Source organism: Arabidopsis lyrata, assembly GCF_000004255.2.
Source record: "Arabidopsis lyrata subsp. lyrata unplaced genomic scaffold ARALYscaffold_8, whole genome shotgun sequence".
In the NCBI taxonomy this organism is placed as follows: domain Eukaryota; kingdom Viridiplantae; phylum Streptophyta; class Magnoliopsida; order Brassicales; family Brassicaceae; genus Arabidopsis; species Arabidopsis lyrata.
This window is the reverse complement of record NW_003302548.1, coordinates 13,657,478-13,718,425: the sequence shown is the minus strand read 5'-3', so window position 1 is coordinate 13,718,425 and position 60,948 is coordinate 13,657,478. Positions and strand designations below refer to the sequence as shown.

General features: G+C 34.0%; 9 protein-coding genes and 1 pseudogene across 10 annotated transcripts; 3 read left to right on the top strand and 7 right to left on the bottom strand.

Annotated features, from left to right (window-relative positions):
• Positions 1-379: 379 nt before the first annotated feature.
• Positions 380-5,060, top strand: LOC9300114. The gene is made up of 7 exons (XM_002865730.2): positions 380-979; positions 1,074-1,160; positions 1,243-1,455; positions 1,740-1,904; positions 2,431-2,484; positions 2,584-2,730; positions 4,475-5,060. Exons 1-7 carry the CDS (start codon positions 755-757, stop codon positions 4,850-4,852), a joined length of 1,269 nt encoding a protein of 422 aa, XP_002865776.1. The 5' UTR covers positions 380-754; the 3' UTR covers positions 4,853-5,060.
• A 660-nt stretch (positions 5,061-5,720) lies between these two features.
• Positions 5,721-8,862, bottom strand: LOC110225629 (ankyrin repeat-containing protein ITN1). Its single transcript, XM_021015412.1, has 3 exons — positions 8,107-8,862; positions 5,930-6,974; positions 5,721-5,810 (listed from the first exon to the last, which is right to left on the bottom strand). Exons 1-2 carry the CDS (start codon positions 8,695-8,697, stop codon positions 5,952-5,954), a joined length of 1,614 nt encoding a protein of 537 aa, XP_020871071.1. The 5' UTR covers positions 8,698-8,862; the 3' UTR covers positions 5,721-5,810; positions 5,930-5,951.
• Positions 8,863-10,461: 1,599 nt separating this feature from the next.
• Positions 10,462-13,896, bottom strand: LOC9301850 (short-chain dehydrogenase TIC 32, chloroplastic). 2 transcript variants are annotated; one of them, XM_021022072.1, is made up of 8 exons: positions 13,527-13,894; positions 12,094-12,325; positions 11,905-11,984; positions 11,669-11,822; positions 11,509-11,587; positions 11,321-11,408; positions 11,157-11,203; positions 10,462-10,821 (listed from the first exon to the last, which is right to left on the bottom strand). In XM_021022072.1, the coding sequence occupies exons 1-8, from the start codon at positions 13,651-13,653 to the stop codon at positions 10,612-10,614; spliced, it is 1,017 nt and encodes a 338-aa protein (XP_020877731.1). In that variant the 5' UTR covers positions 13,654-13,894; the 3' UTR covers positions 10,462-10,611. The 2 variants fall into 2 exon arrangements, with proteins under 2 accessions (XP_020877731.1, XP_020877738.1); XM_021022079.1 differs by lacking the exon at positions 10,462-10,821 and adding an exon at positions 10,829-10,978 and having other exon boundaries at positions 13,527-13,896.
• Positions 13,897-26,100: 12,204 nt separating this feature from the next.
• On the top strand, positions 26,101-27,875 carry LOC9301848 (protein JINGUBANG). The gene has a single exon (XM_002865728.2). It carries the CDS (start codon positions 26,503-26,505, stop codon positions 27,673-27,675), a length of 1,173 nt encoding a protein of 390 aa, XP_002865774.1. The 5' UTR covers positions 26,101-26,502; the 3' UTR covers positions 27,676-27,875.
• Positions 27,876-31,883: 4,008 nt separating this feature from the next.
• Positions 31,884-32,832, top strand: LOC110225784 (annotated as a pseudogene).
• A 104-nt stretch (positions 32,833-32,936) lies between these two features.
• Positions 32,937-35,615, bottom strand: LOC9300112 (ribosomal RNA small subunit methyltransferase G). Its single transcript, XM_002863990.2, has 7 exons — positions 35,348-35,615; positions 34,747-34,939; positions 34,542-34,651; positions 34,017-34,095; positions 33,863-33,930; positions 33,607-33,673; positions 32,937-33,168 (listed from the first exon to the last, which is right to left on the bottom strand). The coding sequence occupies exons 1-7, from the start codon at positions 35,555-35,557 to the stop codon at positions 33,056-33,058; spliced, it is 840 nt and encodes a 279-aa protein (XP_002864036.2). The 5' UTR covers positions 35,558-35,615; the 3' UTR covers positions 32,937-33,055.
• A 169-nt stretch (positions 35,616-35,784) lies between these two features.
• Positions 35,785-37,246, bottom strand: LOC9300111 (uncharacterized protein At5g50100, mitochondrial). Its single transcript, XM_002863989.2, has 8 exons — positions 37,053-37,246; positions 36,830-36,972; positions 36,634-36,741; positions 36,489-36,545; positions 36,354-36,419; positions 36,206-36,266; positions 36,076-36,122; positions 35,785-35,997 (listed from the first exon to the last, which is right to left on the bottom strand). The coding sequence occupies exons 1-8, from the start codon at positions 37,171-37,173 to the stop codon at positions 35,959-35,961; spliced, it is 642 nt and encodes a 213-aa protein (XP_002864035.1). The 5' UTR covers positions 37,174-37,246; the 3' UTR covers positions 35,785-35,958.
• Positions 37,247-39,960: 2,714 nt separating this feature from the next.
• LOC9300110 lies at positions 39,961-41,269 on the bottom strand. The gene is made up of 3 exons (XM_002863988.2): positions 40,834-41,269; positions 40,376-40,497; positions 39,961-40,278 (listed from the first exon to the last, which is right to left on the bottom strand). Exons 1-3 carry the CDS (start codon positions 41,096-41,098, stop codon positions 40,186-40,188), a joined length of 480 nt encoding a protein of 159 aa, XP_002864034.1. The 5' UTR covers positions 41,099-41,269; the 3' UTR covers positions 39,961-40,185.
• Positions 41,270-54,259: 12,990 nt separating this feature from the next.
• LOC9300109 (ethylene-responsive transcription factor ERF110) lies at positions 54,260-55,704 on the bottom strand. Its single transcript, XM_002863987.2, has 2 exons — positions 55,176-55,704; positions 54,260-54,969 (listed from the first exon to the last, which is right to left on the bottom strand). The coding sequence occupies exons 1-2, from the start codon at positions 55,348-55,350 to the stop codon at positions 54,488-54,490; spliced, it is 657 nt and encodes a 218-aa protein (XP_002864033.2). The 5' UTR covers positions 55,351-55,704; the 3' UTR covers positions 54,260-54,487.
• Positions 55,705-56,323: 619 nt separating this feature from the next.
• LOC9300108 lies at positions 56,324-57,725 on the bottom strand. The gene is made up of 2 exons (XM_002863986.2): positions 57,348-57,725; positions 56,324-57,049 (listed from the first exon to the last, which is right to left on the bottom strand). Exons 1-2 carry the CDS (start codon positions 57,525-57,527, stop codon positions 56,699-56,701), a joined length of 531 nt encoding a protein of 176 aa, XP_002864032.1. The 5' UTR covers positions 57,528-57,725; the 3' UTR covers positions 56,324-56,698.
• Positions 57,726-60,948: the final 3,223 nt, after the last annotated feature.

Genomic DNA, 60,948 nt, shown 5'->3' with positions numbered 1-60,948 from the left:
ATCTACTATCTAACGACTATAAACCCATATTATGACAATACTATTACAAATCATTAGACGACATACTATGGTCCTTCAGTACTTTCTAGTTTTCTACCTTAATTATTCACCTTTCTTGTATTGCGTAAGCTCATGAATAAGATGATGAAAGAGAATTTGAACCTTAATCCTTCTTAGTATAGTGATAGATCTATGTCCCATCCTCGTCATGTTTGTAAGATGATAATCATTATTAACTTATCACCATGTAGACAAGTAAAAAATGGTTAAATGGACATGAGGTTATGGGTAAAAAACGTGGGAAAAGGCAAAAGGCAAAAGGCCCACCTTCTAAGCACTCTCTTTTGAATGGTAATTCGTGCCTGTCAAAGCTTAGACTCTGTCGGAAACACAACCCCAAAGCCACTTACTTCATTTCTTTCTCTCATTTTTTATTTATTTAATTTAAAAACAAAAGCTAGAGAGAAAAAGAGAGATAAAGTTTGAGATTCCACAAACCCCAAGAAACCCCCTAAAAATAAGAGGAAATAAAATCAAACTGAAAATAACATAAGTAGTTTTTTGTTTGCTTGCTCTCTGTTTTCCTCTGTCTGGACATTGGGATATGATTAAACTAACTTCTCATTCTCATTCTCGTTCCACCTTCTTCTTCTACTTCTTCTTTGTTCTTGTGTGCTAAAACAAATCAAGAAAGCACAAGGAGACAAATAAACCTATCCATTTCATTACCAAACAAGCCGTACATTCTCTAGTTATGGCTTCTTCTTCTTCTTCATTTTCTTCTTCAACTACTTCAACCATCACATCCAAATTTATTGGGATTCTTCTTCTTCTCTCTCTTCAAATAGACTTGTTACTCGGATCAGCTCTCCATCTTAAAAACCAAACTTCATTCAGACCCAACAGAGATATTCAGAAGCTTAGAAGAGTGGAAGCATATCTCAACAGAATCAACAAACCTTCCATCAAAACAATCCACGTAACCAAACAAACCCTTTTATGGAAATTATCCACCTTTTGTTTTTCTTGTTTTTTCCATTTATGTGATCATTTTTGTTACTGTAAAACTGTAGAGCCCAGATGGAGATGTAATAGAATGTGTACCGTCTCATTTACAACCAGCATTTGATCATCCTCAGCTACAAGGCCAGAAGCCACTGGTAATGAATCTACCTTTCACTTTGCTTCTTTTTATAGTTTTTAGGTAAACAAAGAAGTAATTCTATTAATGGAAACATGCAGGATTCACCAGACAGGTCAAGTAGAAGTAATGAAACAACAAATGAGGAAAGTTTTAATCAGTTATGGAGTATGTCCGGTGAAAGTTGTCCAGTTGGGTCAATACCAATGAGAAAAACAACGAAGAATGATGTTTTGAGGGCAAATTCAGTTCGACGGTTTGGTCGGAAATTAAGAAGACCCATTAGACGAGATTCCTCCGGAGGTGGTCACGAGGTAACTTCTTCTTCACCTCTTGTATCGTACGAATCGATCATGCGAGAGAATAATAATGTTTTCTTATGCTTTACTTTAACTTTTTTTTTTGTTCAATAAAGCATCTTATTCTCCAAAAAGTATATAAAGCATAAGAAAAAAATATTCGATCGAGATGGAGAAACAAAAGAGTCTTCGTTCAACTGATTTCTTGATATTGAAGATAAAGTGTGAACTTATGTTATTTTTTAGGTGTAAAATTAATTAATTGTACTTAGCTTAAGAGAGTTTAAATTTACATGCAGCATGCGGTGGTGTTTGTGAATGGAGAACAATACTATGGAGCTAAAGCAAGCATTAACGTGTGGGCGCCACGTGTCACTGATGCTTATGAGTTTAGTTTATCTCAGATTTGGCTCATCTCTGGATCCTTTGGTCATGACCTAAACACCATTGAAGCTGGTTGGCAGGTACAATTCACTTTTCACTATACAACATCATTTGCCCATAGTTTTCCAATTAAAAAAAAAAACATTTTTTCGATATCTCTCTTGTTACCGATTAAACATCCGACTAAAGTTTAATCACTAGACTATATACATTGTTTATTTCCATATTTCGTTGCTTTTCTTTATATTAATTGCGTATTGTTTTCATAAAAGTCTGTAACTTTCATCATATTAAACACAAAAGTTTGTTTGTTAGTAATATAAACACAAACGCCACATAACAACAAAAGGACAATAGTTTTACCACATTCTTTTTCGGTTTGATGTTTACGTTTATAATTTATAAAAACACAAAGATTAGCTTTCGAGTCAATCAGGAGCATAATTAGTCAACCTTCTTATTTTCTAAACAGAGAACCGGCAGACAAATCAACTAGTAATATACAGTATTAAGTTGCAAAAGATATGTGGTGGGGATATAGATAGGGTCCAATTAATAATTAGGTTGGTGATTACTGATTACATAGCATTTGATCTTTTTTTGCAGGTTAGTCCTGAGCTATATGGAGATAATTATCCAAGATTCTTCACATATTGGACGGTAAGACCAATCTCTACTTTTTCTCAACTTTTTTGCTAATGTATTTATTTAATATCATGAGGGAAAAAAATATATTGAATTGAAAATTTGGAAAAGCAGACTGATGCATACCAAGCAACTGGGTGCTACAATTTACTCTGCTCTGGATTCGTACAAACCAACAATAAAATTGCAATTGGTGCAGCGATTTCCCCGAGGTCCTCTTATAATGGAAGACAGTTTGATATTGGTTTAATGATTTGGAAGGTCAGACTTCTTTTCCTTCCATTTATTTCCACACTTCTAACCATATTTTTATCATATTCAATTCATAAATAAGGACAAAAAATTCCTGAAACTTAAAATACTTACAATTTGTACATATTTGATGATTTTGGTCAAATCACATAAAACAAATACTCATAGCATCATTTGATGAGAATTATGGTAGAATCAAGTTATAAGTAGTACGTGTGCATGTGGTCTTTGAATTTACCAATGAACGTCGAAATTAAAATCAGTCGGAATGTGTAATCTAGCGCATAAATAGGTGTTCTGTTCTTCTTCTTTTTTTTTTTTATAGGTGTTCTGCTCTTCTTCTTTTTTTTTTTTTTCTTTTTTTTTTCTTTTTTTTTCTTCTATATATTAAGAAGAAGACGCTGACCCACTATAAAGTTAAAAATAGTTATGTGTAAATTATTGCTTAGGCTATATGATTGCTTCAAACATAAGATTTCTTTTAGATAAGTCCTACCAAGACAAAACATTGCATTTTTAAAGTACTAAGACCGACATATATAAAGTCAATAACGCACTTGATACGCTACGCAGATGTCTAATAAAATTTTTAAATCAACCGACACATTAAGCATGAGCTTATTCCACAAAATTGTAAATTAGAGCAAATTGTCCAACCATTCTTTCATTGTTTGTTTAATATACATTTTCAGCTACCTTTCTTAGTTTCACTTCAGAAAACTGGTTTTTTTTTGTTTTTTTTGTGAAGATTTATATGTTTAACGACATATATTAGTATAATATTTTTGCATATAGCTTAATTAAGATATTTGTTTGAACCATGTATATATAACTTAGCATAAAATCCAAAAAATATAGATAACATGAAAGTGCATATAATATATATATATATATATATATATATATATATATATATGAATATAGTTATTATACGTCCTAGTAAACTATAAACATTTATTTGAATGTTTTTTTTTAAAAATAACATTTATTTAAATGTTATGTCTACTTAATCCATTTTCACATAAACAAATTGAAAACCAAATCATCATGGTGAAAATTTTAGGCTGTAATTACTTATAGACATACATAACTCACGTCTGTTGCTCAAAAAAAAAACAAAAAGAGACATAACTCACGTCACAAAAAGAGCTCACGTAATCATAATTTAACCTAATATGACTCATCAATAAATGAATGAAAATCACCCCGAGGCAATGCTTAGTTATTACAACGTGTGCCATTGTAGGTACTTTGAATACTTGTAACTCTTTGAGAAACAATAAAGAAAGCAACCAACCTCGAATTTCATAAAGTGAACCAATAAAAGAAAGATGGCTTCAGCTTTTTTCAAAACATTGTTAATAAATAAAAAAGGTTGGATTTGGTAAGAGCATTAAATTGAGGATATGAAATTGATGTCAGAAACTTCACTGCTCCTGCAGTAAAAGCAAATCTTTAATGTACATCAACTAGAAACCTGTATGCGCAAATTTAGCTGACCTCCCTTGGTATAACTAAATATATGAAACATAAGTTTATTTGGTAACTCACATGAAGCTGGTTATAAAGATTACATAATGATCGATATATACGATGTTTAATTAACTGTGTATCCTGCAAAGCCATATATGTTGGTTTTGAAACATTCGATTGTTTTGACTTACAGAAATTATTTCATCTATACTATACTTTTTGTTGTCTTGAAGCTAAACGTGCTATTGCCAATATTGTGGTCAATTGAAACTTAATGTAGGATCCAAAACATGGGCACTGGTGGCTTGAACTAGGGAATGGACTTCTTGTGGGATACTGGCCAGCTTTCTTGTTCAGTCACTTGAGGAGTCATGCAAGTATGGTACAATTTGGCGGCGAAGTTGTGAACAGCCGATCAAGCGGTGCTCACACCGGAACACAGATGGGAAGCGGCCATTTCGCAGATGAAGGGTTTGAGAAAGCTGCCTACTTTAGGAACTTACAAGTTGTTGATTGGGACAACAATCTCTTGCCTCTGAAGAATCTCCATGTCTTGGCTGATCACCCGGCTTGTTATGACATCAGACAAGGCAAAAACAATGTATGGGGGACTTATTTTTACTACGGAGGCCCTGGTCGAAACCCTAGGTGTCCTTGACTCACCCGAACCGAAGAAATAAATATTTTGTGTGAATTAATGTTTTTTCTGTTATTAAGATTTTTTTCATCTTAGATTGTGTTTCTTCTCTTTTTTTTTTTTGTAAGGCCAAGCCGCGCGATTGTGTCCCTACTGTATTTTTGACGTGATGTAATAGATAAATTGTTTTGTTAAATATTGTCAACTTAGAGGAAGATTTGGGAATTCACTCTTATGCCTCAAGTCAGTGGACTGAAAGCATGTATTTACACAAAGAGGACCGACTTAAGATAAGAAAACCGAGACAAAAGATACACACGATATCTACATATAATCGTAGTCACAATATAACTCCTAACATTCCTTTTTTCAGGTAGGCGTGTATAGATTAGTAATGTCTAACTTGGGTGCCAAAATGAGAACATTTGACTATTTGATTACCATATAAAGTAAAAATATGCGCGAGTTGATGGACTCGAGATGTGCATTATTTTTTAGTATTAAGCTTTTATTTTTTTAGTATAAAATGCGAATATAAATTACCGAAAGCTGAAACTTGTGTTTAATCACAAAAGCTTTTGAGGCTTACTGGCTAAGGAGCTCACAGGCCCACGAAATATTAAAAATATCTCGGATGAACTAGTAGAAGAGCAGCAGATTAGGTGCACTACATATGGACGTATAATCTACAACAACAAAAAGTAGACGTAGCTTTCATGCTGAGATATGGAGCATTATAAATCGTTTTAAAGACTGGATCATCATTTCTCTTATTTGCATCCAAATTTGTTTTCTCCATTATTTTAACTTGAAATGGTTTAAGAGACACACAATACACACCAAAATACACACAAAACATAAGAAGATCTCTAAAATGCAAGGAGATTTACTTGGAAAATAAATTCAATAAAACAATGAAAATACAGTGAAACACGATAAAAAAGGATATTAAAAACATTGCTAAAGCGGTGAATATGGAGTATATCAATAATCGATGTGCATATTTATTTCAACTAATTAATAGAGTCATTTATACAAGCGACATAATTATAATTAATGCAGATATACAAAATTAACGACACAAAACCTTTAGTAAAAGGATATACATATATAGATAATTTTAGTAGCTGTAGTAGCCCTCCACGAAAGCAGCTGCCCTATCTAGGGTTTCTTTCCTCGACATTATAGATCTTCTCATCCTCTGCTTCCTTGACATATGGTTGGCCAGCTTAAACCAAAGACAAATAAACATACCTCCTAGCATGACACAAGCAATAACCAGAGTGGCTTTGAGTACCCATTTGTTTCCTCTAGAATGGGGTAAAGTGACACATGCACCAGCGACATAAGCACTTGCCATGGCTATAACAGCCACCCAAATCATCTTATGTGTTATAATCAAGAATGTCTTGAGTGATTTCGTCCTAAATGGTATAATGCTGAGCAGAAGAATGACGATGCATATTGATGTAAACAACGCGATGCTATTGCTTACCGAGAAGACCTTGAAAGCCACAGTTCCCCCTGCGGTTGCTTTCCCTATGAAGTGTCCATCCTGATAGACACCACCAGGCGGGTTCAATCCACAAGTGAAAGTAACCGATGCAATCAAGACTGCGACAACCGTAATTGTATTCCTCGCGTTTTGCAAAGCCTCTGACTGCATATCTTTTTCTTTGATGCGACTCTCTCGACGACTAAGTCCTACTTTATGGAGAGTTTCCGAAAATACCATCTCGGTTTGTGTTTCAGATGTTATAATTCCTTTCCGACTCGAAGGGACTTGAAATGTTTCTGAATCAGTCCCAGCAAGCATTTTTAAATCTTCATCGTCTTTGTTCAGAAGTTTAATCGCTTCAAAAACTTTATTGTTCTTGTCGGTGACGTTCTCTTCTTTTATTTCAGGAACTACAAGTCCTTGCTCATAATGAATTTCGGAATTTTCCACCTCGGTTGTTGTTGCAGGTGTATGAGCATCTCCTAGAATTGAAATGCGTTGAAATACTTCTGAATCACGCCCCAGAATCATAGATAGCATTTTGAAATCTTCATCATCTTTATTGAGAAGATCAACCGCTTCAAAACCTTTATCGTTTTGGGTGGTGACTTCTATTTTTATTTCATGAACTATGTAACTTACCAGCTGCAATATGTTAATATATTAGAGAATTTCAGATGGAAATACCAAGATATGTAAGGAATCTATCAAAGATTATTGCAGAATTTCGGTTAAAAGCCCGGATGCAAAGTGGTGTATTTTTCTAACTCATTTAATAAAATTGATTAATATATTTGTTTCTAATTAATCCGATTTTTAATTTTTTCATACTTATTAAAAACTGATTATAGATGCGTCAGCGTCAGTTTTGTGATTAACAATTTTCTGTAATTCCAAACCATAATAATCAATTATTTTTCTTGAAATTTACAATTCATCATCAATAATTAATAAAACAAATACATTAAAAAGTTAAAAATTGTATCTTTTTTAGAACAAACTTTTTATAGAATTTGGATTAATAAGAAAAAATGGGAGTATATTTTTCTGAATGCTTCAAAGTTCAGAAGGTCGTTTTATCATCTTTATGCATGGAATATTGTTAATGAAATGGACCCTTAAAACTCAAATGATGATTAATCAAATATGCATACGCAATCAATTGTATTTTAAATTAACGTTGAGTTTTTGAAAATAAGGCAAGACTTTTTATTTGTTACTGTAGCTACATATACTGAAAAAAATATATTAAGCAAATAACTAAAGATATTTTGGTATTATTTGATCAATACAATGTTAAACCTGCGGTTGTGCCAAAAAAAATCGTAAGAGCACATTGAAAATAGTTTTCTTTTTTCTTAACGTCAGTTTTATTAGATCAGAATCTGTTTACATATTCATTGGACAAAAAACTCCTTAAACATTACAGATGATTATGATGAATTTGAGAAATAGCAGTTAGCCGAAAGACTAACAAAACTTGTTTTTTTTTTGAAAAATCCTTCACCTTCTAGGCCTCTTGGGCTTCGTTTTTATAAGCCTTGTTTACAGATTGTTTCTCCTCCGGGTTTCTTTTTGGGGCATATGTTATGCTAACTATTTCATCTAGACTGGGCTTTGTAGAAACTATGTGCTACTCTTGCCACCCCACAAGCGAATACCGATTCAAATTTCAAGAGAAAGTTTTGAAGAGAATTTTTTTTTGCTGCTAATAGAAAACACAAAAAAATTTTTTGCTACAAGTAGAAAACACAGAAAAAAAAGAAGGAGAACTTACGGAGAGAAAGCCTACTGATGCGGCAGCATGAAGCACAGTATTGCCCTCTCCATCCAGCTCGTAGAGAAGTCTTCTTAGTTTGGCACTCTTGGCCATGAAAATAAAGGCTTCCATCTTTTTGTGTCTGGCAGCTAAATGGAAGACTGTTTCACTCGTTTGTAGTGTGACTGAGTCAAAAGACGAGGGAGCCTTGTTGATAAACGTAGTCAGGGTTTCCACCGAGCCATTCATCACCGCGCAATGCAAAGGTGTCAAACCATCTTTATTCACCATTTCTGCAAGGTTTAGATCATTCGGCATTGTCTCCTCTATGCTTTCTATGGACTCAGCTGTGGACTCTAACATCAGCAGCAAGATGCTTGTGTGTCCCAATCCCGCAGCCAAATGGAGAGGTGTGTCACCTTTGGTGTTAGTGGAACTGATTAGGGAAGGGCGAATCTCGATTATCTTCTTAACGAGTTCCTCGTTCCCTAGTTTCACAGCTAGGTGCAAAAACGTTCCCCCGAAGCTCTCGTCTGGTTTGTCCAGGAAATATGGATTCTCAAGAAACAAATTGGTAAAGTCAATACCGCCGAACATTGGTAAGGCCATCAAGTAGTTTCCAAATGGCTGGAGAATACTTTGATCTTTGTTTATCTTCCTCAAGAGAGAAATTTTATGTTTATATTCAGTCGCTGAGGATTCTCTATAAATAATACTCTCAGGTCAACCACTGCTCTCTTCGTAGAAGTTTAATCTAATCCACTGGCTAAAATACTTGAACACACTTGTAGTTTTTTTTTTTTTTTTTGAATACTAAGATGTTCTGGGCCAAAGCCCGTAATCCTCCCAAGTCCGAAACCACAGCATGTAATATTAGTTTCGTCCCAAGCGTCATTCGAACTGGTGACCTCTAAGCTTCGCCTAGGGTCGGGGATGTGCTTTTAGTCAAGTGGTTAAGTCCACTTGACTCCGCCTTCCCCACCGGAGTTCGACTCCACTAAGTCGCGTTACCCCGCGTAGTAGGGATTGGCTATGGATCAGACCTTTTCGATCCAAAGATGTCAAAAAAAAAAAAAAAAAAAAAAAGCTTCGCCTAGGATCATTACCCGTTGAGCTAACGACATTTGTAGTTTTTTTCTTTTTCTTTTTTTCCTTTTTTTGCTAATATACAATATTGTTTATAGCAAGTTTCACTTATTAATTTTTCCGAAGTTGACATTATATACTTTCTATATCTAAGGATTCGTGGCATGCTAAGATGACGTATCCATCTTCAATTCATGTATTCTGGAAGAAATTGCTTTAGTACTTAGTCGTGTTGTATTAGCTTTCCGTTTCACGGGTCGTTGATATTTTCATTAAGCACTCATAGGAAAATACATATATAAACTTTACTAAGAAAAGGGATTTGATTTTGGGCCTTAAATTTTAAATTACGTTTGTATATCGTGAAATTTTTTATATTACAAGAATATATTTTTGACATGTTTTAGTCGCTATTTGGTTGTAACCAAGCATTTAGCGACTAATATGCGACTTGACTGATTGTTTTCTTTTACTGATGCTATAAGTTTAATTTATTGTTTAATAATGAGTAACAGATAGCATTATGAGATGTGTGAATGGCGACATAATTTAGTGATTTGCCCAAACCGCCCGGTTCCGCCCCCGCCATTCATTGCCATAGACAAACAATTGGGCTGACTAAAGCTAACTTCTAAGACATATAAATATATATTTCTAAAACATATACTCCCTCCGTATTTTAATAAGTGTCGTTTTAGGATTTTCTTTTTTTAAAAATTAGATGTCGTTTTCAAATTTCTATGCAAAATTTTTTACTTTTTAATGTTTTATGATATCATAAAACATTAAAAAGTAATAAATTTTGTATAGAAATTTGAAAACGACATCCAATTCAAAAAAATTAAAAATTCTAAAATGACACTTATTAAAATACGGAGGGAGTATTAACTATGAAAAGACCTTAAATGGTTGATAGCTTGATATACGTAGTTGCTATGCTATTGGTAAGGCACAACAACACGCTATACACATAGATTGGAATGTCCACACGCCAAGTTGGTTCCCTCTTATAAGTCAACTAATAAAAAAAACTCGAACAACAAACCTCTATGGTTTTGTTTAACTTCTAACAATATTTTAAGATTATAGCAAATACCACTAGAACGTAAACAAGTAAATAGCAATATAGGCGTATAGCACAACTTTTTGTTGTTTATGAGATATTTTAATTTCTCAGTTGTCTTTCTCACAATTAAACTTTTGTCAAAAGTTTAAAACATACGTACACAATAAATATATAAAACTTTTCGTGGTAAACAATTCCTGTATTGACTGATGACTAAACTATGAAACTTAATAGAATTCATTGTTCCATATTTGTATGGTCTTCTCGATAATTACACACGACGTACGAGATCGGTCTTGTTTATAAAACACTGCTTTACATGAATAAAATGAAGGATGGTCTTTGACAGAAAAGGAAATTATTAAGATGATTTACATAAGACATAAATTAGGAAGGGAATGTATTTGCGATTGATGCAAATAATCATGGATTAAGGCATGACTGTGGGTGCATAGCTTGAAAGCCACAGACTCATCATTCGCTAAATCTGAGCTTTCGGTCTCATTGCAGTCTGCAAAATACTTTCCACTTAACCCTTTGGTTTCGTTGCTCAATGCCACATAACATGTTGTAGCTGCGCCCTAATCCCATAAGCAAATATTCAAATTTCTAGTAAGACATAGGTATACAATCAAATTTATCCTTAATATTATTATAATTTTTTTTTCAAAGGTGTACTTTATTGCAGTGATTTGATTCGGTGGCATGTATATATGAGATGTGTATTGTAGCTGCGCCCTAATCCCATATGTATATGAGTCTATGCATGAATATTGATGATGACAAAACTTTTATTTGGGATGCAAAAAAAACAAAAAGGAATCTAGACATCTAGTGTCAGAAAAAGAGAATGAGCTTGTTAGGCCATAGCTGTACTATTTAGACAAAAAGGAAAGCATATATTATTCACACCAACCTGGCTTATAGATTTTAGCAGCTTCGAAGCTATCAAAAACAGAGAATCTGCATGCATCATCAGACCACATCATGTTTTAGATTTTTCTTCTTTTGAAATTTTTACTTATTAGATTCCTTTTGCACTTCTATATATATATGTATGGTTAAAAAGTTTTACGTTACCTGTAAAAAGACCCTTGTGTGCTCTGATAATTCCAGTTTTAACGATTCCTGGATGGACCGCATTTATCGTGACATTTGCATTTCTGTCCTGTAACACGTTTAGTTGTGAATATTTCAAATTATTATTTTCGTGAAAATGTTAAGAAAAAAGAAAGAAAGATGTAATTAGCTATTTTATTCGAATGTACCTTTAATTGCTTGCTCAACGCTTTGGCATGTAAAATTGTGGCCAACTTTGAGTGAGCATAAGCCCTTGTCCCGTTATACCTACACGATTACACAACACAATTACTAAAAAAAAATTCTTAGATTTTCACACGTAATAAATGGAAAATGAATGTAAATTACCTAATGGGATGGAGTAATTTAGGGAAGGAGAAACAATCAGGCTTGACCCAACTGTGAATCACTGAGGAAAGGTTAATAATTCGTCCTTCGATTCCACTCTTCTCTGCGGTGTCTATCATTTTCTCTATCAGCATTTCTGTTAATAAGTAATGTCCTGAAAAGTAATACTAACCATCATTTATTTTCTCTCACTCTACATAGATATAGTCATGTGTCACATAATTCAACAAAATTACCCAAAAAGTTTGTAGCAAATGTCAGCTCAATCTTTTCTTCGGAAAATTCAAGATCTGGAGAGAAAACCCCTGCATTGTTTCTGCAAAATTCATTTTATCCCAAAGAATTATTAAAGTCTCATTCTGTATATATACATATCGGTACGTGCATGGGTGCATGAGGTAGCGTGTAGAGTGAATCTTACGTACATGAGAATGTTGAGGGGAAGATCTTGGGAAAGAAACTGAGAGCAGAATCTTGCAACGGAAGAGAGAGAGCTGAGATCAATCTCAAACAATTTAACGTCAGCTTCTGGATTCTCTCTCAATATTCTCTCCTTTACCATCTCTGCTTTCTTCATATCTCTTACTGCCATCACTACTCTCACCCCTCTTTTTGCTAAGACTCTCGCTGTTTCCGCACCGATCCCAGACGTTCCTCCTGTTAGAAACTAGGATGAATCAAACGTTTTGTACATAATACAATCTAGGATATATAAAACATGCATGAACCATTTCAGTTCTTATCAGTTTAGTTTTGAAATGGATGCTTTTGGACTTTCTCAGATAAAAATACTTTTAGCAAGTGTACAGTATTTAACAAAATTGAAACTTAGTCGTTTCATATGATTTACCAGGGATTAGAGTGTGTGTGTGTATGAAAAAAATACCACACTCAAATTCAAATCCGGTATAACTAAAATCATATATCATTAACCGGATTATTTCACTACAATTTGGAATTGGTTTTCTACAATTGATGTCTCTACAAGCAGCCTTTTTGTTTTTCTTTGCAACTTCAAGAAAAAGAGTAAAGAGAGGCCTATTCATTGACCCTCATTGCATAAAGTTTTAACCGACAAATTAGGGAACATAAAGATAGCATAAAGTACGTTTTGGGCAGGCTGATCGCTAAAGAAAATTAAAATAAAGTAATGTTTTGCAACGATGAGACATGTTTCAAAGGTTAAAGTCAAAAGGCAAATCAATTGTATATGGGAGATATGCTGTAACCAACCATACCTAATGTTTCAAATTTCAATGGAGACAAAATCCATATATTGTCGCCGGCATAAACAAAACACATATCTCATATGATAATGATATTAATATATACAGATCGTGTTTTTGCCTGAAAAGTTTATTTCCCATGTATTGGAAAATTACAACTTATAACAGAAGTCTACTGGCTGACTCCTAGCCTAGCTACTTTTGTGTTATGGAATTATAACAATAATAATTTCAACAATAAGTGAAATATTAGATATAAGATATATCCTCTCTAGTTTGTGAATATCAGAATCTTTTGATAAAAATAAATCTTCAAAACATTAGATTGAGGAGTTTCTTATCGCAGTTATTCTTCCTTCTCTAAGACTCTAAAGATAAAGCTTTTGATGAAAATAAAGCTTTTAGGAATTATCGACTATGTGCTTCAATCATGTAAGTTCGCAACTATTCTTTTATTTTTGTTGAGGACCTTTGAAAGAACGTTCCTTGTGTAAGGGGAAGGACACACGAATGCAGAATGTCCCTCCCGGAACATCCAATAAAATTGGAAAGATACGCGAATATCTACTCAACAAAAACACTATAAAGACTGAAATAGCAAATGGTAGTTTAAGTGATGAGGGGAGACAAACCAGTGATTATGGCAGTGAGATGTGAACAAGGAAAAAAGCTACGTTGTGTAACTTGTTCAGCTGTGGATCTTGAGCCAAACCCATTTGGCCCTGCTATTCCTGCTAAGTATCTTAGAGTTCCCTTCATTAGAGAAGAAATAAAGAGAGATAATCGAATGAGAAGATTTTGTAGCTGAACTCCAATACAATTTTTGATCACTCATATAGAGGAGACCCATGCACACACGTATCTATATATACACATATACTTTAATGTGTGTTTGTTGTCATTTTTCAATAAATAAATTAAATGGAATTAAAGTAAGTATTTACTTGATTGCTCGATGGTAACACCTCACACGAGTACTCGCCCAAGTTTCTTTTACTTTTGTTCACCAACCCTTTACTTTCACAGAGTTTGTATCTACTGATAAAAACAAAAGATTTTTTTAAAAATATTGTTAAATAAATTTTTTTGTCTCATGGATGTTTTTTTTTTAATCTAACTTTGCTTTTGACACATTACTTTTGAAATTAGTTAACCTGTTAATTAAAGTCAACAGTATGTAAATTTTTAATTAAATTAATGAATTTAATTAATATCACAGTTATATCAAACATACTACTTGGTATGTGTAATCCCATTTAATTTTTCCATAGTTAACCTATTTTAATGAGGCGGTAAGTGTTGGAAGTCAGATAACTCAAAACATACAATATATTATGCTTTGTAGATATGAAAGTATAAATTTATGTTAGGCTTAATTAAGGTTTATACGTACGTGTTAGGATTCGGATTTGATTAATTGTTACAGTTAAGGTTTTTAAGAATGTAGGGTTAAGTTAAGTATAAATATTATCTATTACGCACAAATAGTGCTGCCTAAAAAATTATAATTATATGTTTGTATATTTATAACGAATTAAGAATATCTATAATTTGTAAGGGTTAAAACTATATGAGTCATATTCTTGTCAAATGCTAAGCTAAATTTTAGAGTTAAACCATTTTTACATTAATTAATTACCTATATATAACAAAATTTTATTTTACTATTCCAATATGAGGCAAGAGTTCAGGTTTAAATTAATACAAATTACACTCCCTCCACTTCCTTTTACTTGATGTTTAAAATTTTTGCACATCGATTAAGGAATTATTTAATTTTTGTTTATTTCTAAACTAAAACATTATTTATTAATGAATCAACAAATAGAAAAATAATCTGCAGAATATAAATCGTCAAAACTAATAAAAAAAACTAATTAATACTGCATTGAAAACTGAAAACATCATCTAATTTAGAACAAAAAAATTCTTCTAAAACATCAACTAAAAAAACAGAGGGAGTAATTTGCATGGAATATTAATTATGTGTAGATATCGAACTCTATGTTTTAGTCCTTGGAAACGGGTTAATCTATTTTTTGGTTCGGTGGAGAAGCTGCCGAAAAAGAAAACAGTTCGGTTTAAGTCGGATCGATTTTCGAAAATTTTGGATTGCGCATACATTTCTCGAGCTGAACCAAATTCTGGTGCAGAGCATCGATTTCTTGGTTTTGCAGCAACAAATCCTGGCATTAAGCATCAAATCGAAGATGACAATAGCTGAAACGAAGCATTTAAGAAGCACATATAAAAGGTCTTTTTCAAATTGGTTGTTGGTGAGTGAGTGGTTTTAGAAGGTCTTTTTTTGTTCTTTTTGTCATCTAAAATTTTACTCCCTCTGTTTCACAAAGAGTGTCATTCTATCATTTTACACACAAATTAAGAAAAGTAAACAGATTTCTTTTCTACCCCTCATTAATATACTAGATAATACTCTCTCTCTAATTAATAAACTGAAAAAGTAGAGATAAAAAAAAAAGAATTAGTCTTAAAAACTGCATTGAAAACATAAAACCACACTCTTTGTAAAACAAGATTAAAACCTTAAAACGACACTCTTTGTGAAACAGAAAGAGTATTAAAACTTTAAAGGATACAAAGTCGACTAGAGAAATTAATATTAATGAATACAAAGCTGGTGGAAAACTAGATTTCCCAGGAAACAAAACTCCTATAATAGAAAAACACATGAACTGATATAAGTGTAAACAAACCAAATGCCACTAGGAATCATAACATGTAGTTTTGCCAAGGTTTAGGTTTTTGTTTTTGTAATTAATCTTTTACTATAAAAATTTATTGATAGTGGATTCCAAATCCTAGGGAGACTTACGCGTAGCCCTACCTGTTATACTCCACTTATGTAAACCCTCTTGTGTCATTTATATTTCTAATTTGGTGAAGCTTTTCGGATACTGTTTTCTTTTCGATTTGAGTAAGCATGTGATCTAGCCTTTTTGTTTTCTTGAGACAATCTAATAACAAATACTAACATCAATCATGCAAAAAAACAAATGACTTAATAAAATAGTAAAATTAAGGTAATATTTGAATTAAGTTTGTTGATTAATAGTTTTGGAAGAATGATTGTTGTAAGGTATTTATAGGGATGGTAATTTGATTGCTATGTTCAAGTGTTTAAAATATATATATATGTAAAAAAATTTTAGTGAGATATCATGAAAGTAACGAAAAATGTTAAGATGGGTGTAAATACAAATTAGTGGTTATAGAAGGAGAGAGCACTTTTCCGGTGGGGAACATTGGACCAGCTTCCTCCACACGCATGCATTCTTTGACAACGAACACCCGCCAATTTTGTCTTTTCTCTTCATTATTACTTGTCTCTTTTTTTACTTTGTCTCTTCTTATCCCAGATTTTCTTTGGAAAATAAATACTACTTATTTATGCCATATATTAGCTTTTGTTGACTTAAACGTGGAGATATTATTTTTTTCTATCACCAAACGTAGAGATATGCCATATATTAGTTTTCTTTTTTTCCAACAAAATTATATATTATGAGGGTTTTGAATTCGGATAATGATACATCACTGATAATTTATAATACATATTACGAAGATCAAAATATAGTAGTTTCTAACTTGTCAATTGCTTAGAGTTTTTAAATATCTACAATGTAAATATAGATTATCAAATGTCAATAGTCACCTAAACAAAACCAAAATACTCTACTTACTCTTGCGTCGGAGTATGGCAACACGACCGTACATCTTTATAAAAGCATGCTGTTTTCTTCACATGTTTACCAAAAAAAAAAAAAACCAAAATATTTCTCAAAACTATAAATTCATATGATGAGAATTATAATCCTTTTCTTCAGAACTAGGGCGATGTGATTTTGTCGGAATATAATACTCACTATATCCCATTTTATTAGATGTTTTAGGAGTTTTTGTTTGTTTCAATTTATTAGATAAAGTTTTTATACAAAATTTAAATGAATTTCATGTTTTGTAGTTATTATATTTTAAAATATTTTCTATGATTGGTTGAGCTGTTTCAAATTAAAATATTAAATGATATTTTGCAAAAAAATTAATTTTTTTACTATGTACCCTTTTAGTCAAATCATGTAATATATTGGGACAGAGAGGGAGTATGATTTACTGTATTTTCTTTTATTAGTAACTAGGTAGCATACTTTTCCTAATTAAGATGTTATAAAATACAGAAAAGTGATTATATATGTATATAATTAACCTGCATTAAATATAATTGTTTGAGTAGAAGTTATAACATGTTTTTTCAGAGCGAGTAAATCTGTATTTTACAGTATAGAATAAATTTTCTTATATTATTGAATTTTTCGTAAGAAATGGATTAATGATATAATTAGATATATAGAAAATGATGCAGAATAATATGTTTTTTTTATCAATTTTTTTTTTTGATCAAATAGAATAATGTGTTTGAAATTAGATTTTTAAACGTTATTATATATATATATATATATATATATATATATATATATATCTTTCTCATAATCTCTCTTTTGGTGTTAGTTACTTTATCTTCCATAAATTAAAACAAGAATAAGTAATGGCGCAATAATGGCGCAATATCATCTCTCTGGGTGGAGGAATTGGTCACAATCTGGTCAACTTCTCGACTACTTAGAAGCGAACGAGCATTCCCTTCTTGTGGTAGTGATACCGTTGTATGACAGAGTATCAAAGGTCCTACCACGCGTGCTACGGAGAGACCAACACAAAGTGGTAAAGATCTTATTTACTCTCTCTCTTCCACCAACATGTAGTAGTTAAATTAGGATTAATACTGAAAAAATGGATATGATAAATAAAAGTTAAGTATTTTACTAACAAATATAGTAAATTGCATAACTAATAACTGAAAAAAATGCTTATTATAGTTAAGTTTTGTTGAGTTTTCTTTATGACCATTTGGAGACTTATTTGCTGGAAACAAAAAACACGGTGACGAAATCGTTATAAACGGATACCGTGAATTCAAATAATATTGTACGTCGAATTAAATAACATACAATTTTTTTTTTAAATGTTTTAATTATATGCTATTTGTTAAAAACATATATCCGTACTAAATGATCCAACTTATTTATGATTTGGTCATCCATCAGTTAACGAAAATAAATGACTAACATATGGTCATCTAGTCAAGTGCATATACTCTTCATTTTAAATTTTAAATTTACTTTATATTATCTCCTTTTATGTGTTTTGAATTTAAATCATACAAATAGTGCAAATATATATACACATAATTTAATAATTAAAACATGTGGGTCTCCTTCTTACCAATTACCACCAGTACACAAACATCTATTGAATTTACCAATTAAGAAAAAGAAACAACTTTCGGTGACTTTGGCTCTCTGAAGTTAATGGGATCACGATATCACATCATTCTATAAATCCCGAAAATTCATCCTTAACAATAATAGTAATAATAAGGGGTTTTCTATTAAAAAAAAACTTCCAAAAACTTTTATTTTGTAATTTTGTCTTCATCTCCAAAAAATGTAAGTCACTCAAGCAAAGTTAAAATTAATAAGTAATATAACCTGGTGTTATTACCGTCAATCTTGCAAGAAAATTATAAATAATATATCCAATCAAAAACTCACTTGACGAGAATTTCAAATCCACTTTTAGAATTTTTAAAATTTAATTATATGGCCGTAAAAAGTTTTAGAAAATACGTTTCAGTGTTATATTGTGTATTATTTTATTTTTTATGACTAATTTGCCTTTTTTGGAGATAGAGAATCAAATTGTAAAAAAAAAAGATTTGAAGAGGATTTTTCGAGAAAACTCTATTAATTATTTATTCATTTTATTCTATATATATTGTAAATTTAATTATAAGACTAAAAACGTGTTAAAAGAGAACTGTTGAGTCTAGTAGAATTCGATTGAGAACTAACTTCAAACTGTAAAATAGTACAAAGGAGTTTGACCCAGTAGCACCGAGCTAGACAAAGGTAGTGGAGACTGTGAAGTGATCCACACGTGAAATCGAGGAAAAGGGGGAAATAATATTTACTCATAGCGATCTTGAAAATATTGGAATAATGTCCCAATAAAAAGACAAAACGAAGGAAAAGCATGATGAAACTCGTGCATTCTTCCATTTTAACAAACAGAACCACTCATTTTGCACCATTTTAATCAACCTCAACGTTTTGCTCTTTTTTTTTTCTATCTAACCACCCATTTGAGAACTTTTTTTGCCATAATTAAAGCTTATTTCTCTGTCTTCCGCACGTTCAATTTTCAACGATAACTCGTAAATATACCTAGAAGTAACAATATTAGTATTCCTGCAGGATTTAAAAACAAAAACGTTTGTTGGTTTGGAAGGACAAATGTAATAGACAACTATGATATAGAGTTCTTAGAATATTTATTATATCTTATGCTAATATAGTATAAAGAATCGAAAATTAACAAAAAAAATCGTATAAAAGAATGACTCTTGCTCAAAATTTCGAGTTACAATCCAACAGAGAGTTAAATGATTTAGCTTAAACCGATATTTGAGAGGGAATCAAATCTTGCAAGTTCCAAATATCGTTGTTCAACCAAGGAAACTATTAGATGTATAATTGAATTGATTCAACGGTTTATGTTAAACCGGCTAATTGTAATTGGTTTAATGTCTTAGACCAAAACCCTCTCACTATATAAGAGGTTTCTATTGTAAAAAGAATCTCAAGATGAATAAAAATGTTTTCTCTTTTGATTCTCTGTAACAAACTTCTTTTGCTTCTTTTATTCGTCTAACATGGTATCAGAGCGGTGAATTCAACTTCACCATCAACGATCTTCGTTTCCGATCTTCGTTCTCTTCGTTCTTTGACCTTAGTTGATCGGATCTTCTCTCCCGATCGATTCTTTTCTTCAAATTTGAGCTCAAAATGGTTACTCTCCGTCGTACTTCGAAGCGATTAGCACGCGGTGCTAGTTCTTCAACTCCAGCTCGATCGAGGACTGTTCGACCTATTCCGGCGACATCCGCACCTATTCCGGTGGATCCTACACCTATTCCGGTGGTTTTTGGAGCTAATCCTGCTTCTTCTTCAAATCTAGTTCAACCTCAGGTTATTCCGCCTCTAATCTCTCAAGAAACCTTCGCTTTCGATGGAATCCAGTTTTCGCCTTATTTCTTGAATAATGGTGATAATCCAGGATCTTCAATTGTCTCTGAAATTCTTGATGGAACAAATTATAACACCTGGATCATGGCCATTACTAATGCTTTAGATGCTAAGAATAAACTAGTGTTTGTGGATGGTTCTCTTCCTAGACCATCAGAGACACACACGCACTATCGCATTTGGTCACGGTGTAATGCAATGGTGAAATCTTGGATTCTGAATTCTGTTACAAAGGAAATCTATAATAGCATTCTGAGATTCAAAGATGCTTCTGAGATTTGGCATGACTTAATGGTGCGTTTTCATATCACCAATCTGCCAAGATCTTATCAAATCACACAACAAATCTGGTCTCTTCATCAAGGTTCAATGAATCTATCCACATATTATACAAAGTTGAAGACATTGTGGGATGACCTTGATGGAGCAGATTGTGTTCAAACATGTCAGAATTGTGCTTGCTGCAAGACTATTTCAACACATTCGGAGCATACAAAGATCATAAAATTCTTGGCTGGTCTTAATGAGTCTTATTCAAGTGCTCGCAGTCAGATCATTATGAAGAAGAATGTGCCTACTCTTGCAGAAGTTTACAATTTACTTGATCAAGATCACAGTCAGAGAAGCATCAATCCTGTTCAAACTGCTTCAGCTTTTCATGTAGCTGCTCCTGAGATACCTGCAGCTTCTGTTCTCTCGATTAATGCAGCCTATAATGGTCAAAAGTCTACTCGACCTATTTGTTCTCACTGTGGTTATAATGGTCATACCAAAGACACTTGCTACAAGATTCATGGATATCCCATTGGTTTCAAACACAAAGGGAAACAATCCACTACTGGTGCAAGTAAGCCTGTTGTTGCACAAGTTGCTCTCACTGAGCCAAAAGTGAATAATAACATCAGCATTGGTCAGCCTTTTTCTAGTCAATCGCCTTCTCTTTCACAAGACCAGATTCAAGGTGTCATTGCCTATTTCAACTCACAATTATCAACACCACTCGATCAGACTATGATGCCATCTACTTCTGGTGGTCTTATCACCGCTTTACCTGGTATGGCTTTCTCATCCTCTACACTTCATTTTGTTGGGATTTTGAGAGCCACAGGTAACACATTATCATCTAAGTCTATGATCATCGATAGTGGAGCAACACATCATGTTTCACATGATAAATCTCTCTTTGTGAGTATGTCAGATACTTTCTCTGATAAGTCTGTGACTTTACCAACGGGTCCAGATATTAAAATTGCAGGCATTGGTACAATAAGATTGAATGAATGTCTGGTATTGAGCAATGTTCTATATATACCAGATTTTCGTCTCAATTTGCTCAGTGTTAGTCAACTAACTAAAGATCTGAGTTGTCGTGTGATATTTGATGAAGTATCTTGTATGATACAGGATCCTATCAAGGGCTTGACGATTGGGAATGGTGAGCAGATATCAAACCTATACGTCTTGGATAGAGATTCACTTGCAGCTTCTAATGATGAAAACATGTCCTATTCTGTCAATGTAGTAGCAGATTCTACCTTATGGCATAATAGATTAGGACATCCATCTGTTGCTAAGCTAGAATCTATTACCAATGTACTTGGAATCAAACAGAGTAATAATAATAAAGGTCTACCTTGTTCCATTTGTCCTCTTGCAAAGCAAAAGCATCTTCCATATATTTCTAACAACAATATATCTAAGAATGCTTTTGACTTGCTTCATATAGACTTATGGGGACCTTTCTCTGTTCCTACTGTGGAAGGATATAAACATTTTCTAACCATTGTAGATGATCACAGCAGAGTGACATGGGTTTATCTACTCAGAACCAAGTCAGAGGTTTTAAAAGTGTTTCCTGACTTTCTTAAAATGATTGAAACTCAATACAAGGCTGTTGTCAAAGGTGTCAGGTCTGATAATGCACCGGAGCTTCAGTTCACTGAGCTTTACAAGGCTAAGGGGATTCAGTCATACCACTCCTGTCCAGAGACTCCGGAGCAAAATTCGGTTGTTGAAAGAAAGCATCAACACATTTTAAATGTGGCAAGATCACTAATGTTTCAAGCAAACCTTCCATTGGAATATTGGGGAGATTGTGTTCTGACTTCAGTTTTCCTAATCAATCGTTTGCCAACACCTCTACTTCAGCATAAATCGCCATTTCAGGTATTGACATCTAAGAAGCCAGAGTATAAGGGTTAAAGAGTGTTTGGTTGCCTTTGCTACAGTTCTACTTCTTCCAAGAATCGGCATAAATTTCAGCCTCGAGCAAAAGCTTGCTTATTTCTTGGTTATCCTGCTGGATATAAAGGCTACAAACTCTTGGATCTGGACACACATACTATCCACATTTCCAGAAATGTTGTGTTCCATGAAGATATATTTCCCTTTGCTACTGGTATGTCTACACAACCTGATTTCTCCTCTATTTTTGACTCTGTTTTAGTTAATGGCCAGGCTTTGGATAGCACCAATTCTATAGAAGTAGGAGATTCTTCTAGAATTGAAGAAGATACTATCACTGCCAGTGCTACTAAAACAAATGATAGTCAGAATAAAGGAAAAGAGAAGAGAAAGTCTAAGTCACCAGCTTATCTACATGATTACTACTGTAATATGACTACAGCTGATATACCTCATCCATTGGCTGCTTACATGTCATATGAAAGATTAACTGATGATTATAAAGCCTATATTTGTGCAGTGACACAATTTGCGGAGCCTTCAAGTTTTCATCAGGCTAAGAAATTCGATGAATGGATTCTTGCCATGAATGAAGAGCTTCTAGCCCTGGAAAGTACTAACACATGGTCTATTTGTTCTTTGCCTCCGAATAAAAAGCCTATTGGATGTAAGTGGGTTTATAAAACAAAGCTCAATGCCGACGGAAGCTTAGAACGTTATAAGGCCAGACTCGTTGCTAAAGGCTATACACAACAGGAAGGTGTGGATTTTGTTGACACTTTTTCACCTGTTGCTAAGATGACTACAGTAAAAACTCTTCTAGCTGTTGCAGCTGCCAAGAAATGGAGCTTGCATCAATTAGACATTTCAAATGCCTTCTTGAATGGAGATCTTGATGAAGAGATCTACATGAATCTTCCTCCAGGATATACAGCAAAGGAAGGAGAGACTTTACCTCCAAATGCAGTTTGTAAGTTACACAAATCTCTTTATGGATTAAAACAGGCTTCAAGACAGTGGTTTTTAAAGTTTAGCTCTGTTCTTTTGAAGCTTGGTTTTCAGAAATCTCACACAGATCACACTTTATTTGTGAGAAATGTTAATGGGAAGTATGTTGCAGTCTTAGTCTACGTGGATGACATTATTATTGCTGCGAATGATGATGATACGGTTAGCACTCTGAAATTGGATTTGCAGAAAGCTTTTAAGCTCAGAGATCTTGGTACTCTGCAGTATTTCCTTGGCTTAGAAATAGCAAGGTCTGCTCAAGGGATTTCAGTTTGTCAAAGGAAGTATGTACTTGAGTTGTTGGAAGAAACCAAGCTACTTGCCTGCAAGCTGTCTACCATTCCTATGGATCCTAATGTGAAGCTTGTTCTTGATAGTGATGAACCTATCATTGATGATCCGCAACTATACAGACGTTTGGTAGGAAGGATGATGTACTTAACAATCACCAGACCTGACATTACTTATGCTGTTAATAGGTTGTGTCAATTCACCTCTGCCCCTAAGATGTCTCATTTAAAGGCTGCATATAAGGTGTTACACTACCTCAAGGGAAACATTGGTTTGGGTTTGTTTTACTCCTCAGAGTCTGATATGGTTTTGAAAGCTTTCACTGATGCGGATTGGGGCTCATGCAAAGACTCAAGGAGATCAACAACTGGTTATTGTATGTTTCTAGGGAACTCACTTATCTCTTGGAAATCAAAGAAACAGCCTACTGTTTCCATGTCTTCAGCTGAATCTGAATACAGAGCCATGGGTTTTGCTGTAAAAGAAGTTATTTGGTTGGTGAATCTTCTCCAGGAGTTGCAGGTGCCACAGTCAAGATCTGTTGCAATGTTCTGTGATTCTACTGCTGCCATTCATATTGCAAATAATGCAGTATTTCATGAAAGGACAAAGCATTTGGAGCTAGACTGTCACAAGGTACGAGAATGCGTCACTAGTGGCTTGATAAAAACACTTCATGTCACCACTGATCAGCAAATTGCAGATGTTTTCACTAAAGCCTTGTATCCATCACAGTTTCTTACTCTGGTTGGCAAGATGGCTTTGATTTCTATATACATGCCATCTTGAGGGAGGGTATTAGATGTATAATTGAATTGATTCAACGGTTTATGTTAAACCGGCTAATTGTAATTGGTTTAATGTCTTAGACCAAAACCCTCTCACTATATAAGAGGTTTCTATTGTAAAAAGAATCTCAAGATGAATAAAAATGTTTTCTCTTTTGATTCTCTGTAACAAACTTCTTTTGCTTCTTTTATTCGTCTAACAGAAACAAGGGTTATCCATTTTTATTAGAAGAATGTGTTAACATCTATGGAAAAAGAGTATCGTTTGTGGATTTTTTAATAAATTATTGTTTGCAAAAAGTTATTTGATCTTGTTATTTAGATTTTTTTTATCATAGACGATAATGGAATTCTCATACGTTGATAGTTCTATCATCTCTCATCGATGTTAGACGCGATTATTCAATGTGTTCAAACTTTAGAGATATCATTTACTTAAATCAATACTCATACAAAACGTTAGAAGTTATCTAAATCAAGCACAAACAAGAGTCGATGCTTTTCAAAAGTATTTTTTTTCTTTTGATAGTTATGCTTTTTTGAAAGAGTGTATGACATTGGTAATAATTAACAAAGCAAATCGCTAAAGTGATATGTAAATTACTGAAGTGGTTATTTGAGAGATGTGTTGCGGAAATGTTACTTTTCGTGTAAATTACGAGTTAGAATTTCAAAATTACGTGATGGATAACAAAGGAGACAATGAAGTTGACTCATCAACAATCAAAATGCTTTTAAATCGGCAAATATGTAAATAAGGGACCCATTCTTTGTTCCCCATCTCCTTTGCACACTTTCATCAACATGTTTCTTACTTCTTCAAAACATTTTCCCCTCTCGTGTTTCCCCCACTTTCTACAATCTAATCCTCTCTCTCTCATCTTTCTTTCTAAAACCACCAAAAACATAAATTATTTTCTACCATTACACGATCTATGGTTAGTAACTTTCTTTGCAATTTTTGATTTTAGATTATAAATTTATTATATAGATGTATATACATTTGCAGACTTTCACCAATGTTTCAATGACTTAAAAGAGACCAAAATTTATATGTTAGCACCGGTATGAAATTGTGGCTCTTCAGGTTATATCCGGTTTTATCCCAAATACAACTATGGGTCTCGGTTTAGAAGGGCTTATTATGCAGTTGGATTGAAATGTTGAAGAATGGGCTTCAAAAGTTGTTGAAGTAGGCCCAAGTTGATTATGGCGGCCCAAGTGACCGTTGGCGTCAAAGAATCAGAGACCAAGTGCTTTGCTTTTATATTTTTGTTTTGTTTTGTGACTGTTTCTCTTGAGAGGAGGTATTCTGTTCATTCTTGTTGGCTTGTTGCATGGTGTTCATCTCTGAGGGTTCTGAAAGGGACTGGTTCAACTGGAATATGTGTTAAAGGAAACACAAGAACATGAGTCAAGAGTGGAATCAACTCGTGCATATTTTGAAGTGGAAAATTTTGATAGAAAAGGAAACTTTGTTCTCTGGAAACACAATGTTTTGTGTCAACTAGAGATACTAGGACTTGGCTTAGTTATAGAAGAAGACTTAACATAAACACAATATTACATCCATTTTTCTAAAAAAGAAAGAAGGGAGAATAGTATTACATCCCTTTTTAGTTTCATGATTTTTGTTCATTATTCATTTATTTATTTATTTGTTTTAATAAAGTTGGTGCATTATTTTTGATTTGGGTTATTCGGTTTTTTAATATTTGTTTCTAGTGGCGGTGGTTTGGTAGTGTTTGACACATCTAATTTGTGTTAAATTTTAACATATGAAATCAATAATATGTGTTACAATTCACAACGTATGAAACACATCCCAACCTTAACGCAAATAAAATAATAATCTAGAGCCATCCTTTAACTTTGTTCCACTTTTGTAAGAAAGAAATCTACCAGACAAGATTATGTCAATAAATACAACATTTTAAAATATATATTGCATCCTACTCATCATCCCATCACATTATTCTTTTCGTTTTCGGTCAGATTTGTTCACAATGTAAAGAGTCCAAATTGATATATATTAGAATAGTCCAAGTATTAGAGCCAATCGTTGTTTCCACTACTTTCCCCCAAACTTCATCCTTTCTATGTACCAAACTTTTTCTCTTTATATTACCTCTCCAAGGTTTGCTCATTGGTTCAATCTTCCTTCATAAGAAACAATGATACGATTTCAAGAATCCGAAGAAGAGCCTGATTTTTCTCAAGAAGATCATCTAACATCTTCTTGTCAACCACTTCATCAATGTATTGCCACTCTTGTATGTCACACAGCATCCTACATTTCATCTCTAACCCTTGCAGGAAAGAGACTTTACACAGGCTCCAACGACGGAGTTGTTAGATTATGGAATGCAAACACGTTGGAAACATTAGCGGAAGCATCAAGCAACGGCGATGTAATAACAGGAGAGAGAGGAGGCGGAGGAGCAGTGAAATCTTTGGTAATACTGGCTGATAAACTATTCACAGCACACCAAGATCATAAGATACGTGTGTGGAAGATAAACGACGTCGTTGAAGAAGACGTGGGTGGTAAAAGGTACATGCATGTAGCGACGATGCCAACTATTAGCGATCGTTTTGCAAAGTGTTTGATGCCAAAGGACCAAGTTGAAATAAGGAGGCATAAGAAAGCTTCATGGGTTCACCATGTAGACGCGGTTTCGGGTTTAGCCTTATCAAGAGATGGAACGCTACTCTACTCTGTCTCATGGGACAGGACGCTTAAAATCTGGCGTACTTCCGATTTTAAATGCCTAGAGTCATTCACAAACGCCCATGATGATGCAATCAATGCGGTTGCATTATCCGAAAACGGAGATATATACACAGGATCTTCTGACCAGAGAATCAAAGTATGGAGGAAAAACATCAATGAAGAGAATGAGAAGAAGAAGAAGAAGAAGAAACATTCTTTGGTTGCAATATTGTCGGAACATAATTCGGGTATCAACGCACTGGCATTGAGCGGTAATAACGGCACTCTTTTGCATTCGGGTGGATCTGACGGATCAATATTGGTGTGGGAAAGAGAAGAAGGTGGAGACATTGTACTTGTTGGAATGCTACGAGGTCACACAGAGTCTGTTCTATGCCTTGCGGTTGTGTCGGACATACTTTGTAGTGGCTCAGCAGATAAGACAGTGAGGCTGTGGAAATGTTCAGGGACGGATTATTCGTGCTTGGCTATGTTGGAGGGACATATAGGACCGGTTAAGTGCTTGACCGGGGCAATTCGTCATTCCGGTAAACCATCTGAGGCTTCTTATCATATTTATAGTGGAGGACTTGACTCTCAAGTTAAGGTTTGGCAGATTTTGGTGCCGACCTAATAAAAGAGTTACTTTAATCATTTAATTTGGATTGTTTCGTTTCCTATATTGATGAGTTTATGGGTTTTTGTATGAGTTCATCTTTTGGGATAATATGTGAAGGAGTGTATTATGTGTTATGTACTATGTTAGTTGGATAGAAGAAGACGGCTTCTATCACATTATAATATTGATTTGACAGCGATTCCCGTTTTTGGGTCTAATTCGGACAATACATTTGCGGACAATTTGGTCTCAACACAATCTTTTAAAACCAAGTAGGTAACATCTTTGTTAAAGAAATATATTATATTGGAGCAAATAGCATATAAAATATACGCAAAGGAAGGCAAGTAGATTGTCTAATCTTTGTATTATTTGTATCAAAAGTATTTTAAAGAATAATTAAGGGAAAAAGGCATCTCTTCATGGAATTTGCTTTAGGCAAAAGTAGAGTTTATAAATAAAAAAAATCTGTTAATTGTTATTCATTCCTTCTGGATCATGCACCCATATGAGGCTAAAAAGTAGAAAATTCAAGCTTTTTCATTTGGTTAGGTTAATAAATTATTACCCACATTGGAACTTGCGTAATAATTGTAAAATACATGATCATACACAATTATGTAGGCAAATTTAGCAAAAATATAAAAACATAAATGCATGCAAAAAGACCAAAATAACGAGCCTAAGTATCGTGATCTCTATTCTCTGACATTAGATACGGGTAAGAAACTAGATTTTGTATCGGATACCATAATCTCAATACCTGACCATATCCACTAAGATGACAAAAAGGTCTATGAAACACACGATAGACAATTGGAGGACACAAGAGCAGGAAAGGAATAAGACGAAGCAGAAAAAAAGGTATATAGATTGTGGGAAAAAAAGGAATAATTTTCTGGCAGCACTAAAATTTTCCAATGCCTTAAATTCAGAACAAAATGTATTACTACGTCTACATGCCAACGACAATTATATAGGATAACAAGAGAATTATAGAGAACCAAACTTTTACCTATTGGCTGAAATAATAAATCAAAGTTAGTAGCATGTTGATCCTAAGCTTTAGTGCATACTTTTAGCTTTATGGGTAGTTATGTTACATAGGTCATGGAATTGTAAGTTGAATGGCAATTTTGAGGAAAATAGCATTTTTTTTATACACCTCAACAAAAAATATTTTCGATTCATACATTATGTATACTACTATGCTAATTCATACCTCAACAAAATATTAATTTAAAAATGCTATCTAAATTTCTGAATTCGTGCAAAATTATACATATGTTGCCTTTTTGACATCGCAAAAATCTCTCATCTTTTTGTTTGGAATACGTTCAAAGTAATATTTTAGATTTATGTTCTTTTTTTTTTTTCTATTCGATTTTATTATTTATCTAAATCATCTCTTCCTCCTATTTCCATAATAGGAGAAAGGCGAAATGTATCCTACAAATCTTTCTAAATTTAAGTATTTTGAATTTTACAACGAAATCAAGAAGAAAAAAAGAATTTTTTATGTTGACTTGGAATTTGAGGTTCTACAATAGATTTATCAAGCCAATTAAAGATTGGTCCATCAATGCTTTCGCTAATTTTAAATTTTTTAATGATCACATGCGAAAAACATTGCAAGTCACATATATGAGATCATGTCTTTTTCATTATAAAAACAGTTGAAGTGGAACGAAACGTGAACTTGAAACTTGTCAATACAAACCATACCAATATGAGAATGTCCAAGGTGACTAAGTATTGGTCTAAGCTTATAAAGACTGAAAAGTTCATATAAAGGTGCGTATATGTGGTTGCCAGTACGAACCGTACCAATGAACTTGAAAATGTTTGTCTCAAAAACTCAGATGTTGATCGGGGGTACAAGAAAATATTGTTTAGACCATGATGTTCCGTCCTCGACAATTTTGATAATAATATCACTAGTTTTGTCATGGACAATGGTAATTTTACCTTGATTGTCACCAATCCATCACAAGAACGATATAAAAACTTTTCATTATAAAAAAATTTCTTTTGTTGTCAACTTTCCAAGACCTATTTATAACTATACAAGAAAAAACTTTCAGTATATAAAATAAACCCAATGCATAATAAAATAAACTAGCATAATAAATGAGCATCTACATTCTCTCATATTTCACACATTTTCTGAATTATCTGATAATACATCCAAAAATCAAACAATGGCAACAAACGCATGCAAAATCCTCTGGATCCTTCTCATTTGTGCATACGCCGTTCAAAGTATATTTTATTATATTAAAATAAACATGATCGCAACACGTTTTATATCAATATAAAAGATTTTGATACGAAAATAAATTAGATATGATAAACAAATTTTCCAATTAGGAAAAAGAACAATCAATTATAAACAAATCAATCTAATTCAAATTATAATACATAATACTATAATAACCAATTCACCAAGAACATCTTATTATATAAGATTGCATTTAGAGTCTGTCTTCTTTCTTCATTCTAATTGTCCCTATTTATGTTGATGTGTAAAGGATGTTGTGCCGACTATGATTTGGGCCCTTGTTGATGTAAACCCGTCTGTTCAATGGTCTGCACGCACATCATTGTGTAACATTGTGCAGGTAATCCTCGATATCATGTTATTTGGCTACATCTCTACATCTTTTCCTGGTTTACAGGTTATGCGGGACGATTTGGTTGTCGTCTACGGTGAGTGAGTAAACACTTCGTTAGTAGTGACATTGGTGATAACTAATTTTATTGCTGACTTGTATTTCATTGTTGCACGGGGACACTATTAATGAAAGTGTTGTCACCCGAATAATTGTTTTGTGCTGTCAATGACTAAAGCTTTGTATTATTGCACCTTTTAGCTGTTTGTATACAGTCTGTTTTCTTTCTTCATCAACATGATTGCGACATATGTGTACTTTTCTCTAGTAACTCAATATTTTCCTTTAAACCGTTAAGTACTTTTTTAATATATACAATACCAAATGTGTCTTTTGATTCTCATATAGTTGCCATAACAAACTGGAACTAGCAAACAAAACAAAGCTGTGTGGTTATACTTATGTGTTATACACGGAAATAAGCAATTTAGTATGATGCGGTTTACCAACTCATAGAGAAAAAAAAAAACGATGCATGTATTTAATACTTATTGTTGTAATATACGTATAAAAAAAAATTAATACGATTTGTTGTTCGTTTAGTTCTACAAAGACAATTTTTTTTCATTTTCTATTGATATTTTAAAGATTTTAATAAAGGAGTTTTAGTGTCACAAAAGAAAATTGAAATTTTGAATAACTGAATAAGATGAAAATAAAAAAAAAGCGATTTTATTTTTTTCTTTTTTGAAATGTAAAATCGATTAATCAAAAGAAACCTTTACATAAATGTTTTATGGACAAGGACAATTAGAAAGAAAAAAAAAAAAAAAACAGAGCTAAACTAGAGAACAAGACAAATGTAGGAAGCTATCTGTTTAGTCTCGACCGGATCCATTCTTGTAGCAGTCCACTTAACTTCTTGGATTTGTGATAGCTCAGCGACGTGATACGGTTTTGAATTGATTTCTCGATGGTTATGGCAAAGTGGAGATGCGTATGATAGTGCTTATGTTTCCTCTCATTCCGTTTGCGCCATAAGTAGTATATTGTCGTTCGCGCCATAAAAACGAGTTTTTATTGACAAAAAGCAAATTATTACAATGAAATGAGCATAATAATTTAGTTAATGATAGGATTTACAAAGATTTTTATTGGCATGTGATATAAATATCATCGAATTAATATATATATATATATATATATATATATATATATATATCACATGCCAATATATATATATATATATATATATATATATATATGTATATGAATAAGATAATCTATTTGGTCGTGGATTTAAACTAATATTTATTGGGGTTTTTCAAAACAATGTTATCAACATTACAACATACGACTTATTTACAGAGTCTCGATTTTATGTATACTTTCTTTCACGACCAAAAAGAAGCAAAGAACATTCTTCTTCCTCAACATTGATTCTCCCAAAGTTTTCTTGTTCAAAACTCGAATCAGCTGACTCCTCTGTCCTGGAACCAACGCTGGAGTCTGGAGAAGAGGGCGAAGTCATGAAACATCCTGGTAGCGGAGCGATACCATCCTATTGCGAACTGTTTTCTCGATAATGCGGATTTGGTGAGTCGTCAGGTGATGGATATGCTTGATACATCGTCATCTGGAAAGCAAGAGGGAAGTGAGCTTCAAAAGTGTGAGGCGCTGAGGAGGGTCCGGGTGAGACACGAGTAGATCCTTTCTATGTTTCTATGCACCCATTTTTTTTCTCTTCACATTAAACTCTACAAACTTTGGTCATTGGTTTAATTCAAATTTCATTGATAAGCAACAATGATACAATGGCACGAAACCCAAGAAGAACAATCGCATTGTTCTCTTGTAGATCATCAAAAATCTACTTCCCGGCACTATATCGGCACTCTTGTTTTTTTTTCCAAAACTCACCACTCTTGTTGGTCACACATCCTCCTACATTTCATCTCTAACTCTTGCAGGATATGGACTTTACACAGGCTCCAACGACAGAGTTGTCATATTGTGGACTGCAAGCACGTTAGAAACACTAGCAGAAGTATCAAGCTGTGGTGACATAATAAAAGGAGAAAGAGGAGGAGCAGAAGCAGTGAAGTCTTTGGTAATCTAGGCTGATAAGCTCTTCCCAGCACCAAGATCAAAAGATACATGTGTAGAAGATAACTACGTCGTTGAAGAAGAAGCGGGTGGTAAAAAGTACATGCATTTAGCTATGATGCCAAAGATTAGTGACCGTTTAGCAAAGTCATTGATGCCTATAAACCAAGTCGAAACAAGGAGGCACAAAAAAGCTTCATGGGTTCACCATGTAGAAGCGGTTTCAGGTTTAGCCTTATCAAGAGATGGAACACTCCTCTATTCTGAATCATGGGACCGGACGCTCAAACTCAAAATATGGCAAACCACCAATTTTAAATGCCTAGAGTCCATCACAAACTCCCACGATGATGTAATCAATGCGGTTGAAGTATCCGAGAATTGATAAGTATACATGGGATCTTCTGACCAGAGAATCAAAGTATGGAGGAAAAAAGTCAATGAGGACTTGTGACTAGATGTAAGGTTACCTATAACTTGCATTATGAAGTTGTACTCAATATTCTCCTTAATATGTCCAAAATAAAAGGATGTTATCAACAGATGGCATCATCGTAATATGAAAAGAATCAATACTAATTATAGAAAAGATTCAAAGTGAACTCCAAGAGAAGTGATATAAATATTCTTTTCAATCTTTTACAAATCAAGGTTACAGGAAAGTGTTTGGACAAAATTTACAACGGTAATTTAGAAGGAGTACCTGCTTCACGTGGATATTTTTGTGGGGTGGAATGATCTTTACGACAAACAACCGTTGTCCGCTGTCCGTATGGGCTATGTGAATCCACTGCATCGTATTGTGACAAAACTAAATCAAAACAAGTATATTTGCAGATTTGGTTATTGAAAAGCATAAACGAGAAATAAATCCGTTTATCCATAGTTGCGTAGTAGGTTTCCTAGTGGTACCAAAATTTTAGCACAACTCATTTCCACTAATTCAGCCCAAAGTCACTTCTATTCACCCCGAATTTCTTAGGCTAATATTATGAATAAAAGTTTATGATATTTTGGCATATGAAACAAAACATTTTCCAACTTAGCAAGAGATGTATCAGGCATAACCAAGATAACAAGGGTTATCCTCTTCTGTGGCATTGTTATAACGTTCGCTTTCAATAAAGGTCAAAAACATATTTAGTCCCTGCTATGGTATAACGAGAGACATGTAAGTGTCTTCAGAAAAACTTGTGAACATATATATAAAGGCCAAACGCAAACACACCTGGACTGATTTGTAAGATTGAACCACCCAACATGCGAACAGCATTTTCTGCATTTTGAACTTCCTCCTGTTTTTGACAAATTCATGAAACATAAAGGTTATAAAGAACGGAAGCCAGAATCCAGAAATTTGTATACACGCATTACATGAAGTAGCAAGAAACAAATCTCCAAACAAAAAACTTAATGTTCACTAACATCCTAAATTCTTCATAAACATAAATCAAAAACAAACTGCCACAAATGAGAACTCTTACCTTAGGGTCATGACCCTTAGCAGCTACAAACAATCCACCAATCCGAACCAGAGGAAGACAATATTCAACTGAAAATTCATAACAAACAACTCAGATCCACTTTGACTACTAATAAGCAATTTTGTTTCTAGTACTTGAAACTTGTAAATAATACCTAAGACTCTCATCTCCGCGACAGCTCTTGCAATAGCCACATCAAACTTCTCTCTGTACATAACATCGTGCCCACAACTCTGTTCTATAACAAAAGTAGGACAATATAAATTAGAATCAACTTACTGGCTCTTATGTCACAAAAGAATTACACAAACAGGAGCACAGTTAATGGGTGAGATTTTTATAACATAGTCCAGGATTAGGAAAAGTATTTTTCTCAATCATGAATCATAGTTTCCAACAGAAACTCTACACAAAGAGAGTAGCTCGAAAAGATAACATTCATCAATAGACCAACTTCTAAAATGGTTTAATTTTAAAGTCTAATCCATAGCTCAGCTGTTTCAAGAGGTTGTTAGCTTGAAACAAAAAAAAAAGTCATTCCAGAATGTCAGAAACTGCATCTAGATTGAGTTACCAAAGACAGTAGAGAAACCAGGAGAAGCCAACTAAATAAGTGAACCTACTAAATTATGTTGCAGAGACGCATCACTAAAATAAAAAAAAAGGGTTAAAACTATACCTCTGCTCTGCCCCTAACGATTTTAACATTTGTAAGCCCGGTAACATTCACAACGTGCTCCAAGAAAATACAACGCTTATTTATAGACTCCAGTAGAGTAACTCTCCAATCTGAATACAAGAACTTGACTTTTTTAGTAATCTGGAATACCATAACAAGCTTAATCTGACAAATTTGCATAATCGTATATGAAGCTAAAGAAAACCTGGACATGCAATGGCTAGAACCAACCCAGGAAGACCTGCCCCGCTTCCAACATCAACTAAATTGATGTGATCAAACAAATCATTGGAATGCAAGTTGTAACAAGCCTTTAGAGGAGGCAATATCGCAAGAGAATCTTCGATATGCCTCTCCATTACTTCATCAGCTTCTTTAGTTGCTGTAAGATTCATTTTCTGCACATTCACAAGGCCAATTCAAACTCACACAGCACTCACAAACAAAAACATACTTTAAACCCAATTGTAACAGAGACAACACCAGTGATTTCAATTGAGTAACATCACTTTGAGGTAGGAATATAAAGCAGACCAAACTATAAGATGTAAAAGTGAAGTAAGCCAGCAAAAATAAGATTGAGTTTTTTTCATTGTGCAGGTAAAAGCATTCGACTTATCATGCTTTGACTAAGATAGGGACTTATAACAAACACTTGGTGGGCAATACACTTAAACCTAAAATTGGCTTCTAAAGCTTTCAATTTGTTTAGAAATTCACGAATCTTTTCAAACAAGTAACGCTCAAGAATCAATCCTAAGAAGACCCAACAAGTTAATTCAGCAAAAGGGTCGAGAGAGAAAGACCTGGTTCCATTGGAGAAGTGTATCGACATAGAGATGGATTTGGTCCTGTTGGCTGGAACTGAGACTTTTGAAACATGAAGCTGTAGTGCTTACGGCGACATTAGTGAGGGCTTTGGACTGAAACCTCCTCCGGAGAAATGTGTACGATTTAGTGCATGGAAGGTGTTTGATTAAATGCCCCAGAGAGAGAACATGTGAGACGCTGTGCATTTTTTAGTGTTTTCGACAAATGTTTCAAACTTATCAATCGATCTCATATCCAATTGATAATGATTTGAACAAATATATGAGATAAAATTCTTAAAAGTATACGAATTATATTAAAATTTTCTTTTCACATACATTTTTTTCATTTCTTTTGTGACTAGAAATAAATCTACAATGTTTAATTTCATATTCAAACAAATATTTCAGTAACATTAGTAAAAAACCTACAGTTTCAAAATTTGCTGAAAATATTTATGTGTATAAATGTATCATCAGGATGATTTGGCTAATGTAATGGAGCTTATGTATCATATTTATACAAATTCTCACACTCACATAAAGAAAATTTGTAAGTCCAAACTGGTTTTGGTGTTTTGTAACAATTCAAAGAGTATGAAGAAAATTCATATCTTGCAGTCCTTGCTTTCACCACATGTCTCTACCTGCAAACACAATTATATCGTTGATCGGTTTTTCCGAGTAAAGATTATGACAGAAAATTGATTTACTTTGTCACTTACCTTATCTTTCTTTCTTGCTTCAAGAATAGCTTCTAAAGATGGCCTCCCTAATCAACAAAGATATCGAGTTTTTGAGACGCACAGATAATCAAGTAAGCTTGACAAACATTTTTCAGGTCATTTTATATACCTGTGACTTGAAGTCGATATTTAGCCCATACATCATACACAACATCTGCTAACTTCCCTATCTGCAAGTAATCGTGCGTGTTATCCGTGAACGCATAACTAAACAAAATGGCAAGAGAAAGATTCTCTTGGATTCAAGAGAGGCTTACTGGTTCAAATTTGGTGATAGTGTAAACCCAACCAAGTCCAACTTCTTCATACAATCTCCTAAATGCCTGAAAACGTTACACCAAAACTATAAATATGAAATGGTTCGTATAAAACAATGATGCTAAAAAGCTTACCTCCACACCTGTTACGACGTTGCCATCAGATTGAATAGCATGAATCTGCCCCATTACCTAATAAAGATCTCGATCAAATACGAAAGCTCGAACATCAAACAGAGAATGAAACAATTGAACAAGATTAAAAAGACAACAAATTTACTGTTTTGTAATCAAGCCCTTGATTATCTTCCGGAGAATAATCATTTGAACTTATGTCAACGAACTTTATAGTTCCATGTTTTTCATTCCTTTCCATAAGCATATTAACCTTCATTCACCAATAACAAGACAAAAATTCAGTACCAGAAACTCTTTATGAACAAGCATAAACAAAGGAACATAAGTAAATTATAGACCTCACGCATACAGAGAGGGCAATCTCCATCATAAAGCATTTTGATTTTCCAATTTTGTGGTTTTGGTTCATCTCTGTTCTTCAATGGTGTAATAACAGGATCAGTACTTGTTCCTTGAATCGCTCTAACTTGATATTTAAACCCTACAATTATGAATTTTGACACAAATTCTATGTTACATATTATCTATCTTAGAACAATATTGTAATGAATTTTGTTGTACCGGTTGGGATGATTCTGTGATTGAAATTGGGATTGAAATGGTTTGATAATGATCGAAGAGAAGGGTTTCTTCGGTGCTTCCATATTGTGGATGCAGCAGCAGCAGCTCCTCTCGTTGCCATTTCTCTTTTTTTTTTTTTTTTTGGTTCTGTTCCAATTTTTCAAAAGCTTCTTTGATGGAATTTCGATTTTTGGTGTTTAAAATCGAAGGGGTTAAATTTATGGTGCAGAGCCGTGCACGTGGCATTATTGTCTCCTTCAATGTTTTTGTATGCAGTTTTGAGAATGGGAACATCGAGCGTGTCCGTGTGTTAGGTCGGTCGCTCATGAGGAATATGAGAGACCAAATGGATATTACAGATTTTAATTTAATTTAGTTTTAGTTTTAATTTTATCAAAATTAGAGGCTTTTTAATCACTATTTGAGATATTTGTATTGTTAAAATTATTTACTTTTCGAAAATAGTATTGTCAAAATTTACAAGCGAGATAGTAGGATTTTATTGATGGAGTTCGTAAGAAAATAAAAGTGGTTTATAACATTGGTTACTCACTTAACATTGGTTTAGTTGGAAAACCTATCTAGGACAAAAGCAGAAAGAGAATAGTTTTAGAGTGATAAATAAATCTAATTCACCAATTTTAGGTAAATAGTTTTGGAGATCAGGAATACCGAAATTTTTTGCACAAGTGTTAAAGATCGAAGCCGAGTGAGGAAAAAAATTATTCACTTTTTAAGGGTGGAAGAATTTGATATCATCTATGATTTCATTTAAAACTAGGTAAAAACTCGTGCCATGTATTAATAAATTTTATAATCAAACGACTTAAAAAAAAAAACAAATTCAATGTTTTTATATTAAATTTTGAGATGGCAAAAATAAAATATTTTAGATTAAAATAATGCTATATAAACACCATGCAAATGACACAACTTTTTAGTTTACAGATTAAAGTACTTTTTAAAACTAAATCATAAATAATAACTAAAAAATGTAGTTATAAGACCTCTCAAATTTAAATTTATAGTGTGAGTTACTTTAAAATATGTTTATTAAATTATTTGTAATTAAATGCTATTGATCATGTATTTCATTTCAAGGAGCAACAGTTTTTAGTTTTTGTTTTGTGAAAAGTACATAATTGAAAGATGGGTATCTACACTATCTGACCATAAAAGACTTTATAATTAAGTTTCTATCTATGCTATTTTTTTAATTGAATGGACAAGAGAGAGAATGTTGTTTTGACATTTTTACCCTTTTTTATACATCTAATTTTTTTTTTTTTTTTCATCACATCTAATTGTTTCTCTTCTTCTTCATCTTCCATGAATTTTCTTCGACATTGTCTATGGTGGGTTTTCCGACGTTATTTCCGATCACCGTCTCTCCTCCAAATCCTTCTCTTTCTTCATCGTCATCTCCATTTCTTCACAAACAAATTCTATATCTAACTTTGTATTTGACTCGTCACTTCCATCGCTTTTATACACAACACACAATCAATCAATCATCACCAAATAATTCACAAAAACAAAGAGCTTGGAACAGAGATACAAAGGTAAAGAGAGAAAAAGAAATAATTAGTTTACATGATTTTAGAATGGATTAAACTTTTCAATTGAAGAATTTGGGGATGTAAATTATGTTTTTGTAATTTAGAGAAAGATCGAAGGGGAGAAAGAGGTGGGAAAAGGAGAAGAAGAGAAGGTGAGAAGGTGAAATTGGGATTAGAGTTGCAGGTAACAATGGAGGAGGAAGAAGATTTGAGAGACGTGAAGAGAGAGGAGAATATTTGAGAAGAGAAGATTTTTTTTTTCCTGATAACACAAAAGTTAACCCTGATAAATAAATTATCATGATAAATAAATATACTAATGTGTAAATTAGCGGTAATAAATAAATTATTAAAATAAATAAACAAGCTAATATATAAGTTAGTTGATATATATCATATAATAAATCATTTAACACAATAAATATAAGTTTATCATATAACTTGTAAATTTATCGTGATACAATATGATTTATATTGCTTGTAAACCAGGTTAATATATAAGTTAGCTGATATCAATCGGATAATAAATGATTTAACACGATAAATATGTGTTTATCACATAACTTATATATTTATCGCGATACAATTTTAGTTATACTGTTAGATAATCTCAAATCATTGTTTCTTTATTGCTTCCGGTGATGAATAGTGTTTTCGACGATATGTGAACAGTGTTTACCGTTGTTGTTAGATATAAACTTGTTATCTCGTTATTATTTTTGTTAGCGCGCACATATAATAAAGGGTAATTTTGGAATTAATTGAGTCAGAAGAGAGAGAACTAATAAAAAAAATAATCATAGTTAGTTTTTGGGTTTTTCAATCGTCTATGTATTTTAATTAATATAGCCCTTGAAAGATTGATTATATTGCTTATTCTTCGGTCAGTTTTGTCCATATGAAAACCATGGAGCAAGAAGGGTCCGTGATAGTCACCCCTAATCGACACCAGTCACAATGTCTAATGTGGTATTGCAGGCGAACCTCACCAACCTAAATAGTATATTTTCATCATGAAACAATAATATGTTTGGAAGGCTAGAAACAAAAAATGTTTTCAATTATCTTGATCAAATGCCAACAGCATTTTTAGTTAGTAGAGTGTGAAGCAATGGGTTAGTGATGGATTTAAGACATTGTCAATTTGCAACGATATGATATGTTATCTTCAAAATCGGTCGTATATAAGCAAGGGATTAGCGACAAACTTTTTCCGCCGTTCAATGCCTCTTTCCTTGTACTTTTTTTTTTTCCTTTCTCTTTTAATTTATAGTAGATGATTTAATATACATAGGATCAATTATCTAACAAATGATCAGCTCAAGCACGCTTCGATGCTTTCGGTTACGTATGTAACGCCAACTTTTGATAATTTCTGTATTATTCTACTCGAAGAACTCTTGAGTCTTCAGTCAAAAAACTGAATGATTGTTTTCAAATTTTTTCACTTTAATATCACAAACTCCAAAGGACCAGCTTTTGTCATTAGCCACTAACATGCCTTCCTATTTTCCAAACTAGATCCTTAAACTCCGAAGCTTCTCTTTAATGTTCCCCAAAGTTTTAGAATTTGCTCAGCTAGACCCTCCTTCTGAAATGCTTTGTAAAGAGGGCTGCCATGATCTTGAGATTCTTGACCTTTCTTTCTCTTGCTTCTTCATTTGCAGCTATAGACATTTTTTACCCAAGTTAAAACCAATTATCACTACTTAGTCGTTTGCTAAACTATAATTTAACATGTTAATCTTTGTAGTCACAAATTACCTGATCTTCATTGTCAAGCTTAGTAGAGTTAATTGCTTTCACCATCTCTAGCTTATCTTCCGACCATTTACTTTCTTTCTTCAACTTCGAACATTTTTTCGCCATTAAACCCTTCATTACCTCTGAATTTCACTCCAAATAGTTTCAAAATTTGTAGATTAGAATCCCATATGTATATAAATATAACTTTTATGAGAATGTTTCTTTTAATATAAGTATAAGTACGTTTTAAGTAAATTTTCTAAGCGCCTAGCTACATATAGTTTGAGAAAATCGAAAGCTAAAAAGGCCAAAATAGCTCATCTATTTCCTAGGGCTGCAACTTAGAAGATAGTAACATATTTTATATCAAACAAACTAAAAAAATATAGTTCAAATTCAATTACGAGATATGTAAATGGATGCAACATTATAGAGTTACGTTGGAGTAAATTTAAGCATGTTACTCGAATATATACCTTTAGTGGTAATGAGTCTATAGACGTGGCCGAGAACAAGCGTATCCGTTGGACGAAGGAGCTTGATCCTTGTGAGCCTAAGAGGGCCTCCATGACTGGAAGAGGTGGCCGAGAGAGCAGTGGTGGAGATAAGAAGAGAAACACAGTGACCAGGATTCATCTTCATCACATAACTAGCAGAAACTGGACAACTTAACTTTTCTTCTTTCCCATTTGGGTGTTGTATCACTACTCTCGCTGTATCCACTGCTTGACAGTTTCCCATCTTCTCCTTGATTTGTATAATTGAACGTAGAGAAGGCAAAAATGGGTTTTTATTTTGAAGTGAAAGAATTAATAGAGATTTGGAAAGATTGGAAAGAAGAAAGTGTAACCGAAGCAAAACACAAGAAGAGCGTGAAAGAAAGGAACAGTTTTAAATGTGTTTGACTCGACCAACGAGAGAGAATGAGTGCGGTCTTTGTCTTTGACGGTGGAGTCAAAATAATTACTGACACCGCAGGCCAAATGAGTATTCCGGTTTACGACAATCACTCCCAATATTCTTTTGCAATGATTTATGCAAATTTACGTTCATAACCCTATATATTTCTACATATTTATAAGTTCATTTTATATTCTCAAACAAAAAAAAATCCTAAGCTTTTATAGTTTTTTTTTGTCAACTGAAATTATATATATGATGTTTTGAAAGATACAAAAGCTAACATGACCATAAACAACAAGAGAAAGTGAGCACCACAACTCCACTTTCGACAGACAAACCACAAAGCCATTAGCAACTAAGCAAAGGCCTTTACAAAAGAATGAGCTCCAAAAAACTGAGCCAAATCACCCAAAAACTTTAATTCAATCAGAGGCAAACGCCCTTTCCTCCGCGAAGACACCCTCCAGCCAAGAAGGAAAGCCAACCGCAACATACGATTGAAGCCTACAAGAAAACACGCGTTTTGCGATGGAAGAATTTATAGCTATTCCGTCGCAAATCGACAATTGCAAGGGATTTGCGATGACAGTCAATTTGTCGCTATACGCGTCTCGCAAAGTGGGACCCGTAGCACATCCGTCGCAACTTTTGCGATTAAAATATTCCCTCGCAAAAGGCACGAAAATTGCGACGAACAATTACTCTTGCAAACAACTTGCAAATTATGACGTAGTATATCCCTCGCAAATATTACGAGGCTTTTGCGATGAACATACGTGAACAATAACATTTTCTGGGTGGACTTTTGAACTTGTGTCCCTCGCAATCTAGTAGCAATTTTGCGACGAACTTGCTAGGCTCCATTGCAATTCCGTAGCAGTTGTTTGCTATGAATTTGCAAGAATTATTACCACTGTTTCGTTTTCAAATAATTCATTTCAATTTTTTTTGCATTTGAAATTTTTCTGAAAAATAAAACCTGAAATGCAAAATTAAACAAGTCTTCATCATATAAAACCTGAACTGAAATGAGTTGATTACACAAAAAGCATTGTCTTAAAACATTAGAAACTTAGGACTAAAAGTTTCTACAACTAAAAGGATTTGGATAGAGAGGATAAGGTCGCAGCTGCGGTACCGTTACCGGTGTTGTCTCCCGTCACATGTGTAGTCTCGGTGGTGGTCACTGGATCTGCTTGGTTGCTGCTGGGTTGGTGCTCGGCTCGAAACAAAGCAGCAAATGCAGGATCCTTCTCGGCAAGGTACTCGAAATAAGCATCATAGCTATGCATCTTCTCTTTGCTTTGTTTTAACTCTGTCGCCTGAGCTTGAAGAGTTGCTTGACTTTCTTGTATTTGAGTGGCCTGAGCTTGAAGACTTGCTTCAGCGACAGCAAGCTTCTGCGCAAAAATAAGAGGATCTTCACTCGGAGGAGGCGGTGCACCGGTATGGGCAGAGGCTGCTTCCTGCTGCAAAGAACCAACGCCATAAATCCTATTTTTCTTCCTCGGAGCAACCTGCCAACAAAACAATCAAAGTGTAAGCTTTGCATCAACACAATCAAACTTTAAATATGTGAAGCAATTACTACAATAAAACTGCCAATTAACATCAATTTTGAAGCAATTAGCATAATGCAATGATACTATATGGATCAGCAATAAATCTGTGAAACAATTAGCATAAACATTCATTCATTCAACGAGACTACTTAGATAAACATCATCATCATTACCAGCTAACTAAACCAGAATCAACTAAGTTTAAAATCAGACTAAATTGACATCTTAGGACAGACACAACAACACAAACAAAGTACCTACACCTGTTTTTCCATACACAGCAAATACAGACATAGAACAACACATAAACATGGCTCATAAGAAGTTTTCAAGCATCACATCAAGGTTTAAAATTTACCTCTGTGTAAATCTTGTTCTTTGCATGAATAGACAGCCCACCAGAAACACTACTCTCCATATTATCCCCTGCACAAAGCTCAGATTGCATCTCTTGAATCCTTGAAGAGACTTCATTGTAGATGGACTCCGACTTTCCATTAGTAAAAGTACCATCAGGCTTTCTATGAGTCTCTTCTAGGACTTGAAGGAAGTCAGGAGTTAGTTCACCAGTTTTTTCAGACTGCAAAAGAGAGTTGATCAGTAAATTAAAATGGTCATAAGGCACTTGTCTGAACACGTAACAACATAAACTTACATGTTTCCGAGCACGTGCTTTGAAAGATGTCTGGCCTGAGCGGTGTTTAGATATGTCGGTGCCATCAGGATCATGATATCGAGCATTACGACTGTTGATACTCCTTGCTTCTGATTTAGGATCAAGCCAATACATAACAAGTGCAGCCCATACATGAGGATCAATCCACTTCGGCTTTGCATCATCACCTTTTCGCTTCCACTTTCTCTTCCAGCGACACACTTGATCACACATCCTACTCTTTCCCATGACGTAACCATACATAGTAACCTTCCCCATGACGTAACCATACATAGTAGTTTGGCATAAACCCTCTATTATATAGATGCTTCTTCACTAGATTAAATTCCAGATATTTATCGTTGAGGCACTTACGACATGGGCATAATATTGAACCATTCTCACGAGCAAATGATTCGTTTGTCGCTTGGTACATGATCTATGCGTTTTTATCAATTAATAATCTAAATGCATCAACGATCTATCGCGGAAGTATTTTAGATGTCGAACCACAAGGAATAAAGATTGCAACACTAAAGATGCGAGATTCAAACTAATCTAGAGGAAATGATTTTATGTTTTTATTTTGATGAAAAGATAAGAAAGCAAGAAGTAAAATAAAGAAAAGCATTGGACCATGGGTTTAACTATCATGAGAATGGACTAACAATCAAACAATGATGCAAGAGGTTGAATTAAGCACCATCCTAGAACATGAAACTCAAAAATATGACTAATCCACTTCCATGGTACTAATCACTTCACTAATCATCTAATCATCAACAACTTCCGTTCGCAATCAAATGATCATTGAGCATTAATAACAAGTTCAATTGGTTCACTAAACACTCTAATCATCAACTCCCGTTGGCTAGATATGTAAAGCTCATAAAGGTTTGGTTCAAGCATTTTCACAAACACCTTCCGGGCATGAATTGCTTAAAGTCTAGATTTTGAGTGATCAAGTCAAAACTAGCATTAAGAGCAACCTAGATGAAGGATCTAACAATAAGCAACCTAAATCATCATCATCTAACCATCAAATTATCCTAATCTAGCATAACCCATGATCCAACAAAAAGACTAACTACTAAACATGGTGAAAGATAAAAAGGAAATGCATAAACATAAAGATACAAGATAAAGATGAAGAATCCTTCACTAAAGTGGCATGAATTGTTGAAGATCAATCCAAAATATCAAGAAGAGAGTTTGGATCTAAATCCAACTCTAGAGAAGAAAACTTAGGTTACAAAATGTCTAAAAATTGCTTAAATACAAAATAGAATCGAACTGGGTTGACACGAGATAAACCGGGTCAAACCCAAAAATTTGCAAAGGCTTCTATAGATGCATCGGTCGATTGCTCCCTCGATTGCTTCTCGTCTGCGGCCTGTTATCGTCCCAATCGACCATTAAATCGACCAACAGGTCGATTGAAATGTTCAGTGGCTCCTCCTTTGTTCTTTTCCGCGCTAGAGTGATATATCTCCATTAAAACCACCATAATTCTTGCATCGAAGCTCTGATTCGCTTGAAATCACCTCCGTTAGAAAGGTAACTCAATTTCCTATAACTTGTATGAAGAGCTCTGAAGCTAAATCGCAATGAAAGACTTCCATCTGAGTCGATCTTTGAGGGACTTCGGACTGGTTCTGAATCATCAATTCTCTTCTTTGCATCCAAATGTGTGTCGTCCATTATTTTAACCTGAAATTGCTCAAAAGACACACAAAACACAACAAAAGACAAACAAAGACACTATAGGACTTCTAAAATGGAAGAAGACTCACTTGGACACTAAATGCAACAAAACACAATGAAAATACTAATGAAACACAATAAAATGGATCTTAACAACCATGATAAAGCGGTAAATATAGAGTATATCAACTCCCCCGGACTTGCCTTTTGCTGTCCTCATGCAAACAATCAAAAGAAAGGCCAAGAGAAGAGGTTTGAAGGTGGGTACTCATTTCCAAAAGAATGCGCATAAACATTTCAATCCAATGTCCTTAGATAAAAGTAGGATAATGCATGAATCACATATACTCTAACGAACTTCTCCATACTCATCGCTACTCAAATCTTTTACTTTAGAGTCTAATTCTTAGCCTCTTCAAGCATTCATATCATCCAACTCTTTAACATTCATTAAGATTTTCAAGTGCGTTCTCGCAAATGGAAAGTAAATCATTCTCAATCGGTTTTGGTGAATGTGTTTTGGAGGTGGTTTCAAGAGATTCATACTTTGGTGGCTTTCTCTCAAGAAAAGGAATGCTAGACAATTATGAAATCCATCTAAGACCAAGAACAATTTATGTATACAACGCTTAGCTCTTGTTGTTCTACCCGCCTTAGATATAAATTCTTATTTCTACCCTTTTTAGCATACTCTTTTCTCTTCTTTTCAACTCCAAGCATTAGACACTTCGGTCTTTTTAAACCACAAATCTCATGATCAATCTCCTCTTGATAGTCACCTAGAGAAGGTTTATACTTTTGACACTTAGCTCTTTTCTAAGCTTTTCTTTGTTCCCAATGCTATAACTTTGCAAGCTTCTTTTCTTTTGGGGAACTAATCTTGATACTTATCTCTCTTTTTTTTTACTTAGAGACTTAGAACTTCTTTATTTATGATTTTATTCCCTAGGGACTCATTGATCAAACCGTTCTTTTCAATCTTTCTTTTTTCTTCTTCCCAAACCCAATCCCAAATATACAATCTAACAATTTAAATCTTTCATTCCCAACCTAGTAGCTAGTCCAAAGATGTTCCAAAAGCTAGCTAAAAACAAGAGCTAAAACCTTGTCGTTCTCAATACTCTCAAGATTTCAAAATCTATAGCATTTTCAAACAATAGGCCTCACTCACAATTAATCAAGGGTTTGAAAGAAAAGGTTTAGGTTAAGGGTGGGGAAACCATTCTAAAAATGAGAATGGCCATTCGGGTTAACAAAAGATTGGTGAAAGGAATAAGATAACCCGAATGAGTCTTTTAGACTACCATAAAAATGCATTTAAGTTCCATAAGCGAGAAGATTAAATTCAAATTAAGTCCAAATTCATAGAGTTGGAATCAATTCAAAGCATGCGTCAACCAAGAAATAGACCTTCAAGCCAAGAGATCAAAGCATGGATTTTCCAAATTTTCAAGGCGGTTCATGCATCATAATACAATTAACAAGGGCATTGCATTCAAAGTTAACATGCTTCTTTACAAGGAAAATAAATCATTTTTCCCCAATGCAAATGTAAATGCAATGCAACGACTTAAAAAAAAGACTCAAAAGAAGGAAAAAATAGAAACAAGAAAACTTTATTTACAAAGAGGAAATAAACGTAGCGACCCGTTAATCATTAGTGTCAAAAGTTTGGGAAAGAGGACCAATTGTCCTCCTTCTACATGGGCAAGCAAACGAGTATGCTATAAGGCATTTCTTTGCCCATGTTGACACCATAAACAACCTCTCAAGAAAGTCTACTACAAAAGTAGCATAATCCACCAAAGTGTTCTTGATCATTGGTAGTTCAAGAGGAAGAAGAGATTCAAAATGAAAAATGAAATCTACTCTAGCTTTGGAAGAATTTTTCGAAAAAGTACTCAATTTCATTTCCATTAACAAGAGAAAGCATAATCTCTTTATTTCTATCCTCAAACTTTTCATTTGACTCACACAAAAAGTCATCACAACCATTATCACTTACCAACATATAGTTTTGAACATAAGGAAGAGTCAAATTACCATAACCTTGTGAATCCTCCAAGGGTTGACTTTTCCACCGAGAGTGTGTTTGATCAATAGTGTGATACACCATGTTTTCCTCATGTGTGAACTCCTCTTGTTCTCCCTTTCTTTCCATGTGTCTTCCACCTAGATTTAAGTACCTAAGAGATCAAGATCACTAGAAAGAGAAAACGTTAGCAACAAAATGAAATAAAGACTCTAGTCTCAATTCAAATCCTAACTCTAATGGCAATCAATTATTCCCCGGCAACGGCGCCAAATTGATCTATGCGTTTTTATCAATTAATAATCTAAATGCATCAACGATCTATCGCGGAAGTATTTTAGATGTCGAACCACAAGAAATAAAGATTGCAACACTAAAGATGCGAGATTCAAACTAATCTAGAGGAAATGATTTTATGTTTTTATTTTGATGAAAAGATAAGAAAGCAAGAAGTAAAATAAAGAAAAGCATTGGACCATGGGTTTAACTATCATGAGAATGGACTAACAATCAAACAATGATGCAAGAGGTTGAATTAAGCACCATCCTAGAACATGAAACTCAAAAATATGACTAATCCACTTCCATGGTACTAATCACTTCACTAATCATCTAATCATCAACAACTTCCGTTCGCAATCAAATGATCATTGAGCATTAATAACAAGTTCAATTGGTTCACTAAACACTCTAATCATCAACTCCCGTTGGCTAGATATGTAAAGCTCATAAAGGTTTGGTTCAAGCATTTTCACAAACACCTTCCGGGCATGAATTGCTTAAGGTCTAGATTTTGAGTGATCAAGTCAAAACTAGCATTAAGAGCAACCTAGATGAAGGATCTAACAATAAGCAACCTAAATCATCATCATCTAACCATCAAATTATCCTAATCTAGCATAACCCATGATCCAACAAAAAGACTAACTACTAAACATGGTGAAAGATAAAAAGAAAATGCATAAACATAAAGATACAAGATAAAGATGAAGAATCCTTCACTAAAGTGGCATGAATTGTTGAAGATCAATCCAAAATATCAAGAAGAGAGTTTGGATCTAAATCCAACTCTAGAGAAGAAAACTTAGGTTACAAAATGTCTAAAAATTGCTTAAATACAAAATAGAATCGAACTGGGTTGATACGAGATAAACCGTGTCAAACCCAAAAATTTGCAAAGGCTTCTATAGATGCATCGGTCGATTGCTCCCTCGATTGCTTCTCGTCTGCGGCCTGTTATCGTCCCAATCGACCATTAAATCGACCAACAGGTCGATTGAAATGTTCAGTGGCTCCTCCTTTGTTCTTTTCCGCGCCAGAGTGATATATCTCCATTAAAACCACCATAATTCTTGCATCGAAGCTCTGATTCGCTTGAAATTACCTCCGTTAGAAAGGTAACTCAATTTCCTATAACTTGTATGAAGAGCTATGAAGCTAAATCGCAATGAAAGACTTCCATCTGAGTCGATCTTTGAGGGACTTCGGACTGGTTCTGAATCATCAATTCTCTTCTTTGCATCCAAATGTGTGTCGTCCATTATTTTAACCTGAAATTGCTCAGAAGACAAACAAAACACAACAAAAGACAAACAAAGACACTATAGGACTTCTAAAATGGAAGAAGACTCATTTGGACACTAAATGCAACAAAACACAATGAAAATACTAATGAAACACAATAAAATAGATCTTAACAACCATGATAAAGCGGTAAATATAGAGTATATCAGTACATGAAACCGCGCAAGCCAACAGTAAACTCTTTCGTCACATCACCGGTCGTCGGATTTCTATGATTGTACATCCATCTTCGTAATGTGTATATCTCATGCTCTCCACCCAAAGACATTTTTTTTCACAACCGTTTGATAGAGAGGTAGCATGCGCATCAGTTCGATCGAGTCGCAGTGAATATATTCCGATTCACGAGTTACTCGCCGAGCCGCACCCCCTTTTCTACCAATCTAGCCATTTCAAGAGTTTTTTTTTTTTGGAGTGTTTTTTTTTGGAAGATTTTTTTTTTGTTTTGAGTTATGATTTTTGCATCTCTTATGGTTGCTATTTATAGGCACATAATTTTTTTTTGCTATGGAATTGCTAGCTATATTTGCAAGGGAATTGTTAGGAATTATAAATTTGCTATGATTTTGCTAGGTATTTTTCACCTACCAATAAAGTAGTTACGTTCATTTAAAATGTGTTCACCTAACTCAAGAGTTACTCGTAAATTCATCGCAAATTTTGCTTTGGAACAGAGCGTCGCTATTCCCTCGCAAATTTCCGACAGATTTGCAAGGGATATAACCGTCATAGCAGATTCGTCGCAAAACGCGCGCAAATTTGCGACGGAATCTTTCCTTGCAAAATTGCGAGGGATTAGCTAGATAGTGGACCCGCCTCACAAATTCCTCGCACATCCATTGCAAAATTGCGAGGGAAACTTTCTCTCGCAAAATTTCGTCGCAAACTGATTGTTTTCTTGTAGTACGTCACACTCTTCGCAATCATAAAAGCACCTCTGTTTGAAGAAGAGTTTTCCAAAAAAAAATTCCAACACTTAAAAGAGCTAAGAGCAATACCCGCTTCCATAGATTGGTATCTAAAAGAGGGCCATGCCCTAGGTCTGTTAATAGCCTTCACTAAAACCTTAACCTGCAAAGCAAAAATCACATTCTCAACTTTGTAAAACCGCATGCTTTCAATCGCCCACAACAGACCCTTGAACTGCGCCTCCTGCTTATCCAATAACCTCACAAAAGCTCTTCTACTATGAAGCAGAACCACACCCAAATGATTTCTTAACACCCATGCACAACCAACAAACTTGTTCCTGTTGGACCAAGAAATACCAATATTACATTTAAACCAAGAGGAGGGCGGCGGCTTCCAACCAAGATCATCACGCCTATCCACTTGACTCTGATCATTCAATTATGTACTAACTCCACTTCCAACAGTTGGATTACCCTCATCACCACTCAATTGTGCCTCTCTCCATTCCAACCAGTCCTCTCTGATTTTCTGGACAGATTCCAGAGACGAGAAGCCTTTACCTTCAAAGCAAGCAAGGTTCCTATTCTTCCAAATTCGCCTTAGAGTCCAAGGAAAAGAGCCTCTTAAATCCTCAGGCCACAAAGGATTACTAGTATTCATCAACAGATAATGAATATTCGCAAGGTTTTATAGTTGATGTGAGTAAATTTTGAAATTGCGTAATTATGGAGGATGATACTTGTTTCCTATGCCATATATATTTCGAAACAAGAGATCATCTCTTTCTTAGCAGCTCGGTCGGTCTTTTACCAATTTTTATAAAACATTTGTATTTGACCGTAAATTTTTGAGGCCTATTTTGGAAAGATTGTTTTTTAGCTCCACAATTAACAAAAAAAATCTCAAAATTAAAAAAAAAACCTCGTAATTAACAAAAAATATCTCATAATTAGTAAAAAAATTCTATAATTATCAAACAATGTCCAAAAATTAAGAAAAACTAATAAATAAAAATTATGAATGTACTATAATTAGGAAAAAAAATTAGTAGTTTTTATTTTTTTAAAAGATCCCAATTTTTTCGTATTTGACTCCGAATTTTATTGGACCGACACTGTTTCTTAGATGTGTACAGTGTTTTGACTTATGGAGGTGGTGTCTTCCAGACTGCAACAACACTTATGGGTTTCAATACATGGGATTGGTTCCTTCCTTGGCTTAAATCTCCCTCTATTAAAGCTCTTTCAAATACGTTTAGACTTATTGCAACTCAGGCAGTAGTCTATACAATTTGGCATGAAAGAAATGCTTGAATTTTCAGAGGCATCCACACTTCGGTTGAAGGCATTTTCCCATTACTTGATCAAGGGATCGGCAACACTTGCTCAGCTAGAAGGCACATCCCGAAGTTTCAAGACTTGCTACAACTTTGGTTTCGAGGCGCTCCTCTCTAAGTTTTGTAAGTATGTAAGTTCCTATTTTCTCTTTGTACCGGATTTGTTCTTCCTGGTATTTCTTGTCGTTGTGACACTTCTTTATTTCTATGTAATCGTTATCAAAGTTTATAAACCAAAAAAAATTAGCAAATGTTTTTTATGAAATTGCGTATGAATTATGATATAACTCGAAATAGCATAGATTAAATTAAAAGCAACAAAATTGTAGTTTCGACAATTTAAAAAAAACATTATAAAAAAAAACTATCAGATTTAACAGGATGTAAGAGAAACAACAAATATTACAGTCGTACTTTTTGTTAAAAATTGTCATTCATATTTTTATACAAATTATATATTTCTATTTATTTTGGTAATTTTATTGTTAACTATTATTGCATGTGGAAGCCTCCTTGGCCCATTGGTTGACTAAGGGTTAATTAATGCTTCTACACCAAGAGGTCTGGGGTTTGAGTCCCAGATATTACGATTTATTAATAAATTTGCAGATTAAAGGAGGCAAGTGTGCAGGAGATCTCAATCGAAGTACAATTATAGCCGTTCGCCAGGATTCTACGCAGAGAGAGAAGTGTCGTTAGGTCGTGGATCATTGAAGGTGTCCGTCAAGAGCATGGAGAAGGAAGTGTCGTCTATCGTGGATCTAATATGGGTCGGAAGAAATTGTCCGTTGTAGAATCGTCTATGTAACAGTTCTCATAATTTGCAATAAATAATAAATCTAGATGTCAAAAAAAAAAAAAATATTATTGCATTTGTTGTCAACGCATATATCAATTATATAAATCATTTAATAACTTTTGAAATCGGATTGTATATTTTTTGGAAACTTCACAAAAACACTCTCATCTACTATGTTTAAGCCAATTAAACACTAAATAAATAATTTGTTTTTGATTTGAGTGTAAGGTTTATTCAAACCCAAAAATCTATTTTACAATAGATGTAAACTTTAAGCTGAAATTATTGAGAGTTAAAAATAGAGTTAAAAACAGAGCTAAATCGTCGGTGAGAGACCTAAGGTGTGGGTGAGTAGCTAACGATAAGGTGAGCCTCTTGCATAAGTATATGATTTTCTGTATGAAATCTAGATATATGTGATTTTTCTAACTTCTCAAAAATATATAAGCTATATCTTTTTTGAACGTTATACATGCAATGTCATCTTATAAGTTTGATCATTGGTACATATGCTAAGAAAGAAAAGAGAATAACGGCACGTCAAGCAGAAAATGGGACCCAACCGTTCTCCACAGTTCGCGACACATGCTCGATGTGTTGTCTTATGTACCTTACTTTTCCATTTTCTATGAGCGAGTGTGTTTTTCTACTTTCTTATTGTTTTTGTTCATTTTCCCCGAAAGAGAAAGTGTTTAAAGATGGCTTAGTTTATCACTCTTCTTTTTCTTCACGTGTTTTCTTATATGAATGAAAGTCTTTGCAAGTTTTAGAGAAGATTACAAAAATGGCTTCCTCCGGTTGTACGTACAAGATATATAGTAGATATAGATGTGAATTTAGTCTAAGTACTTAAGTCAGTCAATGTTGATAAGTGTTAGACACAAATAAACATATTGTTAAACCTACAAGAAAAACTTAAATTCTCTCTGAAAATCTCTTTTTCAAATTAATTTTCACATTAGTAAGCTTTTGAAAAGTTTCACATTACTAAAAACTTTTGTGTTTACCCTATAATAATATTGTTCATCTTCATCATATGAAAAGTTAATTTTTCATATCAAAACCCTATATTGTAAAATCTAAGCTCCAATCCCAACATGCCAAACCCTAATTGTCGTCCTAAGACTCGTTGAGACTCATAAAACTATAATCTTAAAATCTAAACCCAACCATATATATTCAAACTCCGTTTACATTTTTTTTTAAAACCGCTGGACATCCGAACCTTTAGCCCATAATCTCTTTTGGTACCTAGAGTCAGTCTTTAGCCTATTTTTATATAAAGAATGCCTCTCCGTTTATTGAACCTCGGACACAAGAAAACCAACATCTTTGTACTATCACGCACTAGGCCACTAGCCTTTTGGTCTAACCTCCGTTTAATCCTTGTGGAAACATATATCACGGCTGAACACCCAACTTCTCTCATGAAATCAATAAGTGATTCATACGATGAAACGGTGGTTATAGTACATGAGCAAAAAATTTACAATCAAAATGAATACTCTTCTTAGTTACGATGAACAAGAAGTGGCCACTCAACTAAACTGATGTGTAGTAAAGGATGCATTTTTCAAGGGGAACTTGAGGAAGAGGTTTGCATGCAAAAACCTCATGATGGTCATGGATTACATCAAAATGGGAAAAATCCTACTTACGGACGACACCGTTATTTCTGGTGACGACTGACGACTAAACTGGGATTACTTGAAACAATATCTTAAGGAAACGATAAATGAAGATGGAACAAAAATATCACTGGAATAATAAAAGAAAAGTCAGTGAAACGAATCACAAAGAAAAGGAAATGACCGATGACCCTTACACCATCATAAATCTTTATTATGATTGGCTAGTCTATTTAAAAAAAAAAATGTAATCAGTTCTAGAATTTGACATTGTATTGGACGAGGAATGTAATATTTTAATGGTTTCACAGAATAAATTTTTATTTTTTCTTGCCTTTATGTTTTCTATTTTAGATTTTCTTCGGCTAAAAATATTATCAAGATATTAGTTAAAAGTATTGATTTAAAATTAAAGAGTGCATAATTATATATAAGTTGAGTTACGTCGTCTCGGCGACCTAACGTTTTCTCTTTGACATGCATGAATCATGAAATATAATTTCAAAAAAGTCGGGAAAATGAATGATGGTCCAAGACAAGAATCATGGAAAGCTTTTGTCAAGATAGCTCAAAATGTACCATGTACGTGACATGGAGCTAACCTATTGCCTACTCTTATGCTGCATCTTGCCTAATTTTTGTCACTGGCCTAACTCTGCTTGTTTTTCAAGTTATTTTTTTCTTTCTTTCTTACAAATACGATTCGGATCACAATGGAGAACTATTTCGATACTAAACTTGTAGAGGAGCTTGTTTGAGTATTGTTATATATATTTAACCAATATAAAATCGTTTTGACATAATGAGATACGAAACTAGAACGAGGAAATGAAATTTGGATGATAAAGAAAGATTCTACAACGAAAAGAGAGAGATTACTTAAGGCAAAACAGAGTACAATATATATTGTTTAGCACTTAGCAATGTATAGAGACAAGAAAAATCATTTTCTTTTAGCTACGTATTTAAATGGTTTTGTAGACTGTTTGTTAATAAAAGTGAAATATGTAATGTATTAGGTAGAGGAAGGTCCACAAAAATCAGAGGAACTTGGACCAGAACTTGAAGGAGGCAAAGGTTGTTCCATTGGTAAATGTTCTAGTATGTTGGTACTCTCTTCTTGTCCTCGCTCGGGGATTAACCGTTGGTCTGAACTTTGCAACAACTTTGAATAACTCCAATAATTTATCAGATCCTCTTCTGCTTTATTCGCCGCCGTGTCAGCTGGTGGAGGAAGAAGAGGAGGAGGAGGAGGAAGAATTCTTACATCCTCTGGGAAATTAAGCTTTGCTTTATTTCCACGGAACCTGAGTGCAGCCTCGTCGTAGGCTCTAGCCGCGGCTTCCGCTGTATCAAACGTCCCGAGCCAAACTCTAGCGGCTCTATGTGGATCGCGTATCTCAGCCGCCCATTTGCCCCATGGTCTTTGCCTTACTCCCCTGTATCTCCTTCTTTTCTCCCTTGCTTCCTCTGGTAATGCCTTGCTTGTTGATTCTTCTGTACAAAATAGTGATTATTTAGGCTTTTACGTGTGAAATGTTTCTTTAACATTTGATGAAATCATCTTTGAATATTTTTGCTAGCACAAACGTCAAAAGTGAACACAAACAGAAACAACTAACGAAAATACTTTTGTAAGATGTTAAGAGTCCATAAGCAAAGTAGGCAAAATCCGAAAACACGAATTTAACATATAGACTCACCGATCGGACTAAGTGAAGAGTCTACTCGAGCAAATGGGGAGGGAATAGGCACAGAATCGATTCCAAGCCAACCTCTCTTCTGTCCAGCCGAAGAGGAAGAAGAGTGAGCCCCTTCGGCCTCAGTCTGAGAGCGAGCAGAAACAACCTGTGTCAAAGCCGAGACCATGGCAGACATCTCCGTGCCGAACCTATTGAACCTATCAACAACAGGGTCGTCTTCAAAATTGTAGACGTCATCAACCACTGATTCGATACCCTCAGGCTCATTGGCCCTGGACTCTTCTTGTTCTCCTTGGTTTGCCACCTTGAGGAGCGACAAATAACACCAATAAACTAGTATTTTTTCCGAATGTAGTCTATCTATAGAGGCTTGACTAATTTATATATGGAAACAAAGTTGTCACACAAACCAGAAGCTGTGTATATATACATCTAAATTAATTTTAAACACGGGACAAAACTCATCGTCTTAGGACTGGGCTTTCGGTTAACCGTTCGGTTATCGGTTGGGTCCATTCGGTTTCGGTTTTTTCGGTTTCAAAATTTAGTATCCACTCGGATATTTTAAAATTTCGGTTCGGTTCCGGTTTTTTCGGTTTTAAAATTTAGTATTCATTCAGTTATTTTGCTTATGATATTTTCGGATATTTCGGTTATTTTTGAGTATTTTCGGATATTTTTGGATATATTTCGATTATTTTCGAGTATTTTAACTATTTTTACATATTTTTCAAGTATTTTTGATTATTTGGTCTATAAATAATAAATTATTTTAAAAATATAATTGTATTTCGGATATTTTGGTTACCCGAAATATTTCGGTTCGGTACCGATTCGGTTACGGTTATTTCGATTACGAAATTTACTATCCATTCGGTTATTTTCAAATTTTCGGTTCGGTTCGGTTCGTTTTTTTTTTCTTCGGTTTTGGTTCGGTATATTCGGTTCGGTTTATTTGTCCTAGTCTTTCCTAAAATGATAGTTTCATTTGGGCCCAATAAACTAACGGCCGAAAGTATTTAGGCCTCCTTAAGAACCATTACCCTTAAAGTCACTTACGAAATAATTTGCTAGCTCCGAAAAAGAAATAATTAAATTCATATTTAATTCTTTCAGAACTTTAGAAAAAATGTTTTTTAAAAATTAGGAAAACTAGCCTTATACTATATAGCTTGACAAATTCATGATATTTTAGGAATAAAGATATTGACATCTCTTTTTCTTTTCAACAAGGTAACAAATAAAAAAGTTAAGGAAATTCTGACTAATGATGACATAAAATATTGGTTTGCTAACATTCTGCTGCAATTATTAGATCATAGATTAAAATAGTTTTAAACATATCCATATGTTTCAGTGAAAAAAAGGAAATGTATTGATCCTGTTAAAAACAAAATATTGCACATCCCCAAGAATTAAATCACCACAATATCCGAGAAAAGTTTAACCAATAAAAAAATCTTTAACAAAACTAAACCAAAAAATGGAAAATCTAACGACGGTACGTGTTCTCATGGTCATCTTCATCCACCAACAGCTTCGGTGGCTCCAACAGCTAGGGCAATGAGATTCTCCATCTTCAATGTCATCGTCATGACTTTCTTGGCTGCCACATCTCTATTTTTCCCGACCAAATCCTTCACTATCGTCGTGCTGTCGGTACAAACCATGACGTCATAGTTTGCAGTTTCCGGCGATTCTTTGAGTTCCGACGCAGCACTCTTGAGAGACATTGCAACGTGCACGTAGGCATCTTGACACGCCTTGAATTGCTTCATCAAGCTAGGTTTATCCTTCGCTGCTTTTCTAATGAAACTCGCCGATTTTAGGGCGTAAGATTTGCCAAGGCGGAGCACGGCCTTAGCCGCTTGGAACTACATATTAGAATAATGAAAAACATTATGTGTCTATGACTGAGAATGAAACATGAACATATATAATTGCACAATTTTACCCCAAAAAAAAACATAGTTCCATTAACAAATACGATCCTAGTGATTTTTGACTTCATGACTTCATTTACAATCCTGAATCTTTAGGGTTGCAATATATATACTTTTATTTAAATATAATTTCGAAATTTTATTATGAACAATGTAATTGAGATAGTAACAAGTGATATCTCTATGTAATGGTTAAGAAAAATAAAGATGTGTATTAAAATATTAGTACCTTGCCGGTGGCAGAAACCGCCGGAGGATATGCGTTTAGAGTTTCGACGCAGAAGGTTTTGTTGTTGACATGTTCGCATATGTCTTCGATGTACTTTGTGGAGGCCGAAGCAGAGCCTAAGAGAAGTTGTAGCAGAAGTGCCACAGAAACAAAGACAAAACTATAGGAAGAGGAAGCCATCCTTCGTTAGTATTCAGATTTTTGTTTAACCTTTGTTTGTTTGAGAATCGTGGTTATTTATATATCTTGCACGCATAAACCCTACCCTTACTCATCTTCTTCAAAATTGGAAATGTATCAAAAGTTTATTAGATGTTATTAATTTCCGATTTACTTTCTCTACTCATTCAGATTTACACTCTCTTAAATAGAAACTAAAATATACAGTGGATCACGATCTGTGGACAGTTGTTAAGAAGAAGAAAAAAAAGCTTTGATTTTATTTTCAAAAGATTATGCCAAACTACAGTACAGTAGTACACCAAAATATTATAGCATGCAACTTCTTTTGTTAAAATGGGTTTTGATAGCATGCAACTAATTTCTGCACATACAGTATATATTTTAGAGTAAGATTCTTCCACCCATAATATATAATATTCACTTGATTTTCGTTAATTTTTTTCTTTTCAAAATTTCTCATTTTATTACATCTAGTGAAACTCGTCTTAGCGTGTACAAGTATAGGCCGGGTTTTTTTTGTCTTATGTACTATGGGGAAAATTAGAAATAAAGGATGTTTTAATGGATAAATGTCCATATATACTTTTATATAAAAAGTTTGGTGAAATAGGTTTTTTAAAAATTAAAACCCAAATTTACCCTCATATTTTCGAAAATATAATTAACAAAATTTTAAAAAAATTATTTTCTATTTTATTTACATAATTCAGATACCCTCATTCTTTCGCCAGATTGACCTGTCTTCACTAATTTGGGTATAACTCTTGAATGCACCGTTAGATTTCCTTCAAACTACTTGAAAAATCAAGATAACATCTTCATATAGCTTGTGTCAAAAATTCAGAAAGATCTAACGGTGTGAAGCATTCCATCTGAGACCAAACGTATGACACTTCTAAACGAAACTACATCTCCAAAAGTGTGTTTATAACCCAAAACAGCTCGTTTTCCTCCAAAGCAACCTAAAACCTGTAAAGACTCGATAAAAGACTAAAATACTCTAAAAACACACTTTGACTCTATAAAACATATGATGTAGGAAAGAAAACAAAGACTCAAAACCGATAAAAACACAACATATCAACTTCCCTCATCGATAAACAATAAACTAAATGAAAATTCCTACTTGGTAAGTTGAGACGGGAAAACGGCATATTCCTCCCTAAACTAAGTTGCTTTGGCTAATTCATCCCTGAAACTTTGTCTCGTGCCTAAACCCACATGAACTAACATAGAGTTTGAATTTCCTCCCTGAACAAAACAAATCCGGACTAAACCCACAAATCGTTAAACGCCGTTATTGTTCCGTTAACGAACATCTGACTAGGAGGCCACATCATCGATCTAAGCGACTGTGTTTTGAGGTGAAAACGGCCTATTCCCCCATAAACTAAGTTGTTTTGGCTAATTCATCCCTGTAATTTTATCTCATGCCCAAAACCCACATGAACTAACATAAAGTTTGAATTTCTTACATGCACAAAACAAATCTGGACTAAATTGATGGATGAAGAACCTAATTGAATAGACAGTTGCTGGGATTAAAGGTGTTTTAGGGTATGAATTCTAAGATTTTGATGAATTTTCAGATGTGTGCTTGAACAGGTTTAGTTGGAGCTAGATTCAGCACCTCCGAATCCACCAACAAAAATAACAAGTGGGAGATACGTTAGGCTCATAAGCCCATAGTGAAGAGAAGCGGAGCTGGCTCCGAATCAGGACTAAGTGAGGCGAGATCTCGGCATGGACCTATGATGTAGGAGAGGTTAATGCGGACCTCAGACCGAATAACCTAGGAAGAGTATCTATATAAAGATGAGAGAAGACCTAGAAAAGGCATCGCCTACTTACTGGAAAAAACTCTTTACTACTTTATGCACTTGTATTCACAAGATCTAGTCAGCTGATCATTAACGGAACAGTAACATTGTTTAGCAGCTGGTCATTAACGGAACATTAACATCGTTTAACGATTTGTGGGTTTAGTCTGGATTTGTTTTGTTCATGTAGGACATTCAAATTTTATGTTAGTTCATGTGGGTTTTGGGCATGAGATAAAATTACAGGGATGAATTAGCCAAAACAACTTAGTTTATGGGGGAATAGGCCTTTTTCCCCTCAAAACACAGTCACTTAGATCGATGATGTGGCATCCTAGTCAGATGTTCGTTAACGGAACAATAACGGCGTTTAACGATTTGTGGGTTTAGTCCGGATTTGTTTTGTTCAGGGAGGAAATTCAAACTCTATGTTAGTTCATGGGTTTAGGCACAAGACAAAGTTTCAGGGATGAATCAGCCAAAGCAACTTAGTTTAGGGAGGAATAGGCCGTTTTCCCAGGTTGAGACTATGGTTCTTACGTTTATTTTTAAATTATGTTAAATTGGTCTCGGAACTTATGTTGTATATACTTAATTTAGTGATAAGTCAATCCGAAACTCAAAGCAAAACCACGAACATAAGAGTAGTAGGGATTCCAATTATGAGAACAAAAATTCAAACATAGAGTACCAGGAAATTCAAATCTGAAATAAAAAATGCGAAAATAATCATGAAATGAGAAAGAAGTTCAAAATCCATAGTGGTAACTAGAAACGTTCAATGAGAGCAGTTACAACATAATCCTGAAAAAGATAAAGAAAACAATTATCAAAACAAAATATAAAAGTAGGGAATCTATACTTAAGTTTTAAACTAGTAGTCAGATCAAGATCACAAACCTTATATTGCTACATCACATGTTACTCGATTATGACCTTCTTTACCACAACAGCCGCACTTATGCTTTTTTGATAATTGTGACTGTTGTGATGCTTTTATCTTGTCTTCAGCTGATTCATATCTTCGTTTTCTTCGTCTACCAGGTTGTCTTCTTGTTTCAGGTAGTAAAACTTTTGCAGATTCAACAACCTCTGGGACGCGCCATTCATCTTCAGGAACACCTATTGGATTAATAGTTTCCTCATATAATGATCTCCAAGTGGCAGTTGTATACACATCATCAGCATATGGGTATATACCAAATGACAAAACGTGGCACAGAACGGGGAAAAACAACGACAAATCTACCAAATTAGTCTAACCTTCCAACGTGGACTTAAAAGGAAGAGGTGAAAGAAGAAGACTTTGACGATTAGGGCTAAAAAACGATTTCACCCTCTAGATTTTCGTTTTTAATTTTTTTTTTCATCTGAAAATATTAGAATACGTATTCTAACCATCCTCAGATCGTAATCTAAACAATAAAAACGTAATATTTAATAAATATTCAGTTTCCTTTTTGAAAGATTCACTTTCTATATTTAGGAATTCTAAAACTTTTCAGAAATTGAAATCTATATTATACTAGAAAACGGATTCTAAAATAATTATACGTTTTCTAACGTTTTTAGAACATGTTATAAATCGTAGAATAGAT

Excerpts from the sequence above, each read along its gene's own strand:
- LOC9300114 (XM_002865730.2), top strand. The coding sequence starts at position 755 with ATGGCTTCTTCTTCTTCTTCATTTTCTTCTTCAACTACTTCAACCATC. Across the intron at positions 2,485-2,583 it reads GATTCTTCACATATTGGACG|ACTGATGCATACCAAGCAAC; the intron begins GTAAGACCAATC and ends TTGGAAAAGCAG. Across the intron at positions 2,731-4,474 it reads TTGGTTTAATGATTTGGAAG|GATCCAAAACATGGGCACTG; the intron begins GTCAGACTTCTT and ends AACTTAATGTAG.
- LOC110225629 (XM_021015412.1), bottom strand. The coding sequence starts at position 8,697 with ATGGCCTTACCAATGTTCGGCGGTATTGACTTTACCAATTTGTTTCTT. Across the intron at positions 6,975-8,106 it reads CATCAGTAGGCTTTCTCTCC|CTGGTAAGTTACATAGTTCA; the intron begins GTAAGTTCTCCT and ends AACATATTGCAG.
- LOC9301850 (XM_021022072.1), bottom strand. The coding sequence starts at position 13,653 with ATGAAGGGAACTCTAAGATACTTAGCAGGAATAGCAGGGCCAAATGGG. Across the intron at positions 11,823-11,904 it reads ATTTGCTACAAACTTTTTGG|GACATTACTTATTAACAGAA; the intron begins GTAATTTTGTTG and ends ATTACTTTTCAG. Across the intron at positions 11,409-11,508 it reads CGTTGAGCAAGCAATTAAAG|GACAGAAATGCAAATGTCAC; the intron begins GTACATTCGAAT and ends AACGTGTTACAG.
- LOC9301848 (XM_002865728.2), top strand. The coding sequence starts at position 26,503 with ATGATACGATTTCAAGAATCCGAAGAAGAGCCTGATTTTTCTCAAGAA.
- LOC9300112 (XM_002863990.2), bottom strand. The coding sequence starts at position 35,557 with ATGCACAGCGTCTCACATGTTCTCTCTCTGGGGCATTTAATCAAACAC. Across the intron at positions 34,652-34,746 it reads TCTAGCCATTGCATGTCCAG|ATTGGAGAGTTACTCTACTG; the intron begins GTTTTCTTTAGC and ends TCTTGTATTCAG. Across the intron at positions 33,931-34,016 it reads CGCGGAGATGAGAGTCTTAG|TTGAATATTGTCTTCCTCTG; the intron begins GTATTATTTACA and ends ATGAATTTTCAG.
- LOC9300111 (XM_002863989.2), bottom strand. The coding sequence starts at position 37,173 with ATGGCAACGAGAGGAGCTGCTGCTGCTGCATCCACAATATGGAAGCAC. Across the intron at positions 36,546-36,633 it reads AAGGGCTTGATTACAAAACA|GTAATGGGGCAGATTCATGC; the intron begins GTAAATTTGTTG and ends GATCTTTATTAG. Across the intron at positions 36,420-36,488 it reads ACGTCGTAACAGGTGTGGAG|GCATTTAGGAGATTGTATGA; the intron begins GTAAGCTTTTTA and ends TAACGTTTTCAG.
- LOC9300110 (XM_002863988.2), bottom strand. The coding sequence starts at position 41,098 with ATGGGAAACTGTCAAGCAGTGGATACAGCGAGAGTAGTGATACAACAC. Across the intron at positions 40,498-40,833 it reads TAGACTCATTACCACTAAAG|AGGTAATGAAGGGTTTAATG; the intron begins GTATATATTCGA and ends AGTGAAATTCAG. Across the intron at positions 40,279-40,375 it reads AGCTTGACAATGAAGATCAG|CTGCAAATGAAGAAGCAAGA; the intron begins GTAATTTGTGAC and ends AAATGTCTATAG.
- LOC9300109 (XM_002863987.2), bottom strand. The coding sequence starts at position 55,350 with ATGTCTGCCATGGTCTCGGCTTTGACACAGGTTGTTTCTGCTCGCTCT. Across the intron at positions 54,970-55,175 it reads CTCTTCACTTAGTCCGATCG|AAGAATCAACAAGCAAGGCA; the intron begins GTGAGTCTATAT and ends TATTTTGTACAG.
- LOC9300108 (XM_002863986.2), bottom strand. The coding sequence starts at position 57,527 with ATGGCTTCCTCTTCCTATAGTTTTGTCTTTGTTTCTGTGGCACTTCTG. Across the intron at positions 57,050-57,347 it reads CGGTTTCTGCCACCGGCAAG|TTCCAAGCGGCTAAGGCCGT; the intron begins GTACTAATATTT and ends TCTAATATGTAG.